Here is a 72089-nt window from a genome sequence, read left to right as displayed (position 1 = left end):
TCCATTGTAGTTTCAATGTAGGCCAGTGTTTTTTTTTTGGCTTTGGCATTAGTTCTCTTCTTTTTATCTAAACAGCATCTGTGTGGTCCTCGTTAATATAGATTTTCGTACCTCGGAGGCATTTGGCTCTCTGTAGTATCTCGGATTTATCCTTGAACTTCTGAAGTCGGACTACAATGGGCCTTGGTCTATCTCCTTTAGGTTCTCCAGCACGGTGAGCCCTCTCCATCTTAACATCCTTCTGGAACTGGAACTTCCCACTTCAAAGCTTTTTCACTTTTAGTTCTGTGTCCGTCCAGCTTTCTCCAGGTGACTCTGTAACGCCATCTATCATCAGGTTGTTTCTCCTGGACTGAGACTCCAGATACTCTATTTTATCAGACACAACCAGCAAACTGTCACATACCTTGAACAAGTCTGTCTGGATGGTGTTATTCTGTTTTGGATTGCCCAACTGCATCTTTGTATCATCCACATCCTTCTGTGTAAATTGCAGACCGATTCTTAGCTTACCGGCCGACAGGCCGTCAGCTATTGTCATCATAGGGTGTCCGTCGTCGTCTGTCGTCAGTTACAAAAATTTTGATCGTCTTCTTCTCCAAAACTACAATTCTGATTGACTTCAAACTTGGTATACAGCTTGTTTATGATGATGTCAACAAAAGTTAGTGAAATTATTTGGATCTGGATCTGATTCTGGATTTGGTGCGACTTTGAAAAATTTCCCCATTATAAGTGATAGGAAGTGGATTGATATAACTCAGTAAATATAAATGATATCCAGTGTAAATTTCTACAGTCCAGTCGTGATGGGGAGATGACCAAAACATAATGGCCACATGCTGATCAGGATCTTCTTCTGGATCCGGGAACTTACGGAAAATTTAACATGGGCTCTTACGGGGAAAACATTTCAATCGTCTTTTTCTCCCCAACTCCAGTTCTGATTGACTTCAAACTTGGTATACAGCTTCTGTATGATAATGTCAACACAAGGTATTGAAATTATTTCGATCCACATCTGATTCTGGATTTGGTGCAACTTTGAAAAATTTTCCCATTATAACAGATAGGAAGTGGATTAATACAATAAATCAGTAAGTTTCAATGATATCAAATTGGAATTTGAATTTTTTACAGATCTGATTGGAATATGAGCAAAACATGGGCTATTTCTGTAATATAATAAATACACATAACTGGGTGATAATAAATGGCATCTGGATACATTTCCCAAAGTTTTTAATTTGGCCGATAAGCTACAGGGCCATTGGTCCTATTTTTAACTGTTGCAGCTCCCTTGTAAGTTATCCGTTGTAGTGTTTGCTTTACCCATAACTGTATTGATAAATCCCTGAAAAATGTCTTTCTTTCGTGTTAGCAGTTGATCAAACATTTACTTTTACTTTTGAAGCAGTCCACTTACCTGTGCGAGTGATACAGACTCATCCCCATGTGAGCTTCTGCTCTATTCTTCGGGGGTATTTTAGCTAACACTAGCTGTGGTTGTAGCCCGGCTGGCGGTGATGTTGTCCCGGCTAGCAATGGTTCAATCCCGGCTAACGGCGATGTATTCCCGGCTTGCGGTGTTTATAACCCGGTTGGCGGTGGTGTTATCCCGGCTAGCTGTGATTATCGCCCGGCTAGGTGCGGTGCTGCCCGGCTAGCTATGGTCGTAGCTCGGCTACCGATGGTGTTATCCCAGCTAGCGGAGGGTGTAGTCCGGTGTGACATAATTTTGTTTACCCTGTAAGAATTGTGCGCATGCTCCCATCCGACTGCGGTCAAGCCAGCGGACGTTCGTTTTTCCGAGGTCAAAACAGCGGACACTAACATTAGCGCACCCGTGCATCCTAAGCATTACAGTAAATGCATTCAAACGGTCCCGAACCGGCGAACAGGCAGTCTGACGTCCGGTTTTCAAAATAAGATGTTAGAAGCAGTAAATGAAGAGTATGTGCTATCCAGTGGCGGCTGCTCGTCTTTCAGGCAGGGGAAGCTCATTGTCAGCTTACATCAAAACAAAACAAAAAAAGTCAATTTATTTAAACATACATTCGGCCCTCCGTTCCTTTTCAAGAAAAATGCTCAGTGACCTTATCGTACACAGTAGGCGTCTTTTCCAGGGACTGCACCAGTGTCCTCTCTGCTTAGATTGCTTTGGCCCAGTGTGTTGTGGGTGTAAGACTTCAGCCTTTTTAAACTACAGATGCTCCTTTCACTCCGACCTAGCGGACAGTATGATTGATTTAACTATCTACAAAACGATATTAAACTCGAACAAGAAATGATTAAATTATGTAACTGAAACAAGAAAACAGTGAAATTATGTTAAATTGAAACAAAAAAAGTACAATGAGTGTGTTTTATTTACAGTGCAAGAAATGAACGAGTAATTTCGTAGTGGTTTCTCCGATTTCACAGCAGAATGTGTGACGGTATTAAACTGAACTGTGTCAGTGAAGGAGATCTGAAAACAGCTGTCAATCAAACGGGATTCAGCCTTTCGACTGATCCTCCAATCAGCACGTGGGATTCTGGCGCCCAGCCCGGCCGAGCTCCGCCCACAGCTCCATTCACCCCCAGAGACGCCCGGTGTCCGGGGGCGGGACAACATCGTGGCATTTATCCAATTACCGTCCAGTTTTGAGGCAATGAAAAAAACTGTTCCATTCAGTCCCATTGAAGCCCAGAGACGGACACAGTCTACGGACAAATGCACTGAGCAGAGGTGTATGAGAAAACACAGACACGGGAATGGAGGAGAAGTGAACAACATCGCGTCCGTTGATTTGTGATAAAGCTGATTCTGAACGAAGTCATCTTTAAGATGAACGTGTTCTAACACATTTATAGTCAATAAAATGTCAACACAACCGTACATATTTAACCATTTAATTTTCGTAATTTTAGGGGAAGCCGGGCCTCCCTTGCAGTCTATGAGAAATCGCCACTGCCTCTGTATATTTTTTTCAATAACACAAAACATCCATAAAAACCATTCATATCCACTTTTTTTTAGTCACCTCATACACAATCAGATTTGCAATAATCAACCGTTTTCAATATAAACTGTAATATACATATCCACCCCAAATATTTACTCCAAATACAATGATCAATAAATATGATAGTATCTTCCTATCATGATAACCAATTAACTATAATATCTTATTTTATGCGTACTTCTAATGTTCTATTATAGTTTTGTTATTATAGTGGATTTAGACATCCTTTTAAATGCACAGATTGAAGAAGACATTTTTAAGTTTTTCTCCAGATTATTCCACAGATGCACCCCTCTAACAGAGATACACTGGCTTTTCATGTTTCTTCTACACTTAATTTTCTTGTAGATTTCAGTTCCCCTTAAATTATAATTAAATTATTAATGGAAAGGGTGACTCACAGACTGCAACTACAGGAAGCTCAAATTGACAAAAAGTGGAACAAATGGATGGTTTACAGAGCTCAGAATGATGGAAAGACTGTATAATGCAAATGTATTGAAATATGTGTAATGTACCCAAGCAATGTTGGTTTGTTCATCTTCCGTTGTCTTGTCAAATATACAGTATGTGTAAAAAATTTCAATAAAAACTTAAGTGAAAAAAAAGCTACAAACAGACCTTCACTTTCTGTTTGTAGCATCTGATATGTAATGGAGTATTGTCACGACATACCCATAAAAGCCCACAACTGACAAAACTAACACCAGATGTACCAAGGGACTGTCATATTTTTTTGCAGCTGTGACTGTCTGTAGGGTATTCAGTTGGTTCACCGCTAGATGTCATTAAATATTACACTTGAATGGTGGATTTACCCACTGCCCCCTAAAATCTCATCATGAAGAAACAAATGTCTATTGAAGCAGCATTTGGATCTGCATGAAAACCCAACAGGCAGCCACAGAAGGTGTGTAATGTATTATTATGCAGTTGGAACTATACAATTGTAAGGACTGAATATTCAGTATGTTTGAGTTGCCACAGAACACAGACAGTGATTGAGTGAATCACAGACAGTTGTTAAACATAGGCCTGGAATGGAATTCTGGAATTCAATGTCACAACTGAGGCCAACCTTATTAAGGCCAAATCTGCTTTGGTTCCAGATGTGGTCAAATTAGTGAGGTTAAATTGTATTCATTTTATTAGCGTATGATAATAATAATAATAATAATAATAAGAATAAGAATAATAATAAATATACAGTATTATGTGATTTGAAGCATTTATAATGTTAATTTTTCTTTGAATCACCCCCTTGAACCCCCACCAGGCCTACGACCCTAGGCTCCACCATTCTCCCACAGCCCCACCTTCCATTTTTTCTGGATCCACCACTGCACCCTTATCCATGTCTGTAGGTTTTCTTACATTCATTCATTTTCTGAATCCGCTTTATCCTCACTAGCATCACGGGTGTCGCTTAGAGCCTATCCCAGCTACTTGTGGGAGAAGGTGGGGTACACCCAGGATGTGTCACCAGCTCATCACAGGGATGAGATATATTGACAAACAATCACACATTCACACCTATGAGCAATTTAGATTAACTGATTAACCTATCAGTGCATATCTTTGGATGGTGGGAGGAAGTTGGAGTACCTGGAGCGAACCCACACAGACACAGGGAGAACATGCAAACTCCACACAGAAAGGAATTGAACCCAGGAATCGAACCCAGGACCTTCTTGCTGTGAGGCACAAGTCCTATCCAGTGCACCACCTTTTTCCTACACACTTGCTTAATTTGTGTTATTTTCAGTTAAATCAAGCACAGTAATCAGACGTTTTCAGACTGCACTTCTTGCCTTGCAGGAGTCAGGAGTTCTGGTCTATAAAGCCAAACTGGCCCCATGCTTTTCTCCTGCTCACTCTGCTAAAGCTGCACCATTAACTGTACCATTGTTGCGGTCATTGAGCTTTTCCAGCAGAAGGTTAAAGTAATAAAAAGTTGAAAAGGTCAGCAATTAGACTGTCAGCTTGAATGGCTGTGAAAGAAGATAAATTGTTTTTGTGGACTTTGTGCTAAACCATTGTCATGTAACAGACCAGAGTGCATTGGACTGACTTCAAAGACCTGTGATTTCTTTTTCTTTTTTGTGGATAACAGTCCATAAATATATATATCTCAGTGTGGATTCTTTTAGTCTGGTCTGTTACATTTCCTAAAAAAGACCTTTGTGATTCAAATTGTACTTTTTTATTGGTTACTTGTTGTAATGTGTTACAGCTTGGAGTTGGATGTGTGCATATACAAATGTGTGGAGGACAGGGGGTCTTTGTACTTGTTCAGGGTGGGGTTCAGGGGAATTTGGTTTAATGACATGAACACAGACTTGCCTAACACTGAGAATTTAACATGCTGCAGGAGTGACAGCCCCACCCTGCCAACGTTAATGAGTTGTATGAAAAGCCATTCACAATTCATGAAGTAGAAAAACTCCACAGTGGTGAAACATCTTTGTAATGTATGTCATTCTTGTGTCTTCACTGATTGTCTATTTGTTTTCTTTTTTCATACACATATTAGAACAGCCTTGTTAGATTTCAATCCAGTCTGACTGAAAAATTCAACTTAACCTCCTTTAAGTGTCTCCTTAAAGACATATTCAGACTCTATCAGGCAAAAACAGAAGCTGCTTTCTGGGTCCAGGTCTGCCCCTTGCTCCACCCTGCCCCCCTCCATCTCAACCCACCCCAAGCAAGGCCGGATGTACACACACACATACACACACACACACACACACATACACATACACACACATACACACACACACACATTTAGAAGCTAAATGTCCACAGTTCTGTTTATACCCCATGTACTTGGAGCGGTGTGTTCACATGTGGCTTCCTCAAAATGCTGCCTCTGTGCCGCCTCCTGATTCTGGTTAAGGTAAATATGCACTCAGGTCATTAGCCGCCCCCCCCCATGTTCAGCTCCACAACAAGAAGTGAGTTCAAGGCCAGTCTGCGAGGACGGAGAGGAGACGTGAAATGCTACCTCTGTCTGAGGACACACAGCAGAGTAAGCTGGGGTTCAAACACCGGACAGCAGCCATGCGTCTTTACTTGTAACTCCATGACCCCTCAGGTTCTTTTGACATGTTCAATCCACTTTTTTTGGGGGGGGGTTAAACAATGTCATGGAAAAATGTAATTTACACTGAAACAGATTTTGAGACCTCTTAATTATTTTCACAACCTATATTTTTCTGATAAATCACAAGCACAAAATTCATATAATCATTGTACATAAGTAACAGCCAGTCACTGTGTACTTTCACATTCAACAGACATAGAACTACATTTCAATTTACTTTAATTTGTGAGCCTGGTGAACCATGACTTACTCTGCTTTTACCTCTGTTTTGGTCTCCTCCACTTAAAGATGTGGCTTTCAGGTCCTAAATGCTGCTTTGTGGTCACTCAATATAGTGTAGGTACAGAGTATGTTTTAAGAGTTTTAGAGCACTTTGTTTTTACGGCTGGTAATTACCACTGGAAAATAAACTGAAGACAGCTGTAAATTGATGCAAAGTGTAAAATTTGCAATAAATGAAACAATTACCTAAGATGCTAAAACTCACCTGAGCTGAGGGTTATTCCAGAGTTGTGTAAAAAAAAAAATAAATAAATAAATAAATAAATAAAATCTGTGGGTTATTTACAGACAAGAGACATGAAAACATGTATTCATTAAAACCACCTGAATGAATAAATGTGTAAAGATACACAAAAGTGAAAATGTGTTTGTAATCTGAATAAACTGTTAATTTTAAGTAAAAGATAGTCATTAGGGGTATTGTATTGCCTATAAAAAGTATATTTATGGGATAAAAAACAGTTACACCCAACATTTTTCCAACAATATGCTTTCCACTTGAGGGAGATTCACTCAAACACCAGGGTGGGGTTAAATATTTTTCTGGGTTTTTCTCAAAAATTCAATAATTGCAGATATATTGATGTCATTTTTATAATTTTGTATATCTTCTTTAGAGAGAGGTTTAGATGTTGCAGTTGTGCCAGTCATATCTTTTTCATGTTTTTATGTATATTTGTTAACATATGCTTTTGTCTTTAGTTGTAGAGCTTCTGATCTAAGTTGAATTCATGTGGTCGATCATCCAACCATAAGCATGTGTTCGTTCAGTGGATTGTAAATGTATTGACCTCATGCTGTCATGAAACAGAGGAAAAAGAAGTTAAGAAAGAACTAAAGCTGCTTTGAGGATGACCGTCTTAAGGACAGGAAAGTGTCCAAGTTGGAGTCTTTGGGATGAAGATAGTAGTTCTGTCCCAGCCTCTATCTCAACACACACATGTGAGACAGGAGACTCGTTTGGAGATAAGAGGAGACCTCACGGCACCTACTTTACACAGGACTGTCACAGTGAGCGAGAACTCTCTGTGGGAAATTCATGATAGTCACAAAGGTGATGTCATGGGTCAAGAAGAGATGAAAGCGTCCAAAGAGCCTGAAATTATGTGGATAAGGTGGATTACTGTATGTGACACAGACACCCTGGAAACTGCCTTTGATGCACTAAAAGTAACAGCGACTTATTATGTTACACCTGGTTTAATAAGAACTAACTTGAACTTTTGTGAATGTTAAGCTGTTTTTTTTTACTATTTAGTATTTACTATTTACTCCTCAGTCCATAAATTGCATTATGTTACTATTATACATTTTTGCCCATAAACGTTGAATTATTCAGTTTTCAGACACATTCTTCTTTTTATTCCTATTTATACCCATCAGTTATGACCTTTGACCGGGTGAAATTATTACATACTGAGTCCCAGTTACACTTTATCTGTCAGCAATAAATCCTATTGTCACAATCATTTCATAACAAGAATTTATTTATGGTAACTTTATGGTGTATATAATAGTCATCAGAATTCAGCTTTCAGTTTTATAGCAATTTATTTATTCTTTCCTTTCTCTTTACATTAATCCTTTAGGTGCCAGAGTTTGTTTGTTTGTTTGTTTGTTTTTAATATTAAATGTTGATATCAAGATTTCAAAAAGCTGTAGCTTAGACATGGTTACAGATAAAGTCATACTGTAAATGAGAAAAATATTGGGTATGACCCAAAGTTTATGATGAGTGTAAATTTACTCATCTAATTTGCATTTTGTGACATCACAGAGCGACAGCCATATTGGATTGCATAACTTTTAGTAAACTTTAACTTTGAACATATTTACTGCACATGGAAGTTTTGTTTGTGTTTTGGGTTTTTTGACATCTTATCTTTAAAACAAATTAACTTTAACATTGGTAGAAATTAAAACACAGTAAGTTTTAGTAGCTTTTTAGCCAGAGCAGCAGAATTGCCAAATCTGTCCTTATCTATCAAAACTAAAACTAAATAAACTTTACTTACTTACTTACTTACTAATTCAGCTGAGGACCACACTTTTAAACTGGATTTTCTTCTTTACTTTGAATAAAAGCATACCCTGAAATGGTGCTGAAAGGGCACATGTCCACCATTTATTGGTGGGAAGTGGTAACAAGATTTAGCAACTCTATCCGGACCTACGGTCTGTTTCATTCAGTTATGTTGCTCGTTGCAATATTGCGACTTTGGCGCTTAAAGGGTTAATTACTTTCATGGCTCATTTTGAATGAAGTAATGTTGATGTTAATATATTTGTTAGTGTTAGTGATAATACCCAGTGTATTTTTTGTGAAGTACTCAGCAGTGTGTCCACCAGCGCTCTGTCCTCCTGCTCCAGTTTTCCCCACCTGAGGCTCGGTCAAATGCAGCCCAGACACAGAACAACAGGCCTCTGTGTGTCGTCCCACAGGAGGCTGTTGGCTGTGGAGGTGAACTCAACTCTACCACAAACAGTTTGTTCTGTGTGTCTCTGTTTAGCCTTTTGTGACATTGTGCACTCGATGTTAAAGCGTGTGGGGTGTGTGAGGCACATTCAGCAAATTTGGTAGATGTATTAATGTGTGTTTAGACCCATTCAGGTCTGTGAGTGTGAACTGGAAACGACCGGCAGAGGCAAGTGGTATTTCCTTGTACGGAGCAATAACAAGGTGGGCCAGTCACTTCTTTTACCCTTTTACCCAAAATGTCCTTAAATGTGAACATACTTGAGCCTTTCCTGAAAACTCAGAGAATGAGGTGAATTAATACTCAGTAAATAGCAATATTTACTCAATAAATTAAGCTAAAGGTAACTCTGACAAATATGAAGTTGAAATGAATTACATCTAAAGAATAACATATACAATTTAAAGTCATTTCTATCAATAATTTTAAATTTACACCTAATTTTACAGAATGTTTTCAATGCATTACTCACACCCAGTGTGCTGCACTGTGGAAAAAGCTGTTTTTATTGGGTACCTAAAGTGAAATACTAAACAATGCACATTTTTGATTATGTTTGATTTCTAACCACAATGTCTGTGATTCCCCAATTGTCAATCACAGGCATGGTGTTGAAATGAAACACAAAGAAGAGTTCATGCATGTTAGCTTCACCTGCACCACTGGAGATACAGAAGAGGGTGTTAAATGTGCTTAAAGTTGTGAGTTAAACCCTAAAGAAACCTCAAAACTAAACAAACTGGACAGACTCAGGATCAAAACAACAATCAGTTGATAATTAGTCTGTAGGTAACATTATTTGTCAATTGTAGGTGCATCTGACATTGCAACATTCCTGCATCAACTCATTAATAATATAAAGAAAGCAGCAAAAGTCACAAGAAAATGTAAATGTTAAAAAAAAATACATGTGTTTTTGTACAGATGCATCCTGGAGAGTAGGGCTGCACGATTTTGGCAAAAAAAAAAAAAAAAACCGATTTTTTCCTCTAAAAACTCGATTTTCGATTTCGATTTCGATTTTTGGGTATAACTAGAAAAGGCAACAGCAGTCAGCGTGTCGTTTTCGTGAGCAGCCCACAATGCAAGCCACTGCTCTGACCTCAAAGCTGTGATGGGATCACGTGATGAACCCACAGTTTTGTTTTGTTTTTTCTCTTCATTAAATCTTTGAAATGAAGTAAAGTATACAAACAATGTATACAACAAGAAAATAACATAAGTTTGTCAGGGGGAATACACTATAAGAAAATGTCCAAATCAGAGCAAATACTGATAGTTGTTACAGCCTTTTTGTTTCCACATTTATCTAACAGCTTTAAATAAATTTCAACATCTTACAAAACATAAATAATATTTGGTTTTGTGTTACAGAATTTACATTTGTGAATGAAAAATTTAGCAAGTAAGAGGACTAAATTAATTTTTTTTAAAATAGTTTTTTTTTTTTTTTCTTTCTTTTCTGGGTATCTGGTCCACAGCAGTGATACCAGTGTCAGTCAGTGACAGGCATCAGTCGTGCGTGCGTGGACCAGGTTAATATGAGTGATCCACATGCGGTTCTGTTTAAACTGGAGGATCTGTGCGTGGAACAGACCGACCCAGGACACACTGGAGGGATTCTATCCTGGAGCTGGTGGATGTGTGTGGGCACAGGGCTGTGTGGGCTCCTCTGCTGAGGCTGATGACCCCGAGACCCGGACCCGGTTCGCAAGAAGACAGTACGGTACTGATCCGGGACAACGTAAGATGAGTGATCCGCTTGCAGTTATATTTCAATTGCGGGATCCGTGCGTGAAGCCACGGCTTATATAGGTATAAGTACTGCGGGTTCATTAACAGATTTAACGTCCGGTCATTACACGGACTTCTGTGAAAGACCGCTGTCACAGGAAGAGCCTACGGTAGCCCGCGGGCACGCGGAGGCGCGCGGCCCGGAGGCACGAGAGAGATGAAATCGATTTTACGATTTCCCTTTTTTAAAAATTGTCCTAATTAAAAAATCCGATTTCGATTTAAAATCGATTAATCGTGCAGCCCTACTGGAGAGACAAGAAATTTCACTTGTGGGTCTTGAACTTTTAGGTTTTTTGGAACTTAAAGACTACTCAGCAATACTAGATCCCACTTTGTTTACATTATTAATCAAGCAACTAGCGATCAGATTCTTACAGTGCACTTCATATACTATGAACTGATGCAACATTATTAAAATCTCTGCAGTAGACAGCTCCAGTCACTTCATGTTTATTCATTACTTTTGCAGCCTCTGAGGAATTTAACTGATCCTCAGTAAGAAAAGAAAACACGTGTCTGTGCCTATAATTAGATGAGAAATGAGCCAAGAAATTGAAGAAATTCTGCAGTAGGGTGAAACAAAACAAGAAACTGTGTGATAAATAAGAAACATAATGACGCAAGGTACTGGAAACTAAAGTGTGTCACTCAGTTCTAAATGAATAAACCATGAGGTGTCTGAAATGTTTGTCTGGTGCCTTTTATCTGGAGACTTGGCTTTGCTCTACCCAGGTAACAAGAGACGGGTCAGGAGGATGATTTGCTCCCTTCAGATATCCATGGCCTCTGTCAATTATTCATTGGATGACAGTGGTAATACTATATGGTAGCCACCAGATGTCAGTGATGACGCACTTCTGGAAGTAAAAGCTATTCTCCAACATACAGTCTTTAATAACCAGCATTGAACTTGTACCTGCATGTAAAATATGCTCCCACGCATTTATGCGATATTGGATTTTGTTTTCATTTAAATTTTCATTGGGCTTGTATTTTCCATTATTGTGGTTAGTATGCGTGTCTATGCGCAGAATCATCTGTTCACAAGATATTTAGCTCATCATTGTGTTCTCCATTAAGATTTGCATATTACCAGCTCACCTGGTAATAGGCATTGGTTTTAAATCTTAATATAAAGTGCTTAACAAATTATTAGACCGCTACCCAATGCAAGGTTCATGCTCAAAATAACAGCATTGGTAATTATTAAATAATGTTTCTGTAAAGATTAATACACAAGCATGTAGAAGCTCTTTGACTGAAAATAATATTTTTAAAGCTAAAATATAATTATCATTGTTATCTGTGAATTTCCAAATACAAATGTAATATTAAAAAAATAGTAGAATATATAATTATTTATTGATTAAGATGTCAAATTATAGTTATTTACTTGCATTCCTGAATGAAGGAATTAGTTTTAGTGGTTGAATATTATGCTTGATTAATTTGTGACTTCTCAGAGAAGCCCAGTGAGTGACATAATGAGGTATAAAACCTGATGAAGGAATAGACATTGTGCTTCCCATAGACATCTGAGCATGCTCAGTGCACCCCATGCCACCTGTGTAATGGAGGGCAAAACACAGATAAAAGTGAGTGAGACTGACTCGCTATAATATTTGGCTTTTTTTTTTTTTTTTTTTTTTTGTCACAGTTTTCCTTGTTGTTTTTTTGTTTTTACTGTTGTTTGCAGTGTTGTTGTGTTTTTCTTGTATTTTATTTTCCTTTATTTTATTCTATTTATTTTTACTTTGCTGCGTTTTTACCCAGTTTTGACCGTGTAACTGCTTTTTGGAGTTCAAATATGCCAAAAAAGGAGCTGGACTGATTTAGAAAAAAGAGTCCTGAAACAAAAACTACTGGGCCAAAATTCAAATACTCATTGTTGTTCAGTGTGCTCCAGTTCACAGTTCATGTTCAACATCCTAAATCTCTTATTGATGTACATTCTGAGTGCCTTATTTAGTAAAAACCTGGCAAACTAAAATTCCTCTCTTTGTCTTTTTCTGTTATTCCACTCTGTTTTGACCCTAAAACACACAGTAAAACAAATGTTGTTGTACTTGTACAATGACAATAAAGATATTCTGATTCTGAGAGTCTGATTCTGAAATCCACCAAAGAAAAGGAACACAAGCACCTACTAACAACAGTTTTTATGACACTGAAACAGATGCAAATTCCAAGTAACTCGTTTCAGTGAAATAATATGTCAGGGGTTACACTGTTAAAGCACTTCATGAAGCTGAATGGTCTATGGCACAAGTAGAGAAAGATGATTTAATGAATGTATTAAGCATTGTATAAATATGTGTAATGGTTGTAGAATTTATATATTATTTTGTGGGAAAATGAAATGTGAAATAGCTCCTTTTTGTCATCCATGTTCACAATATTATTTAGACATCTACATATTTAAATTTTTTAGTGTGTGTGTGCGTATGGAGATTTATAAAGGATGCTCCGGATGTACACAAATTGATTGGCTGTAAAACCAACCAATCACAGGACGTCTTACTGCTGCCTGGTGACCGGCGACCAATAGGAAGCCTCTGTGTGAGCGCGGATAAACGGATTTGTTGTTTCGAGTAGTTATATTTGTGTTAGCGGCAGTAACATATCGTGAGGTCTTTAAAACACCAACAATGAGTCTGTCTCTAAGGTAAACATATCAGTCTTATCTATGAGATTAATTTATTTTGGCCACTTTGTCTCTTAGGCCAATTCGAGAAAAGCGAGTCCAGCTTATGAAACGTTAGCCCGATGTTAGCTAGCTAATTGTTAGCATGTTTTAAATTATGTGTAGTTACATATAACTGATTATTATCATTACATTATGAAGGCGGTTTCACCTTTAAATAATCAGCTAATGCAACATTTATCCCTTATGTCTTAAAATGTATTAGCCAACTACGTAAGCTAACTCATGTAAGAGCACACAACACAAATGTTTCCATTCAGAATAACATATAGAAAGGTTCATTAAAGCTCCTGTTATTGTCACCGAATCCTGACTTGACATGTGTGTCCAGAACTGAACTGGCAGCGGATAAAACTAAACGAAAGAAGAGGAGAGAGCTCACTGAGGAACAGAAACATGAAATCAAAGAAGCTTTCGAGCTGTTTGATACCGACAAGGACAGAGAGATTGACTACCATGAACTTAAGGTGAGCTGTGAAGAAGGGCATGTCACACTATGAGATAAAAAACTGTGACTCAGTTACTATTAATATCAGCCTAGTAGATTTACAGTCTACATAAGGTAACCAAGATTCCCAATGTATTCACTAAATCCAGTTAAATATGTCCTGTGTTATCACGTAGTATTTGATCAAAACATACATTAATGTGTTTACCCCTGTTATTGGCAGTGTGGGTGCCTTGGATAAGCAAGGGTGTCAGTTAGTTTTGTTGAATCCATCAGGTATTATTCATCACATCATAACAAAAGTGATCTCATGACACCGTACATTTAGAGCTGCTCTAAACCAGACTCTTAAGCCAATTTACAGAAACCCATTAGAATCCTCCAGGAGCAAACACTTGATGACAGTGGCGAGGAATCTGTGTACACAATTTAATGTTTCCTTCAGGTGGCCATGAGAGCGCTTGGTTTTGAAGTCAAGAAGGTGGATGTTCTGAAGATCCTAAAAGACTATGACAGAGAGGGAAATGGAAAAATTACATTTGATGATTTCAATGAAGTTGGTAAGTTTTAAGGTTTGTTAAATTGTATTTTTATGCATTCAGATTACACTTCAAGTGGAAGTCTTGACATTTCTGCATTAAATTTTTCCACACATTTTTGTAAAATTGTTTTTCCATAGTGACAGATCGCATACTGGAGAGAGACCCAAAGGAGGAGATCTTGAAGGCTTTCAAACTGTTTGACGATGATGAATCTGGTAAAATCAGTCTAAGGAATCTCAGGCGAGTAGCTCGAGAACTTGGGGAGAACATTAGCGATGAGGAGCTGCGCAGCATGATTGATGAGTTTGACACCGACGGAGATGGTGAAAGTAAGTGATGAGTACCATCATCTTACACCTCATATGTATACGTCTAACAGAATGGGCAGACATAAGTCATTTATCTTATTTGGTCCAGACCCAAATTTATTAAGTTTACTGTTACAGGAGGAAAGAATTAGGAATCTCAAAATTTTTGCTTTTTTCACAAAAAATTACTCAAGCTGAAAACGGTTTATCAGAACACTTGTCAATTAGTTTAATAGTCAACAAGTACTTGAAAACGGGCAGAGTACCAGGGTATTTCATTATGGCTTTTGCTGAATGAATCTTTCCCAGCTAGCAAGTTTATTTAACTCAGCTTATGACAGTCCTTCAGTACTGATAATGTCAGTCAATTTGTGTAATGTTTTCCTTCAGTTGTTAACAAAATAACAAAGTGGTAAAAAAAAAAAAAACAGAGGGAGAGGACTGGCTTCATTACGTCAACTTACACAGTTGGGTATGCCCTTTAATGAAAACTGACATGTTACAGGTCCTGTTGTGTAGTGCAATGTAGCCTCTCTCCATTGTGTAGTTCTCATAAATATTGCTCTGGCCTGCATCTTTTTGCGTGTTTGTAACTTGATAGCTGAAACAGTCAAGAGTGTGGCAGAGACGGCTTATTATGTGTCTATTGTCTTTGATTATTCTAATAATGTTGTAGGCATTTTCACTTAACTTTCATTACATTTCCTGAACAATTAGGCCATTTTACTTACATTTCAGCACTTTGTTGAATTTGTCTTATGTTCTTGAATTCACTATCGTTCACATACTTTAGGCCCGTGTGTTATTTATGGAAACATATTAATTTGTCAAGTACTTCAGCCGTTATTTTGAAGAATAGGTAGTCTTGCATAGCCAGATCTGTCTCAACGCTTTGTTAGCATCACTGTCACTCTGGAACTGGGAGGAAATCTCTAAGTTGTTTGGCGAAAAATTTATGGAAGGGAAAGTTTTCATGGAACATTTACATGTGAGAATGCGAGATGTGATATTAAGCCCTGCAAAAGAAAAGCACAAATAACGAGAAACAAAAGATGAAACTTGTGCATTTGTAGCTTGGAGGCTGCTTCCTTTTTGTGTAGCGTGGTGGATATTGAAAACAGCCACATAACATGCAGATCATGGAGAGGAGGAGGGTGACCACTGAAATAGTGAGCTGTGGGAGTACTCCATCTGAGATTATTATAGTATAGAGTCCATCCTGTCTGACTAATAACAAGGCTAAAAAGTAGTGTTTCGGAAAGATATTGAAATGTGTACTATGCCAAAGAAAAATTTAAATGATTTTTTTGTCCATGTTGCCCATCCTATTCAAAAATGTGCTCATTGTAAATGCATAAACCAACATAGTACATATTATAAATGCTGGGACTCAGTTCAACCTTAATGTGGCTTGTTTTTGTTCCTCTGCAGTAAATCAAGATGAGTTTCTCACCATTATGACTGGAGACTCCTGATGCATATCTGAAAGGACACTGAGGAAGTTTTGGGAAATTTTGCTCATCCATATTGTGAGAAGCTGAATCACCTGTCCGGATTAAAATGAGCATGATGAACAAGTGTGAACAGCTTCTTTCATAGGGTCTATAGTGGACTGAACGTGTGTTATTGGGCCCTCTGTTTTACACTTGACTAAACGATGATGAAGGACTGAAGAACTCCGCTTGTTCTCTGGATCTCTACAGAGCTGTCGATATCATGCTGGGGTTTTTTTATGTCATGTCTTAATCAAATATATAATTGCCTTGAAGTGCTTTAGTGTATCAAAGACTGTGAGGCTTTGATAAATTTGATGTTGCTAGTCTAGTTTATTGGAGAATTGATGATCACTGACGCTTTGTCATCAGTCTGTTCACATCCAAATGACTATAAATTCATTGTCATTCCTAAAGTTAGTTTGTGATTCCGTCTGTCTTTATATTAGTAGGAGAACAAACCCTTACAAATAGTAATGCACATTTTGTAGATGACTGAGTGTATTTACACTTTACACTATGTATGGGTGTTTGAACATGATATTTATTTTGTACAAAATAAATCAGTTTGCCTGAGTAGTATGATCCTTTGGGTTTCTTCAATTTATATTTAGATCAATAAATATAACTGACTTGTAAGAGAACCACAACATAGTCTCATAAAATGTGTGTATAGATAGATATGACTAAAACACAACTAGAAATCTATTTTATTTTATATGACCTTTCTTTTACCAGTTAAGTCAACTGAGAATCAGTTTTCATTTGGAATGATGACATGACCAAGAGGCAGTACAAAGAACTAATAATAAAAAGAATACATCCACAACAAACAATAATAAACCACTCATAACAGTGATGTATAAAATAATATCTAAAAGCAGGTGCAACTGCCACAAACTTACAAAGAAGTCACTTCCTATGTTCAGTTTGTAACTTCTGCAGTCCACAGCTTCAACATCTTTTTTGTATACCTCAGTTATCCACCAGAGGGAGCCTGTCAGTCATAACTAAAGGCACCTCAACAGCTAATCAGGAAAACTATCTTTTTTTCTGTCCTACATAGATGAAAACAACCCTTTAACACATTATTAAAAGCCCCGCCTCGACTGATGATATGTTTGATGACTTTCCAAAGTGAACAGAATATCTAGAAGTTTATTTAACAGCGTTTAAAATCATACAAACGTACACCATACTTAAGTGTGAAAATATAAATTGCACTTCTCTGTTCCCAGAATTACTGATGATTAAGAGCACAAGAAACTTGAAGCTTCTGACTGTATATCTGAAGACTAACAATGGCTCTGTGACGATGTATGTGTTGAAATAATAACTGTCACACACAGGACTCACTACAGGGATGCATAATGTGACCACAAAACCCTTTAGGCGGATCCTCCAAAGCTCCCTGTTATTTGGTTCCCCACAACCCTATACGTATTGATTTAGATGAAGGCCTCGGGTCATGGGATAGTTAGATGAAAACATTGCTTGCTTTACTTTTCATCTGTGTGCTGCTCACATGATTAAGCGGACTGTGGTTTGCTAACCCAATTTGCTTTGGTAATAACTTGAGCCAGTCACACAATGACAGAGTAGAGGACTCTGTGGTTCTCTCCTGTGTAATAGAGGTTTGAAGTTTATGAGGGAGACAAATGAAAGTGATGCAATAATAAAAGGCTGAGAGGCACAGTCTTGTATGAGCACATGCTGCTGTGAACAGACTGTGTGTGCCCTGCTCTGAAAACAGTCTGAAGGTCAGCAGCACCAATGATGATTATCAGAACCTGCATCTGGCCATTACTGCTGGGATAGACTTCATGATTCGCCCTTGCTCTGGCACATGCTCAGCTGTTGGTCCCTGGACCAGAGCAACACATGCTCCAGAAATAAACCGTCCCAGTTCCTCCCCAGTTACAACCTCAAAGTCGCCCCCCTGTGGTTTCCACTATAGGGCTTTGCATACACTCTGTGACACACACAAACACACTCTTTTGTATTGCTCGCAATCATCTCTGTTGATGAGAATCCTAAAAATACATCAGTCTGGCAGACCTCGACAGGGTCTGATTGCTCTATGGTTAGGGGTAATAGCATAGGTTAGCTTAGGCTCCCAATTTAGAGTGGCTAATGGGACGAGCACACATTTACTGATGTTACTGTTTCTTGTTTTCATTTTACTATCGCTTTGTGCTTTGAGGACAGAATAGCACTCCTTTTGTCTGCCATCCTGTTAATGAAGGTTCAGCCTGACACACAGAAATGCACAGCAACATCATAAACAAATGGCTAGAATAGATCATTGTCTTGTCTCAATTACTGGGCAATTACTGTTTTATCTTTTGGCGCGGTTGAAGAGGAAGCTAAGAATGGAGCTGTGTGGGTATATAATAGATGCACCATGAAATGAACTGATCTTTTGTGAACGACGAAGCATGCAAACAGGATTATTTTAACATAATAGCTACATTTTATTAGTTTTCTTGCTGATAAAAAACCTGAAAATTTCTGTGTCAAAACTATGAAGCTGAGATTAGTATGACAAACTGATCATTTTGTTCTATTTTACATCTTATAGCGTTTTCTCCATGTGTTTCTGACAATATACAGATACAAGCATCTGTGTGTGGGTTTGAATTAAGAAAAAAAAGTTATACGTTATTTTGTTTGTATAGTGAGCGCCACTAAAGTGTCTCAGTGGTAACCAGAGTCAGAGTTCAGCTCTTGTGTCCACCTGTCAGTTATTAGTTGAGCTATGTCGACCATGTGACAACACTTAGCCTCTGACCCTCAGTGAGACAAGGGAACATGGGGGAAGACTGCAGGGCTGTTTACTGCCAGGTTTGGTTAGATCTGTGATGGCATGCTGGCATTAAGCCGCCGCACAGGCATCACTGTAAAACCACATAAAAGAGCAAGGACAATGAAAGGAGAGGAAACAATAAATATCAGTTACTGAGCCGTTGAAATGATGACCCTACTGATAAAATCCATTTCTGACTTAAATGAGGCAGATGGAGCTTTGAGGTTATGACACGTGTCAGCTGGTGGGGTGACAGCAACGTCCAGGTGGGGGCCATGACCTTTCACCCTCCCTGTAAGAATGCCTTCAACCAGTATGACCACCGTGAGTGGGACTCTACTGTAAAATGACCGGCATCTTAAGCAGCTCCGAAGTGTATGGAACTGTGTATATTAAAGTTCAGCTCATATGGTTGAGAGATCCAACAAATAGTCACTTAAGCAACTGACAGATTCATCTGAACAGAGTAATTATGAGATCGAGAGAAAAAATGCCAAACATTTGTTTTTTTATGTAAGGTTAGGCTTCTTTTATGTGTTTTACGTTCTTGTAAATGGAATATCTTTCATTTTTGGAATTGATTGGACATGATTTTGCAAAGCCAGTAATGTATGGAAGCCACCATTAGCTGTTGGAGACAGTGTGATGGCTCTTTTTTTTTTTGGTAGTTTTCATTCATCTTGAATTAATAAATCATCAATGATTAAAATAGCCTTTGCAGCTCAATCATTTCGTGAATATAAGTGTGTACAATAACAAAAATGATCAATCCTCACTTCCTTCTCAGAGAAGATATGCAACAGGAGTGGACATAGACGTGATCTGGGAATGCCTAGAGACATGCTGTGGATTGTGGGTTATGCCTGGCAGTTGGGTGAGGATGGATTAGTTTACACACGCTCATGGCTTTCACAGTAACATTATCTCCTGGACAGCCCAGCTTCACCCAACCCACACCACTCTGTACAGGACCTCGTCCGACTCTCAGTAAACTCAACAAAACAACAAAACCCTTTTGCCAAGACACGTCTCATTATCAGAAGTTGGGAAGTTATCAGAATGGCTTTTTATCGCCTCTATTTAAAGCACATTAATGTTATATATCATCAAATAAGGAAAAGTCCGAGTAAAAGAAAAACGTAAAGCCTGCAAAAGGATGTAGACAAAGATGTTTGAAGGCCTCCTACTTCCAGTAATAATATTTTCAGGAACTTTCTCTGCTCACATCTGGTTCTCTTCAGGGTGAGCTTATTGCTTCTGTCATTGCTTGTTTATTTTTCTCCAACACCTCATCCAACTCCTACACCAGCCGCCTACACGGACAGTAAGCATGGATGCACACAGGCATACACAGCTATGCTATAGTATTACCGACTGCACACCCACACACATACACTTCACACACCAGAGACGACTTACAGTCCAGACAAGGAGTGATATCCTCGACCGAACACATGGAAAAGTCTGCACTTTACAATCACAAACACTGTTTAGTGTTTATTTTTATTTACATGCAGTTTACACGCAGAACAGTCAAACAACGGAAATGAAATGTACATCCACCTTCTGAAAACTTAAACATAAAAATAAAACATGCTTTAAGTCTTAAGTATTTTTCACAGTTGAATAACTGTTTGTCTAAGAATACAATATAAAAAAAAACACTGACAAAAGTATCTTCTCTATATTCAATATAATATTCTACAACAAAGTCTCGTAATACGTGCGCAATAATTTTGGGCCAAAAATCCAACAACTAAATACTGAAGATCAGTCCTTAGTTTTAAGAAATCATAAAACAGTGCTGAACCTTTGGACAGAACTGATAAATGTAATTTATGACAGTAAACTACAGCAGCTGTTTATGCAAATTTCAGCAAATAGATACTTCATATCTCTTAATGTTTATATTCTAACATAAATCAATCTTCTGAGACCCAGGAAAGTCAAAGTTTTAGCTTTTTAACATTAAATAATTGTCTTGATTGAACACTTTTTCCAGATACATTTATTTATGTATGTATGTATGTATGTATGTATGTATGTACGTATGTTTGTATGTATGTTTGGGTGGTGGACAGTTTTTTTGTTTTTATGTAAAGCGGTGAAAGTCTTATCCACGACAGAGAACAAAAATGCGTTGCTGGGTCTCAAGAGGATAAAATGTTTGCCATTAACTAACCTGTATTCTCCATGTTTGCATCAAAGTATTGCATAGGAACAGCGTGTTATTTGTAAAAAAAAAAATTATATGTGATTAAATAAAGCTACAAAGCTTTGATATTCATTGATTAGAAAGAGGTCTACCAGGACCATCACTGCCATTTCTCATTATCCTTCTTGACCTATAGAATAAACAAGCATTAACCTTAGAATGTGTCTTGGGGACTGTTTATATCTATGACCTTATTTTTCATTTTCACATCAACATGAGCTGATGATGGTTTTCAACAGTGAGACCAACCTGTTAATGAGTTTTCATCTAGAGATCTAAAACAAAAGCCAAATGCCAGCGATCTTGGTGTTTGGTCTTGAATACACTTTGTTTTATTCAACAGTATTTATCTATAACTTCAGTTAACACAAAATAATGTGTTTACCAGCAAGTGCACTAAACTTCCTGAGGTTACAGTGTAATGTAAGTCTTATATTTCTGACATTTGTGTTGTAATTTATAGAGACGATATATTTTTTTCTATTGAAAGTGCTTCAGTTTAGACAATAACTGAAATGGTTACATAAATAACAAATCAAATTATATTAAATTTGATCAGTTTTGTTGAGAATTATGCACGATACATCACAGTATAGTGATGGTTATAGTGACAGGACAAAGAACCAGTGGATCAGATTAATGCTTAAAGGTTTGTCTCCTGCGGCCAGAACTAGAATGATTTTCCTGACAGCTTAAATCTGCCATAATTCAATTTCAGCGTTGCCAGCTTCCTGAAGACAGGCTGAAGTACAAACAATCACTGTTAGCCTTTTCTCCTACTTTCCACCTCTTCTCATTTCCTCCCCTTTCCTCCCTTCCTCATGGTCTAAATTGTGCGAGCGGCAGTCTAAACAGCTCATAGGGGGGAATGTGGGTAAATGAACAGCATATTTCTTTTTCAGGAGGAGGTAAAGGATGGATGCAAACCAACGGTGGGGAAATTAAAACACATAAAATTTACACACCCAAGCATTTTACACATTCCTCCGATCCTAAACGCTAACAGTCAGACCTCGTCTCAGTCACTGTGTGTTGTAAGAGGGAAATCATGCACAAAATTTATTTTCAGGTGGAATTATGCGTTACGCTTCAACTGGTCCGTCTCCATCACAGGTTTGCACTGGGTGAAACTGACTGACCCACAGTAAAGATCCTAGTCAACACTTTTTCAGTGGTAGAAGAAAATCCACTTTTGATAGAAGTTATGTACACATTTATATTTGTTTAACCCTTTATAGGGCACTCATAAAAATACTCTGAAATTCTACATTTCAACCTTAGTGTGTTACTGGAGGCCCTAACAAGACTTAATTACTTTTGTGAAATTTTTCAAAATTTTTTATTGTTATGTAGAAAATCAAGGCCAGTGAAGTTACCATATTTGGTTCCTTGCCCATATGTGGCAAAAAAATGAAATTAAAAAAAAAAAAATCCAAGAAGTAAATATAAAAAAAATTGAAGAAAATCACGTGTATTATAGAACATTAGAGCATCATTTTTAGAGCATTTCAACAAGTGCTGATCCAAACCCCTGTCCACATCCACATTATCCCTTTGAACATCATTCCTTACATTAGTACCATTACTTCATGGCACCTAACAAAGCAGGTACACTACTGTTCATGCAGAGGTGGACCTTACAGACCCTGTAGACCACATTGGACTAGAGGTTGTTGCCTCACTGTCCTCACTGTCACTTGTTGTAATGTGTACGGAAATGACCAAAAATAGTCACTTGCCTGATAAAGGGTTAACACTCACTAATCACTATTCCTTTTGCATTCAAACTGTATTAAATAAGTGCCTTTAAAATGGAAGGGATGACTCGTGTTGATGCTACACCGAAAACTAGTACTCTACTCCATTTTTTTCAGTATAATCTTTGAGTGATAGTTTTACATATTGTCTTTCTTTTTGCACTTTAAGAATGTGCTGCTAAACAGAAACAGAGCTGCAAAACTGATTTTCATTGTTCTTGTAACACTAACAATAAAGACCTGTTCTATTCAGTTCTATTCTATTTTAGCCTCTTTTGGCTAATTATTGCTTTCATAGCTCATTCAGTTCAGTTCCTAGAGTGTTGTTATTATAATTTAGCAAAAGTAGTAAAATCAAAATGCTTTTCTTTGGTTTCATTTTGATTAGTGTTTTTTTTTTTTCAAAGCATGTATAGTGGAGTGCAAATATGACACATTCTTTACTCAAGAGGAGTCTTTTCTGTGTGTATGAAATAGTCTGTACTGTAAAAATAGAAGTACTGACTCCAATCATTTACAGAAATTAAGTCCAAAAGCATAAAGTAGCCTTGAAGGATGATCCTATTGGTTGGATCTATTAATGAGATATTCAATAATATAAACTAAAAATGAAATAATGAACATTAACCAACATAAGTTTTCAGTTTAAACATCATGGTGCTTTTTCTCAGTGGCCTAGTCTCATTTTATTGTGTGTTTTGACGCATGTATTTTACAATCTTCTTCTATGTCATTGTTCAATGTTGCACAATGATACAAAGATAAAATACATGCATAAAACACACAATAACTTACCTTTTGAAAATATAAGGAGTAGAAAATACAGATAAACAGAAAAACTGACAGCATTAACAAGGTATTTGTGCTTGGTTGCTTCCAAACTCCGGTTATGTGTTACATGTCTTACTCAAATTTGTGTTTTCACTGGTTCAGCTACTTTTCAAAGAGAAAAAAAAATCCATGGCTTTGGTGTTTTGGGGGCAGGAGACCCACAGTAAACACAGAAAGTAGGTCAAGAAGAAGGTCCTATCGGCACAAAAAAAAAAAAAAATCACACACAAACTTCTTTGATACTGACTTTTATCAACTCTTAGTTCATTCATTTAGGTCCCGTCTCCAAATGGCACCTGGATAGGGGATCCATTCAGCCCCACAGACATGTAGCTGGGTCAGATGAAGCCTGGGTCAGGTTTCTACTTCAAGCAAACCACCCCACTGAGGCCACTTCTTCCAAACAGCCTCAGCACAGTTGTTTTGGGCCAGAATGAGTGATACTGTGATATGTTCACATCTGCCCAAACAAATCACAAGAATTCAACTGAACTAAACAATCTGGGTTTAAAAACAGACTTAGCTCATTGAGTAATTTAGATTAATTCATCTGAAGTTTGTGCAGCGAAATAAGATACAATACAAATGTGGCCCTGATCGTCTTACTTTTAAATGCATGTGATAGATCATTTCTGCCACCAGGAGTATCTCAATTATATCAATAACAGTAGCAACAGATGATGTCATGTAACACACAATTACAGGATATATATGGACCACCCTATTTATAAGCCCTGATAAAAAAAAAAAACCCAGATCTGATTATTGAAGCAGATACCAGAAGTGAACATGGTACTCAAATGCCTCCAAACTGAAGACTATCCAACAGTAGCAGCTGGAAAATTTCTCTTTTGACATTATTTCATTTCAAGGAATTTTCCACCAACTGATATCATAAAGAAGGCACGTTGTGTTGCCATGGATGATGAACTATAATGGAACATAGAACTGTGTATCATCTGCATACAGTGGTATTGTATGCAGATGATACTTCTTCCCGCTCCTCTCCTCCGTGGCCTAGAGAGTTGGAGAACTGGCTGATGACCAAGACCAACATAGAAATTGTTGGCTGATATACCCTTGAGCAAGGCATTTAACCCCTCATTTGCCCCCAATGCTTCTAGTCTTCAGTGTGTAGTGTTTCAGCTAGTGATGAGATAGACGCAGAGGTTGAATTTCAGCGTGTGTTGCATGTCCACATGTAAAATATACAGACAAATAAATAAAAATATAAAGGCTTCATTCAAAAAACACCATGATCTACAGATAATGTATGGGAAGAGATGTGTACAGACTGTCATAAAGGACTTAATATACAGTTATGGAAAGAATTTGAATGGAAATTAAAACTAAGGTATTTTAATAATACACCTCTTATAATTTCAACATATGTGAAAGAACCTAATATGGAACTGTGCTGGAGAAATTGTAGAAACACTGGAGATTATTTACATATCTTTTGGGACTGCCCAGTGATCCAAGGATTCTGGAAGAAAATCAAGGAGGAAACTGACAAAACCTTTCAAGTGAACTCCCCATTAGACCCACTGAGACTACTGCTGGGAGTTATACCTAAGGAGATGTTTAGTTCAGATCAAAGACACAAGTTGCGGATGCTTTTATTGATTGCTAAAAAAAAAAAAGATAACTGTCAAGTGGAAGGATCCAAAACCACCGACCATAACTGAGAGGGTACAGAGACTGAAAAGGGTCTACACTATGGAGTGAATGACCACAAGTCTACAACTAAAGATGGACACTTTTGAACAAAAACTGTATTACTCAGTGTTTGGGTGACTGATGGAGGAATGAGAGCTATTATAAGATTGTTATGTTTCTCTATGACTGATAATGTATTGCTGTAATTTTCTTTGGTAAAAGCAAACATTTCTTTTCCATGTGATGTCCCTTGATGGTATTTCAATTGTATTCCATTTACTTCTGCCTTCATTCTTAGGGTCCTATGTCACAGAATGTTCTGTTTTGTGGAAAAATGAAAATATCTAAATAAAAAGTAAAAAAACAAAAAACAAAACACCATGATACTCATTTTCATGTGGTCATACACCTAGGAAAATCAAATTTTTCCATATTTTATTCCATTTTGGCAATTACATTCACCTAAATCTTCAGTTTGGACATTCCATTAAATGGACCGTTACATTGAATAAAATATACATTTTTCTGAATTGGAACATTTGATACAAGTCAATGAAATATGTAACATATGTCTATTCATTTTACATGTTTAATATCAAAATGTTACATAATACAGCTTTAAAATGCATTAGAAGGGAATCCTAATGAACAAGAGAAAAGTGCTTAATAGCTGTTCCAGTGGTCCTAAATGGACACAGATTTTGACACGGCAGATTCACTTAAAAGCTCAACAATCAAAGAACTAGCGCATATAGAGTTGGAGTATCTACACTGGCATCAACATAAAAAGTAGTAGATACAGTACACATGGGTTCTTTTGAAGTGGAGGGGACCAGTGGGGTTATGTTGTCTTTGGGCTTTTCAGTGACTCAGCCACATTTCTACATTGATATTTTATGGATTCATAGATCACTGAAGTAAACCAAGTCTGCCGTTTTCCTTTCCTTCCTCCACTAGGAGCTGACAGGAGTGGACAGCTGAGGGTAATCCTCCGCCAAGCAGATGCTCAGTGTGCTGATATCTGGGACATGCTTGCAGGTTTGATCTCTCTCTCGCTCTCCCTCTCTCTCTCTTGCTCTCTCTCTGTGTAATGTGTCGAGCCGATGGTCTTTGGATCAGTAATCCTGGGCTCTTACACCAAGGCCTGTGGAGGCCCTGAGTGTCAGCAACACATTTTTCTCCCCCCGCACACACACATACTCCAGCACACACATACTCACACAGCCAGCATCACTGACACCTCAGAGCTAAATATACCAGGGAGTGACAGTGACAGGTGAACAGGCTCTTCCACAGACATGCACTCAGCCTGCTCGGACACAGGAGGTCATGGGGTATGAGTGTACGATGGCGAGTGTATGCGTAAAAGAGAGAGAGAGATAAAGAGTGATATGTGTGTGTTGATGGGAGAAAGGGGGCGGTGTTTGCGTATCAGGGTCTGATGAGGGCTGAATGTAGTCTACCTCTAACTCAGTGTGGAGTGAGCACACAACCAAACGCAGCCCACTTCTGGGTTCCCTTCTGTAAGCCAGCTGGTCTGGCTTAACAACTTTGCTTCCACTTTTTTTTTTAATCCTGACTTGTTTGATACAAGGGATTGACTGAGCAAACCCACAGCTGGAGCTGGAGGGGAACCTTCCAGGTGAAGACAGAAAAAGCACTGGTGAGTAAGGTCGAACCGGAGCAGTGTTTGTGGGTGATGATGGATGATGGAATATTGTTCAGTGAGGCTGTAAGTCTGTTTTTGTGACTGTGTGGAGATGATGATGGAGACAGAAACAGGTCCTTTTTGTTAAGCAGCATCTACTATAATATAAGAGTATGAAGTGTAATACTTGAGTAACATGGTTTTCAGAGTTACTTACGTTAAGCTGTTCTGTTATTTACCCTTTGTGCTTGAAATGTGTTTATTGTTCTGGTTTTTAAAATGGATCTTCCTATTATGCAGTATGTGCTCCAGTGAAGATGCATTGTGGGATTTGTATTGCTATAATTACTGTTAATTATAATTATTTGTATGATTATGGGGGAAAGGTTTTTTTATAGTATGAAAAGACACACTACCAGTTTTACATAGAAAGATTAGTCAGTTCAATCAGAAACTGCCGGCTTGTGATCTCATATTTTTATCAATGTATAAAATGTCAAATCAAACCATTAAATTTCAACCAAAAAGAAATAGCAACATTCACATAAATAAAATATATAGATATATGTGTGTGTATTTGTGCATGAAATCTGCAGTATGTGTATAAGGTTCCTAAATCTAAACCTATAAGAGAGAAATGAACTAGAAATAACGACAGCCTCATTAACTCAGCCTTAATATGTAACTTTAAAGTAGATCCTCGACAGTGAATTCACAGAGTTCAGTTGGTTGTAAACCTTTTGAATAGTTTCATATGGAATGAGCATTGCGATATCACAGGTTACCTGGGTAGAGACTAGTCCTTTTCTTGTGGGGTAAGGGCCATATTTTGGTGTAATATCATGAAATGTAGTGTAAAATATGTGTAACATAGTCTGCAACAGTGAAACATGCTGTTTAAAGATCAAAAGTACAGGAACCTTTCAGCACTTGACAATTTCTGAATGTGCGTCAAACTGTGGAATCCATGTGTGGACATTGTGACATGACTCTATAGCTCAGCTTACTCACCTCACTGGGTGTTTGTGTGAAGGTCTGTCATGTCCTGACAAATTCTTAAGCTAAAAGACAGGGCTGGATAGAGTCAGCTGCAGCAGTCACTCAGTACAGGTCAACACATAACAACCCCTTTTGCCATTATATTCTAACGTCCTGACCTTAGTGTAATGCTTCACCCAAGTCTGAGTTGTGTTTAATTGCCATTTTATGAGCTACAGTATAATGTTTTTAGAACACAAACGATGCTTCAGTATCAATTATGTCAAATAAACTGTGTAATTTTGTAAGAATTCTAACAATATTTTGCTACCATAAAGTGGTTACTGATAAGGGCATATTAAGAGTTCACCATCACAGAGATTAGTTTTGTTTCTTGTTAACTTCAGTAAAATAAATATTGTTTTTTAAATTGCTTTTTTACCAAACCCAATTTAAAAGCTGTTGAGCATATGTACGAAGACTGAAGAATATTTTCTGTAATGGTCATCTGGATGTAATTTTCTGTTTTGGATGTGTTGTTTAAATACACGAACATTAAAGTTGTGCAATATGGTTACTAATGATAAACTCAAAAATTATCATCCAACGCAACTGTCCTTCTTCCTCCATTTAAGTGTTCTGGTTTCATCTCAGTGGTTTATTCAGTGACACAGCTCTCATCAAATTTGTTCTGAGTGTCGGGCAGATATTTTCAGTAAATTTAACTGTCTTTACACTAAACTCTGGATAATGTTCATGTGTGGGTTTACAGACGCTTTAATAAAATAAAATAACATTAAATGGAAAGCCATTTCTTGATTCCTTTCTAATGCATTCAGATAAGTCATGCTCACACTGACTATGAAGATGTTATTGTCTAGGAGAGTATTAAGTAATGACTTTCAAATTTCCCAGACAGTTTTATCATATCTGCCACTATTTAGTGTTGCAGTACACTGAAAATGCCCACTTTTATTACAGACAGGAATTGTATTAAGACTGTGTGTGTAGAGGTGCGCTTCCAGTAGTTTCCACTGAAAGGCACTAGTGTACCTGAACTAGAAGTGGCAGCACTGTGTACGTTTAACCAAGACTCACATCATACAGAGAATGGACCTGTTGAAAGTAAAAATTAAAAATAAGCTGTTTTATCTCATAAAAGTTGGCATAGTTTATGTTTTTGCCTGAAACATACTTTTTAGTTCACTTGTGGTGTGATTTTATTTTTCCCTATCGTGCGCGTGTTTGTGTGTGTGCGCGTGCGCCGCTGACTTCCAGGTGCTTGCTGAGCCGGGGGGCGCGTGCTCCAGGAGAATCACTGAACCGCTGGACGGAGAGACAGACACGAGCGGGGAAAGTCACCGCGAGCCGGACGAGCTGAAGTTGGAGATATGCGGAACTGAGCGAGGAGGTGAGCGAATCCACGTCAGACGCACGCGCAGGTTGTGTTGTGTGGATGTGTGAGATGCATGTGCGCTGATAAACATCGGAAAACAAACAGAAGCGGAGCAGTGTAATCCTCCTGTCCGCCTCATCAGATAAAGCAGCAGTCAGAGGAGCCTGTGCCTGTGAGCCTCTGGCTCCGTTTGTTGTTTGAACACTTGACAAAGTCTCAGTCTGACTTTGAGCGTCATTTCCTAGTTGCGTTGGACGGTCCGGTTGTAGCTGAGCCGCACTTGAACGGGGTTTGTGTGGAACCGGAGGACCGCGCAAAGGCTCGGGAACCCGTGTCTCTGTCACAGACCAGCCCACCACATGAGGACTGATAGTACGGCTGTTACTTTTCCACAGCACCACTTGGTAAGAGAACTAAATCTGATATAAACGAGACTATGTTGTAGAAAAATCTCTGTTAGGAATGGAAGCCATAACTGTGGTTCATCTGCTGTCAAAGATGTTTATCTGGAAAGGAGTCGTTTGTTGAGTCTGTAACAGTGTTCAATACTTTGATGCTTCTCCATATCTGATGACTGATTTTTGAGATAGTCAAGTAACGCAGACAAAAACAGGACTAGAAAAACGTAAATTATGTTGAATGCAGACGTATTTATATTTTTTAGTTTGTTTGAATTACTAATGAGTTTATTGTAAGTTATTTTTAATGGCATTTAGATGAGACACCCTAAAGGGTTTAGGAGTTGTACCCAGAGTAATGGCTTAATTAAAGGTTAATAAATAATGTATTAATAACTGGTAGTGCCATTATAAACACATAAACAAATCAATATAATAAATACTTTGTTTGACCTAACAGTCAATAAGGTGAACCAAGAAGTTTCCATCTTTATGTCCTACAAGTTCTCTATAAAGTGTCAGTAAATGTTTATTAACCATTAATAAGGTTGTTATTGAAAACTTTGCACTGGTTAATTTAGGAACAAGTGAAGTGTGTGGGATCCTTCCTTTAAGAAGCTCCTAATGTCAGTGTGATATCATTCATTTATGTTGGGCATGTGCTGTGGTGTTCTGTGCCACAGAGTGACTCATTCTGCTAATAGAGGGGTATCCCTAACCAAATCACATGTAATTAGATCAGGTTACCTGTATCTACATCTGAAACCTTAAAAGGGACTTCAAACTGACATGTCCCATTTTTTTGAATGTATTTCCCCAAATCATATATATATATATATATATATATATATATATATATATACATATATATATATATATATATAATCCCAACAATAAATATTCTGTATAGTTTGTGCAGCTTTTTGTTTATGCCTGTTTTGACGTAAGAATCCCCTGTCTTTCACGCTATGTTTACAGTCATGACACTATGATCTATTAATGCTGATGTTTTGCCCTGTTAACATCACACACCCTTGGTGCTCAAATACCAAGAATTATCAACCAGTTTGGCCTTTCAGCAATGAATGCACTTCATGGTTTTTGCCACAGTAATAGAGTCAGTTCACAACATATAGTGGTTTAAGTTAAAAGTCTGAGACAGAGGAGAGCTTGTGTGCAGACCATAAGCAAAGCAAATAACCTGCTGGCAATCAGAAAACTGTACAGTATGTCAGGAAGGCACGCAGTGATTGTCATGTGGTTATACAGAGTACACCATTGTAAATTACAAACTGTTGATCTCTGCATCTATATTTCATTATGATTATCTTTATTTGTGTTGCTTTTTGCTACTCTTATGCTGTTATGAATTCACCTTTCAATGAGTTACATATAAGAGAAATAGAAATCTTAATTAGCTGAATATATCTAATTTTAGGAGGATTATAGTACATAATAACATCATAATTTATGCCTCATAGATATACAGGGGACTTCTGTGTGACCATACAGCACAGCAGTAGCTTTGTATTGTCTTCTTCAGACTTGCTGTACATCATTTGCTGATCATCCAAAGTACACCATTAGTTAGATCGATCTGCTAAGTGTCAGTGTTTCCCATCCTTCTTGAATTGTAACCCTTTTAAACAAAGCCACTGTATCTGTACTTTCAGGCTTTGTGTAGTTTGTACAGTATCAGTCTCAGTAAGTAGTTCAAGCAAAGATTAAATCTTCCTTCTCAGATTCTTATATTTGAATAATTTATTGATTGAATAGCATCTGATTGGAATCATAAATTAAAATTGCCAATTGATAATTAGGGTAAACAGTTAGGTAAAATGTGAAAGGCTGAAGATATCTGATGAAAACACAAAATTACTATGTCGTTATATATGCTTGTGCTAAAGAGACAGTGAATAATAATTAAAATTGAACCCCAACAATCCAGCCCTATAGGGCAAGTTGACATTTACAAGAAAATGAGTGACGATCAGTGACTGTATTCAAGCTCTTTGCTGGATAGATATTTGATAACAGCTCAAATAATGCAACAATACATCCAATTTGTTGCATGAGCAAATAGTTTCTAACGCCCACTTGCACTTCAGATGTTTGTTAATTTTTCCACCCTGTTGTACCTTCCTCTATTAACTATGCTCAGTTATAAACAGGCTAGTGTTGCCAGGCTTTTTATTGATCTGGTGTTTGGTTCCTGGTAGGTCTAAAAAGATTAAGCTGCGGAGCTTCCTGAAAGCACCCAGTACAGTAGGACGTGGCGGTAGAGTGGATCCCATGGGCCCATTCACAGCTGTTGATTCACCAACTGTCTGCAGACTCTGAGCCTGAGGAGGGCCACGGCTCTGACCCCCACCCTCAGCCAACCTCGAACCACCCCCACCTTCCCTGGCTCTGAGACACAGACATGCAGGGTGTCCTGCCAAGGAATACAAGGGCACTGCCACATGTCACCCATTAGACATCCAGACACACACACTCAAAATGTACAGCACATATGTGAACAGGGCTCAGCACACACACACAGACTCTCTGAGGTTCGGCCGGCGTGTTGGAAAATAATTGGCACGGCTGAAAGAGAGAGTGAGAGCAGCTGAGGACTGCGTGAGATGGCTGATTTCCATCTCTTCCTTTGTTCAACAGTCGCTCTTTCTGTCTGTGAACCAGAAAACAGTCGTATTGTTGTTCAGGGTAAAAAGTTCATTCCTTTATTTTTGGCATTCTTCAGTTGTATACGGAGCCTATAAATAGAAGGGAGGTTTGTGCTCGTGGGTGTGTGGAGGGTGAGTTGGGTGGATATTTGCTGTCATCCTGGAGAAGATCAAGCTTTGTATTAAGTAACACAGAGTGATGCAACTCCCACACACACACAATTACACGACTTTTATTGATACATGCTCTCTTCCATCACAACTCTAGCCTCATTTGGCCTAAAAACTCAAACATGCTGAGTGTGCTCGTCTGCAAGTGCTCTAAATTTAACCATGTTGATCCTCGTACTGTTTTCCTGAAGAGAGGTACACTCAGAGGCTGAGTGACTCAGACAGTAGATACTCATGTAATGCTCTCTGGCTTGCATGTTGGTGCTTGCTGTTGACGATTTTGATAGTATCACATTGTTCTGTTTAATCAAAGTGCCTGGTTTGTTGTGGCAAAACACATCAATTATGGCCTAATGTGACAGTCAGTGAGTTCTTTCCTACTGGAGAAAAGAAGAAACGGAAAATAAGAGGGCATGGGAAATTACACACATTACTTGTGGCTACAACTATTACACATGTTGAATATGTGTGTATATTTATATGTGTTTATAGACAAAATCAAAAAGATATGATAGAGTAAGTGTTCTAGAAGACTTTTCAGTATTTTTTTCTGTGCTGCTTTGGCAGTATAATACCACACAATTTCTAACTGAAACGATGCTGCACAAGTACATTTAATACATGTTTAACTTATTCAGAACTACAGTTTATCACAAAGGTCCTGGTAGAGTCAATACTGGTTATTTTGGTGCTGGCTCTTGTTACTTCAACATTTGTACATCATGACGTATGTCAATCACTAGCTCCAGAAAATGAAACTTCAGCAGTTATTCTGTTAAAAACGCAACAGTAGAAGGGGAAGTCCTGTTTCTATTTACAGCACATGTAAACAAACCATGGGCATGATAGGATGTATCATGGGATTGGGCAACTTCAAGACATGTAGATTTGCTGATGATACATATTCATTTAGATGACTAACACTCAGAAAACAGCAGGGTAGAACCATAGTGTTGTTTAATATGAGACATGGAAGCAAGTGTACATGTATGGTTAGACTATTGAACTGTAAGGTGTCAGATTTCCGTTAATCTGCTACAAATGATCCCACAATATCATCCTTTTGAGTATATAACATCTCAGTAGCCAAAATATCTCACCATACTCATCTGCTAATAGGCTGTAATTAGCATGGCTTAAAAGTACAGTATAATTGAATAAACACCAAATAGTTTGTGTTTGGAATGTTTTCTTTTACTTGAGTGTCAAGAAAATGAAGCCACATTCGAGAGGTCTAGTTCATCTTATTGGCTGAGGTACTTATGCACTTCACATTCTTTAAGCTCCTGGAGTTGCTGTCATCGGGCCAACTATGCAGTGTTTCTTGTCAGAAAAGTGAATAGTCAATGAAAGGATGTTTTGCTGCCTTGTTATCTCGACTTGTTAATGCTAGTTACGTAAAAAGCAGCAATTTTTAGGTGGAGTGTTTTCTTTTGTGTTACTCAACGTACGTTATGATGTCAGTATGACAGCTTTGCCCATTACATTTTTTGAGTGGTTGTATGTCGCGTCAAAGAGTGTGTCATGGAAGACCTGTTTGGTGCTTGGAGAAGAAAAGTGGCAGAGTGTCATTCCAATGTGCTCCAGCAGTACTGCACCTATGACGGAAAGTCACTTTTGATCTGTAATCAGCTTTTGTTGGATGAGAAGACAGTTTTAGAGGGCAGCATAAGGTCAGACCAGCCTTAGCATGAAAAATACCCTCACTGGGTTTGAGGCAACATTGGTGGAGCCAAGGGCCACAAAGAAACAGCCTCTGCAAAAGTTACAGTCTACTTTCCCACACTATTTCTCAAAAACCTTTATTACATAGGTTTCCTGATGTAGACTATGAATATATCAAGTTGTATGTTGAGTAAAGTCTTGTTCTCATACTCCCTTCCTATGTGTCATGGTAGGTATATGTGGTGAGAAAAAATTCTAGTTGGGCATAAATTCCTTCAAAATCTGATAAATGCAGCTTAATTGCGTATGCATCCACAAATGTCCTCACAGCTTGTGAGGTGAAATTTGAAATCAAATATGAAAAATATGATGATTAACCTTACTTTTACTAATCTAACCTTAACCAAAACTTTTTGAAGTCAGCCATTATGTTACATACGGAAGAAACGTAAAACCAACAATCAGGGTGGCGTTGAAATTGTGAAGCTTGATAACATTACCTGAATGTTTTGTGCATTGTTCTTTGTTTACAAACATGTGGGAGGAGAAAGGTTCAGGTGATGTTATCTCTGACCATAATGAATCCAGGTATTTAGCCAAACAGGAACTGAGACCCAACCCATTCTATTACAATCTAATGAAGACAGACTGTACATCATTTTTGTGTGTTTTGTTTTCCTTTTTGTTTTTCTTTTCCCATTACCAAAATACACTTTGACCTTATACATTTTAATTTTTCTCTTGACAATGATGGTAAAAAGATGGTGAGGCGATAAGGCAAAAGACTGAATGATCAGTATTGTTGAAAATAAGAGGAATTTTGTTGACTTAAAGGAAGCACCACAGTCATTTTCTTCCTTTTGTTCAGAGAACACACCTTCGTCATCATCTTACGTCTTTCCGAATCACGACTTCATTCTCCATTTCATCTTCTGTGCCTCAGGGCTGGCACCTACTGAAAGCAAACGCGCCTTTCTTTGCCCTGCTGTGATGACAGTGGAAAGCTGCCAAGAAAACCTGCCGTGTGTGTTTGTGTTTGTGTGCGTCTGTCTCAGCGTGTGTGAACATCCAGTTAACTTGGCGACCCAAGCTCTTAAGCTCCACTTTAAGAGAAGACGCAGGTCACATGGCACAGAAACACGTCTCTGTTTCCCACACACATCCTGCATGCACAGATAGTCCTGAGCAGCTAGATCTTTAATCTACCTCTGGAGTACAACACATTAACTCACTCTATGTGAGCTCTGACATCCTCTCCTTGTTTTTTTTTTTTATACCAAGTTTGGATAATATTAACATCTCCTCAACCCTGTAGTAAGGGTGGAGGCTTCAGTGTATGGGTGAGGGGTTAGATGGGGTAAGTGGAGTATTTATGGTCAGGGTTATGGTGAAGGGTCAGCTGTAGGGACAAGGCCTAAGCAGTGACTTATTTTTGTGCTCAGCTCTATTCACATGCTCAGATATTAATCATACAATTTACTAATGTACGCATGATGCTTCTAACCCACATGAGGTCAGGCAGAAGCCAACAGACAAATCACGCTATCTGTCACTATTTGAATCTGCAGTGAAACACACGAAAAAAGAGGTTTTTGTATAAACTCATTAAAGTCACTTTTATGGTAATAATGCAACCAAATGAGGGTCCTAGGATTCCTCTCATCTGAGTCTTTCCTTTCTACTGAAGAGAATTTACATTAAAAAACTTTGTTTTAAAAATGCTCAGTATCGGTAGTTATTTTGATGTGGTGTCATGACAGGAAAAAGACTGGTGCAATCGCAATAATGACATATGATGACATCATTCTTAAATAACATGCACCAAAAATGTAACGGAAAAAAATGTGATATAACACATTATGACATTATAGTAATTAGAAAATTGCTGTAGGGGAATATGAAAAAAGTGTCGTATTTTAAGAAAAAATTAAACCTGTTAGGAAAGAAAATACTTCCATAAGATCTTATATGAGAAGACTGGCAGGTTTACCTTTTAATGCCCTCCTGCTTTGTACCTAAGCTAAGATTATTAAGACAAGAAAACCTGAAGTGTTGCATGCAGACTGGAAACAAGGAGGAAGAACTTGGCTTCCTGGTGTGTTTTGGTTCTAGTAGAAATATAAAATGCTAAGAAATAGTCACATGTGTATTACATAACCACTTCTCTTTCTGTTTTTTTTTTTTTTTGTAAGTGTTCTAACACCAAAGCTAAATAACAATAGAATAATAACTGCATTACTCAGGATGTCAAAACCATTTCTCTAAGAAAAAAGAAATGTTGAAATGTATTCATCTGAGCTGTATCACAGTCTTAATGTTCCTTCAGAGAAGTAGTTTTTCTGCTCAGACATCTGCAAGTGGCCGAGACACGATCCAGGCTTTAATGTGGTTTCTCAGACTTACAGATGTTATTATACAGTGTCTGTCAGAACCAAACTCAGCAGTCTTTGCTGTCTTTGTTTGCATTCTGACATCCCCAGTTGTTTCACTTCCTCCTGAGGGTACAGCAACCCCCTGAGGAAGCTGGTTTATGGGTGTGTCAAGAGGATACAGCAGCACTGAATGGAAGGGCATGCAAAGAGACAATATATTGCCTGTCAGTGCGTGCAGAGTGGTTAAACTCCACCATATAGCATGACATGATACCAACACGCAATCCATTTTTAGTAATTAAATGCTGTGTTTATACATGTTGCTGGTGGCTGCATTTATCATATTAATTGCTGTGGAAATAAGGAGATGTTGACACACCAACCTCTTTAAGTTTGTCACAGAATCTTAAAACCAGTTTATCTTCTTCTGTCGTCCATGTGTGGGCACGTATTTTTGTTGCTGTACGTAAATGGTACATGACTCGATGATTATGTTTTGTTATTGTCCTTCTCAGGAGCCAGCAGTTTGGAACTGAAAGGTGAACGAGTGAAGGATTAACTCTAAGGACGTGAAAGTCAGCCAGACAAGAAGACATTTGTGAAAACGAAGAAGAAGGGAAAAAACAGCAGCAAAGATGGGGAGAAAAAAGATTCAGATAGCGCGGATTATGGATGAACGGAACAGACACGTAAGCACACACTCAGTCACTGTCTCACACACACACACACATACACACAAACATAAATCCCACCATGTACAGTACATAGAGACACATTATAGTTCCTCAAACTGGTGATGTCATGTCATATGATCCTCACACGCTCTGACTCTGTGAATGTGTTGTATGTTGTGTGTGAGGCATTTTGAAAAATAACCCTTTTTTTCACCTTCAACCTCATTCATAACAACCCGTGCACAACTACAGCAGCGACATCTTATTGTCAATGGCGGTTTTGAATGTGTGCATTGTCACACACAAGATCTCACAGATGAACACACACACACACACACACACACATAAACCAAGTCCTGGCAGCAGTTCCTCGCTTCCTGTTATGACAGGAAATGCAGGCACATGTGCTTCCTGACCTCCATAGCAGGGCAGGACTGACCTTGTCACAGTCCTGCCTCAGACCATGATGCCATGGGTTTATCTATAAGGATCAAGATTTAACCTCTTTTCTACAAATCAAGAACTAAAAAATGTTGTGTTCTATCATTACAAGACATTTTCTATTTTTTGACAATGTTTTGGATCTGTTTGATTTGTTACAGGTAATTGTTTGTTTCCCTGCACTTAGACCCCATGTTTAAAAAAAATGTTAGTATGGTACGAAATGAAGTCAATAGGATATTTTCTAAACATGACATATTGCTTGTTCGCCTCTAAAACCAAAGATGAGAAGTAGACATAGACTTAATTGCTAAGGTAAGTGTGAATCAGGAGACATTTGGCTTAGCTTTTATAAATACTCTTAGGGAAACAACTGCCCTGGCTTTGTCCGCGGTTGTAGAAATACCTGTCTACACACAGCAAGACTTTATAATAATAGTACACCTCATGTATTGTATATGTTATCCAATTCCTTCCAAACAGTGCCAAAATTCTTACAGAACATCTAAGAGTATGTCTATATAATTGGTGATTGGTAATTGAATTTTTTTAAACTTTGAACTAATCTGGTCACTGTTTTTTATATCAATTTTCTCAAGTATTTCTAGTAAAGCAAATAAGTAGAGTATCTTTCTCTAAATATTGCACTATTCCTTTAACACCCAAAACCGCCGAATGGTGTTTGCCCAAGTCCAACCAATATTGATATTTGTTTTATTTGTCTTCACTTGCATTTATTTCTGTAGGTGACCTTTACCAAGCGCAAATTTGGTCTGATGAAGAAAGCATACGAGCTGAGCGTGTTGTGTGACTGTGAGATCGCCCTCATCATCTTCAACAGCACCAACAAGCTGTTTCAGTACGCCAGCACAGACATGGACAAAGTCCTGCTCAAATACACCGAATACAACGAGCCCCATGAGAGCAGGACCAACTCTGATATTGTGGATGTAAGTAATCAAATGCACAGATATGTTATATATGTATGATGCAGTGAGTTTCAGAGCCACACAGATCTACTGTTTTTGCATAGTCACGACCACATTGTACAGCCTTATACAAACAGAGCAATACAGCCTGTACTCAACTGAACCTTGTTCTGGTTCAACTTATGTAATGGTGTTAGGAGAACACAATAGCAAGTGTATCCCTCTCTTACACACCCACACACACACAGTGGACGCATGCTTTTACACACACATGCTCTGTGGACATTTGCTAAGCCCACCATGACACCAAGGTCACGCTTAAGCTGTCAAAAGTCAAAGAACGGCCTGGAGTTTAGCTCCAGCACTGACAGGTAACACTAGATGTTTCTGCCTCCTATTCAGATTCATTTAAGTCCTGAGTCAGGACATGTTTATTAGAAAAGAATGCAAATGTAAGACAAAGTAAACCACTGTCTCTGAGAATTATGAAATATGTTTAGTGAAATTGAACATTTTCTTAAGATCTAGGCTGAGCTACCCTTTATGTTGTCGAGTTTGATGACACTAGTGAGTGAAGGAGTGAACTTAATAAACAGACTCAACAGACAGGTTAAAAGTGAAGGAGTTGTGGCTGCTGTAAACACATGTGCATTTGTGTTCTTGTTGTGGGGTGTGCACATGTACATGCTGTATCTGTACCTGGGCTTTTCCCTCCACGCGGCCCACCACATGGCCTCTTGGCCAGCCCCGTCAGAACCAGGCTTACATCCTCTCTAATCTCCTGTAATCTATCACAATCCTATTTAGCTCGTTACTATAATCTGTCCAGGCAGCCTCTCATCTCTGCAGTGTATCCACACAGTCTAAACAGACGGCATCTTTACTGCTGCCAGCTACTGTAAACTTATCTACATGCACTTTTACCTCTGTACGACATTTCCTCCTCACTACTCTCCAGCTTCCCTTTCCTGCATATTCAGATAATATACTTCCTTTTGTCTTCTTTGGTTGTTCCTCACCTTCATCCAATGGCAAACAGTGGAAGGAAAGTTTAGTTTAGTTCTTTCTCTTGTTTAATGCAGTTACTTTGATTGAAGGAATTTTATTTAATGAGACTTAATATTTTGGTGTTTGTTCTCAGAGTCTTAGTTCAGCATACCTCACATTTACATGAGTCCAGCGTGATTCCTATGTTAGCTGACAACTTTTGATACTTGGCCAAAACACCACGATTAACCTTCCTGCTCTCTGATTGGATGATGAGGATAGAAGTCTTTGAGAGGCATGTGTAACCTCTCAGGGTAGGCAACAATACATGGCGCAATGTGGTGCAACAGTGCCTGTGCCAAGGTCACACTCACTGTGCCAGAGACTGAAACAAGCTGAGCGTGTCAGAGGTCCTTGAAGCTGACAGTGGATTTTGAGTTTGATATTAAAAGGACAAAAGAAAATTTGGGAGTGGCCAGACATTTGAGTTTGATGAATTTTTGCACACATTAGGAGGCGAAAATCAGGGGGATGTAGAGTGGTATGGGGGTTGTGCTATGAAGCCTGTCGTAAACCACAGAGCTGTGAAAAAGCTCTGCACCAATGAAATATCTGCCAGACAGGAATTTAGTAGAAGAGAGGCTCCTTTGTTTTGGTCATCTTTTTTTTTTCTTTTTTTTTTTTTTTTTTTTTGCTCATGTGGCATGTGGGTATGTGTGATGTGTGTGTGAATGTTTGTGTCTTTACAGGCTACAGGCCAAATAAGTATCAACTTATTGTATTTTGTTAATTTAGCCTGAGGAACTTGTAGCTATTTTTGAAGCTGAGAGGTTCTGCATTCCTCACTTTTACTCTGTTAACCTTATTGCACTGTGGTCTGCTCTCTGCTATGTGCACGTGTGCTTGTCTTTGTACAATTATGTGGACAAATTTTTGTACTTTTAAACATTTGGGATAACTTTTTGTCATTGTGAGGACACACTGGTTAGTCCTCATAACTTTAAAAGTCGGTGTCAGGGATCAAACTTTGTTTTAGTGGTTGAATGTCCTCACAATGCTGTCTGCCACAAACACATGTGTGCGTGCACATGTGTGTGTAATTGTGGCTCCATGCTGCTTCAGATTAGTAACAGATGAAGTTTTCAATAAAGCGGAGCACACAGACACACACACTCTCTCTCATTCCTGCTCACATATGCTCACAGAGTAAGTCCAGTTCCTTTGTGTTGGCTGTGATCCCTCCCTCCTAAATGGCTGGAAACCGGTAGTGGTCTAAAAATAGCACAGAACACAGCTAAGAATAGCCATGACGGGCTGTGAGTGTGTGTGACTGTGGTTTGCCTGTGAATGAGTGAGTGTGTGCGTAGATCTGTGGGCTGCTGAAGGAAAATAAAGAATAGGCAGAGAAGCAACTTAAGGCTGAGTAGTCCAGTCTGAATTCCCCACAACGCCTCCTCTTCCCTCCTTCCCTCTTCCCCTTTGACCAGTACAGCTTTTATTTAACCACATATATCTACTTTTTTTATCTACTTCTATTTTCTTTATATAGTTTTACATGTAGAAGCATTTTAAAACATATGTTCATTTTCAGTATCTGATTTTATTACTTAATGGCTAACTTACAAAAGAAAGTGGCAATCATTTGTGTCTTTTTTGATGAAACATTGTTTGTTCAGATATTAAAAAAAAAGTTTCAAACTCATTGCTTAGCAAAATCCACTGGTGGACAGACAGTCTTGGTTATAATACCACAGAGGACAAATGGAAGTGTTGTGCTGACAGCTGATAGTTGTCAGTAGTGGTGGTTCCCAACCTGGGGGGGTAGGAAAAATGAAGCTCAAATTCTTCTTGGCCTCTAGCTCCTGTATTTTACTGTCCTGTTTTACTTTCTCAGCTTCTACAAATGATTACAACTGAAGTATGAGATGTTCACTTTGAATTAACATATAGTTATATTAAGTATAGGTGAGATGCCATAAATTCAGGTCCAGCAAATTCGTAAAAGTGTTTAAATCACTGTTTATAGATATTCAGCAAGGAAACTCTTATCTATAATTAAGAGCAACAGCGCTCTGTGTGTCCTGTTTCGCAATAAAAGCTTTTTAAACAGAAATTCTGGAGCTCTTTCAGATAAAATGCCAAATGAATTTAATGTGAAAGGTTTACAGGGAGTCTTAGTTGCATTAAAAATGTAACTTGACTAAATATTGGCTTTATAGAAGCCATTATATTCTGACATTGCACAAAATTACGTACTTGTAGACATTAATTCAGTCACTATACATGCAGAGTTTCAAAAGAGATAGATGCAGTGTTGTTAAGTTATAGTAGTTATTCTCTGACACACTTTTAAACACATGGTAAATGTCATGTACTCTGATTTTATGTTCTTTGTCAGTTTTTCCATCCATTAAAATGTTAGCACTCTTTTAAAGAAAGATCCAACAAACATCAATACTAACTTTACTCAAATAGCTTTCTCAGGATGTGTGTTGTTGCCCTATAATTAATACAAAATTAGTAGTTCATTACAGGAAACATTTTCAGAAACATTTATAAACATGTATAACCTATTAAATAAATCCTCTGTGTTACTCAGTGTAACGCGTGGGCCTGGTTACTGCGCATGTCTCTAGTTTTCCCTGAGTACTGGTTCTGGGTTGGTGTAAAAGCAGCATGTCATGTTCCTTGGCAGTCGTTCGCTGTCGGAGAAACTGCAAATACACACTGGTTCAGCCATGTACTCATAGCATCATCTGATGTGGAAGTAGTAGAGGAGGCGGAGGCCACCCACGAATAAAAGAGCAGTGGAAGGAAATTAACTGAAAAAAAAAAAGCATGGAAAAGAAAACCAGCGAAGGGAGAGGTGCAGATGGATTTGGGACAGGGGCTGCTATGATATTATGGCATCGCTCAACCCCACCTCCTTGGCCTCCTTCCCCAGCTGTCTCTCTTGCCGTCTCGCACCCGTGTAACTCCAGTAAGATGTTCAAACCACCTGCTCGCACACACCCTCATGGACGCGTCAAGGTTACTGAGTTAGCTCCTTTTTATTATGAAAGGAAGGAGAGGGGTTTCAGTAATATTGTCAGTGTGGTTCTGTGTGTTTTTAAAGGAAAAGTAGGCTAGTGGAGTGGGGTTAATGCTTTAATAGACAAGTCAGATTGACAGATCGGGGGGGAGGGATGGAGTGGTGCACAGGAGCAAAAAATAGCCTTCTACGGCCATCAGTGCAGTAGTCAGGCTAGTATTGGTGGTGGCTGGGCTCTGCCTCACCCACCTCCCCCGTCCCCTCCTCCTCTCAACCGCCACTACACCCCTACCACTCTCTAAAGCAAAACAGGTGGACATGACTGGGATGAGTGGGATAGCTGTACTGGGCCAACCACTGAACCCTCTGTGTGTGTGTGTGTGTGTGTGTGTGTGTGTGTGCGTGTGTGTGTGTTTGTGTGCGTGTGTGTGTGTGTGTGTTTGATACAGCCGCAGTCATCCAGTGACAGACTAGTCTAATGGCCTGTGAAGTGCTGAAGCAGGCCACTGAGAGCCAAACCACATACTGTACAGCACACACACACACAAACACACACCCTCATCATTTGATCTCCCCTAATCACAGTCTGTACGGAGATGTGATGTTTATGTTTTTTACATAAGAATTACAAAGGTTTAGAGAACTGCATCTCTCAGTTTTTGTAAATCTTTCAGTTCTCATCAGGATTTGTTATTGATTCTACTTATTTTGAGTCAATATTCCCTGCTATCTGACTTTCAAAGTCCGTAGAGTATGACATGTCGGATATTTATGCAGGTGGCGCCTCTCAGTGGCTGAAAGTGAAACTGCTTATATTTCATCTTAAGGCCTATGCTGTTGTCTTCGCTTTCCTTATGTTATTTATTCTACATAAAATCACCATATGAAGAAATCACATAATACATTTTGGAATATTAACCAACTGATCAATCTGTCAACCATTTAACTGACAGAAAATAACTCTAAATAATACTAAATTTATGTGGCTTTGGGTTTTAAAATCAAGTATTCGTAGATGTAATCCATGTAAAAAGCAAAAGAATATTATATCTGAACGTGTACAATATTACTTATGTCACATTTAAGGTAGCCAGTTAATAATTTAAGACTGTATGTACTGTTTATAAATTAAGCTTTTGATTGAAGAAGTCCTCCAAATGAGTTACTACTCTTTTGTTTGTCTGTTTCTTTCTAAACAGACTCTGCGGAAGAAGGGCTTAAACGGCTGTGACAGCCCTGACATCGAGGCTGACGACTCTGCAGGCCAGAGCCCAGAGTCAGACGACAAATACCGCAAAATTAACGAAGATATTGACCTGATGATCAACAGACAGAGAATCTGTGTAAGCTCACATGCACTTTTTTGTTTTACAGTTCCAGTTTTTTGCTCCCAGTGCTCATATAATCTTGTTTGCCAGCTGACTAACAGAGTTCTCCAAACCTGTAAAGCAGGGTCTGCCTCCCTCCAACTATGACATGGGAGTGTCCATCACCGGGAGTAACCCCAGTGGACTGCTGTACTCCCATCCTGCCATAGGAGGAGGTTTAGGGAACCACAACCTGCTGCCCATCTCACACCCCTCTCTGCAGAGGAACAGCATGTCCCCTCAGCGTCCATCCAGTACAGGAAATGCAGGTAGGATTATATAACTGTGGATGATCACAATCATGTAATAGCACTGTGACTTGTGGAAAAATTAATTGTGTTTACTGTCTGTTTTTAGGACTGATGGGCTCAGAGCTTCCAGGCAACGTGGTCTCCACTGTCGGTAAGAACACAATTTCACATTATTACAGTTATTTGTACAGTAACATACTGGGAGTGTGTCTTTAAAGGAAAATCCTTGTTACACCTTTAACCCATAAAGACCCAAACAGCCACCAGCGACACAAAACCATCGACTGATCTAAACTGTTTAATACCTGTTGGGCCACTAATCCTATCAGTACATCTCAGTAATTGGTGTAAAATGCAGTTTGTCATCTTTTCATGGTCATCAGATATGACCCATTTGAACGTTCAGAGGCACCGTAGTTACCATGGAAACACCGTCATCTTCTACAACATTGATTCACCAGTAGGGGCAGCCATGGCTCAGGTGGTAGAGCAGGTCGTCCAATAACCGAAGGGTTGGAGGTTCGAATCCCACTCTGTCCATGTGCTGTTGTGTCCTTGGGCAAGACACTTCACCCTCCTTGCCTCCAGTGCCACTCACACTGGTGTATGAATGCATATGAATGTTTGGTGGTGGTCAGAGGGGCCATAGGCACGAATTGGCAGCCACGCTTCTGTCAGTCTGCCCCAGGGCAGCCGTGGCTACATATGTAGTTTACCACCACCAGAGGGAGAATGTGAGAGTGAATGAATAATGGATCAATAATGCAAAGCGCTTTGGGTGTCTAGAAAAGCGCTATATAAAATCCAATCCATTATTATTATTACTATTATTAAAACCCATGGAGTTTGGTTAATGACTGGATGGAGACAATTGTTTATACATTCAGTTAGCAATGTCTTTGTTAAAAAAGTAACTTTTTCTTGATTTTTATATATAAATATGATTAACTTTGAACTCACTCTGAGTTTTCATGAACATCTATATGATCTGTGAATTATATAAGAAAATATAGGATAGGAAAATATAGGAAAATATATGATTTACACCAAAAAATGCAAAATACAGAGGATAATATTATAGAAAAAAAATGGTGATAAATCAGTTAAGAAAGGTAGAAACAGAGAAAAATTCATCTGGGAATTGCCACAAAAATAGCACTGGGTTTTTATGGGTTAAAGCTTAAATCTTGGGATCCAGATTCACATTCCTGTCCCATACTGTAGAAAGAGTAAAACATACTCTCACATATTACATAGATTTTGAAAAAAAAAAAAAAAAAGCAAGGCACTGACACAACTGAAGCATTAACACCTTCTACCTCTGTTTCTCACTAGTAAATGGCAGCTACAACAACCACTGCACTTCCCCAGGGCTTCTGTCTCCAGGAGGTGTCTCCAAAAACCTGCAGGATAAGAGTCCACCTTCAATGAGCATGAGCCGTAAGCCTGACCTCCGAACACTGATGCCCCCCTCCAACAAATGCAACAACATGCCAACTATTGTGAGTGTTTTTATTATTTCTACTTCTTTGTTTATTTCAGTTTTGATCATTCTTTGTTCTCCATCCAATGCTTGTTACTGTGCATGGAATAATTATACTCTGTGCTTTAATGCTACACTCCAGTGTGAGGATTTTGATCAAATGCTGGTAAGTAGTTTCTTAAAAATGTATAAAGCAAATACAACTAATATAAGCTAAATAGTTCTTGCTCTAAAATCTTATACTGTTTTGTCTGAATTAGAAAAGTAATTTTAGGTTCATGAGTTCAGATTTTTCATTTACATTTTACATGTACATGAATGTTCACAGGCATGTAAGTAAGTGAGTAAAGTTTATTTATAAAGCACTTTTCACAGATAATAATCACAAATGCTGTACATAAAATGGGTGCAATAAAACAACAGAAGAATAATTTCATAAAATAAATAAAAAGGATAAATCCATCAACCAAAAGCTTTCCTACATAAAAACATCATGTATTGCTAACTCTGCTAAACAACAAAATTCAGAATTGAATGTCAACTCTGTCACACAATATCAGCAATATTATGTGATAGTTGTTTCTACCTCTATGTTCAAAGTTGTTTCTAAAGTCTCAAGCTCTAAATTCTTTTTCATTTGTCACTTTATCGGGAACACATGCACCAAAATTTACATTCCATTCTTTTTCAAACCATTTGCTGCCATCCTTTTTTCTGTAGCAGCTGAAAATGTGCAGAGCCCATTAATGTTGGGAATGTGGCTAATGTAAACAAAGCAGAGTGACATGCTTAAGAAGTCAGGCCCCATTACTTCAGTGCGATTGTACCCTAAGCACTTGTGGAATGTTTTTCAGCCAATCACAAGACGAAGACGGAGCTGAAACTAAATATTGTATCATATTCTGTGTAAACGGAGACATTTCAGCTTATCTGGACGGAGTTTAGAGACATTTTGTGCTCATTCTATTCATTACTTTGACCTCTATCTGCTCTACTTGCTTTAGGTTCTGAGGTTTTAGTGGTGAAGTACTTATAATTCTACAGCTGATTCACTTCCCTGTCCCCTGTCTTTGCAGAACCAGAGAATAAATCACTCTCAGACTGCCCAGACGCTCACTACTCCTGCTGTGTCCATTGCTGCTCAGACTCTGCCTGGACAGGGAATGGGCGGGTATCCATCCACACTTTCTTCATCTTATGGAACAGGTAGTTACGACACTCAACTAATCCAGACACAAAACTGATGAACGTCATTATTGAAATTCACCATGTGTTTGTTTTCCTCAGAGTTCTCCCTCGGCAGTGACCTCTCCTCCCTGTCTGGGTTTGGAGGTTCTGGACTTGGATCGGTGACAGGATGGCAGCAGCAGCAAATACAGAACATTCAACACTCTGCACTCGGACACATGGGGTGAGGGTGTGAGTGCAGCCTGTCTGCGGGGGAAATCACATCAGCAGCCGTTTATATTTCTGTCAGCTGATCCACCTCTCTTTCTTTTAGGAACTTGTGCCAGAACGCCAACCTGAACCTCCCCTCCGCCCACCAGAGCCTCCACATCAAGTCTGAGCCGGCCTCCCCGCCCAGAGACCGGAACATGGGCATGGTCGGCACAGGACTGGGAGGCATCACCACAGCTGGATACTCAACCGGCGGCCGGGCTCCAAACGACCGCTCCCCTGGTGACAGCGCGTCCAGCTGCGGGAGCTCGTACGAAGGCAGCGAGGACCGTGAGGATCACCACGGGAACGACAACTTCCTTCTGCGGCCTCTGTCCAGTCAGGAGGAGCGCAATAGTCCATCAGTAAAACGAATGCGGCTATCGGAAGGCTGGGCCACATGATGGAGTCTACATCCAGAGGGGAAGAGGGGTTATTAGTGAAGTTACCTTATAGTGTTATTATTAATATTATCATATTCTTGTATTGCGTGGGTGTGCTATATGTGTAATGGTAACATGTATGTGTTGGGGGCAGGGTAAGACAGTGTCAGTCTGTTTTATATGGATACAGTGATGTTCTGCTGTATTGACATGTACTGTAGCTAGACTTGTACACTAGAGGAATGACTCCTGAGATCTGGATGTCATTTAAGATGAACATCAGAGAGTTAGTAAATGCATATGTATTGCTTGTTTTGTGTTTGTTTGGGGGGAGGGGGGCAAGTATAAAAATATATAAAATGCACATTTTTGTGTGTGCATACGTATGCAAACTAACAAATTATAAGTGATGAAAATATGTCTGGTACTCTGAATGGTGAAGCTACTGGTGAGTTTGGTAACATGTGGATCATAGGAGCCATAAGAGCAGGCATGCTGCTACACATGCCGTGTTGCAGGTTCAACATACTGTGCACCTAGAGCACATTTCAATATGAAAGGACAGAAGGTCATTTGAGGCAGAAAAACAGGCAGAGAGAGAGAATGAGAGAATGTGTAAGTAAGAGACAAAGAAGGCAAAGTAGCGATAATGGAAAGATAAGACAGAGGCTGAGGACGTTTCAGTGTGAATAGTAAGAAAGTCATTTGCAACAGGTTGCATAGAAACAAGCTTTGAACAAAACACAGATTTCACTTGATGTGAAAATTCTTATTAGAGTTAAGGAATAATTTTCAGAGCCATATTAGCAAACTGAGATTAATTGCTAATGCAATCCAGGCACATACCCTGCATTATTTCGTATCAAAAACCAAGGCGTTGCAACATTGGAACTTAAAGTCCTGGTGCAGGTGTCAGAATCTGAGAGACGTGTGATAATTTTTTTATCACTCATGACCTTGCTATTCAGAGAAAGTTAGCATGTGCTGATAGCTTCGCATGACTTAGCAGTTAGAGTGAGGATTGCACTCCTGAAGCCATATTCAACCGGACAGTGATGCTTTTGCTGCACAAAGTTTATATTGTTATGTTTTTAAAAAGTTATTCTTTCATTATTATATCAAATTGATATTTTTGGATGTCTGCAGCTCTATTTAATAAGATTACAGTCATATAAGAGGTAAAGACAGGAAGCACAGGTGCACATCATTTTCTATCAAACATTCAGGGAAGTTAGGTCAGTTGTTAAGTTAGTTGATGTGAATGAGATGTGATAGTGCAACATTTTGGGTCTGATGAAAAAGTAAGGGGTGTAAATGATGAATGTGAGGTTACAACAAGGGGACATTTGCTTAGGGGAGTGTAAGGGTTTGAAGGGTAAAACCATCTAGTTCAGGGGTCATTTTGTCATTATGAGGTGCTGGCTGCTGAGTTTTTAACTCACTAGACAGACACTTGATTATGAGTCAGTCGTCTGCATTAAACTTCACAGATAAATGAACGGACAGCCAGTTTTCTCCACTAACAAGAGCAAAAGGGTGAATCCCAAAATGTTGAACTATTCCTTTGAACTGTTTGCCAGATGGTGTCATACCCATATTATCGTACAGTGACAATCTCTCAGAGCACAAAGGACAAGCTGCACTGTTGTCCCCCAGCACAACCTGCATGCCATGTGTTTTACTTATATGTGCTGTAACTATCATCAATGTGTAAACAAATCAACATAAATATTTGTGCCTTGTTCCGCCACTGGGTCTGACACCAGCCTGACACATCGAGAGGTTGAATTAAATAGACTGCTGAGTAATATTTTAAGTTTTTCTGTTTGTTTTTTTCTTTTTTTAAGACACATGAGACGTGGCAGGGGGTTGTTCACATTTGAATATTTTGGTTTAAGAACTGTATATTTGGAGCTCAGACCCTCGGCCACCGTCTGCTGTGTGTAGAGTATGTACCCCTTTTAACAGAAGACGAAATTCACTCAGTCCAGTCCCTGTAGCTGTTCTAGTGTGAAAGGCACTGCTGTGTAGCTGGTTGTGTAGCACATGCAAAGTGATGTGTGTTGAAAAGGGCAGAGCCAAGCTTTGTTTGCCTCTACTCCCTTTCTTATTTGACCACAGTCATCACCAAGTCAATTGGAATCCAGTCCAGATTTCCTGCACCACACCCGGCTCAGCGTAACAAAGCTGAGTGAAGGATTAATGGGTAGGAGCTCATCCTTAGGCTCCAGATGAAGTAGTCTTTATGTAGGTGGAGGCAGAGGAGAGCTCACACAAAGAAGGGTGGGGTGTAGACTAACCAAAGGTATGTTACAGTTTGCTCACCACTGTGTGAGATACCCTGGTATTTGTGTGTTTTGTGTAATTAGTAACTGCCTGGACTTACACTTGTACCTCAATCGCCCCAATGTACGTACATAACCCCAAATTATTCTATTATTCTATTTTATTTAATTTGTTTTTTTTTTATTTGAATTATTTGGTGACAGTGAATGTCGTCTGTACATTATACGCTATGTACATGTTATAATACATGATGCTCCGCTTTTGGGCTGTACGTCCCCTCTCTTTAGTGCTTCTAATAACGATGAGTAAAAATATTATAAAAAGCGTTTGTTAGCGGCATAAGCTGGCCTTTGTCGCCACTTGGAGACAATGTTTCTCAGAAAAAAAAGTGCACCTTTGTTGTCACACTCAGAGATCATGTACAGCAATTCCCTCACTCAGATATGTGGTAGTATTTGTATTTTGCAGAAAAATATACAGGCTCTGTTACAAAAGTCTTGGTGTGTTTTGTCATTATTACCTCTTCTGGTTTTTGATTTTTCTATAAATATACACAGTTTGATTTTATGCATGGATGTAGAGGAGAGCAGATGGCATTGTACATTTTAGCCTCACTTTGACATGCGTGTTTACATCACAGCAGGTGGCATGGATTACTAGAAATGTCTGATGTTTGATAAAACCTGTAGAGCACATGTTTGGACACAACATCAGGGACTGTTTATGATGTTGAGGCTCAGTTATTTTTCCTCTATCCCTTTCAATAATCACATTGGAAGGAAAATATATAATTAAAAAGTATAAAGCATGCTGTTTCTTACATTACATCATGTACCATAAAACCTGGACCATTACCAACCACCTCCTCCTGTTAAAGCTGTTAAAAATCATCACCTCGCAAAAATAACTGACTTTTAATTGACCTTCTTTTTTCCTCATCATCAAATACTCAATTTCTGGTTAAGTTTTTTGTGTTTACTGAAAAATCTGGGGGAAAAAAAAAAAAAAAAAAATATATATATATATATATATATATATATATATACAGGGTGGGGAAGCAAAATTTACAATATTTTGAGGCAGGGATTGAAAGTGTATGACCAATTAGTTTATTGAAAGTCATGAGAATTTATTTGCCACAAGAAAATGTACATAATAGAAAATGTTTTTATTCTATGTGTCCTCCTTCTTTCTCAGTAACTGCCTTCACACGCTTCCTGAAACTTGCGCAAGTGTTCCTCAAATATTCGGGTGACAACTTCTCCCATTCTTCTTTAATAGTATCTTCCAGACTTTCTCGTAATAGTTTTGCTCATAGTCATTCTCTTCTTTCCATTATAAACAGTCTTAATGGACACTCCAACTATTTTTGAAATCTCCTTTGGTGTGACGAGTGCATTCAGCAAATCACACACTCTTTGCTTTCCTGATTATTCATATGGGCAAAAGTTTCTGAAGGTATGGATAATAGTGTTAGGTATGATTATGACATCAATATATGTTTGGTTTCAAAACAATTGATGTAGTGCCTGCTGAGAAAAAATAACTAAATGTTCATTGTAAATTTTGCTTCCCCACCCTGTATATATATTGACTTAGGAAATTACTTTAGGAATGTGATGAAATGTTGAAGAAAATCTTTAAAGAAACACTGCCTTCCTGAAAACAGGAGGGTCAACTAGGTTTATGTCTGAGAAATGAGTTCACAAATACAAACATGCACTTTCACAGTTATTCACAGTACAATGGTCAGAGAAGTGAAAAGGGTGATTTTCAGGAAAAAGGGGGTCAAGAATTAAATTTGATGGAAAAAATAGAAAAAGGGAGTTGGTCTCATATCATTATTATTTTCCTTTGTCTCCTTTTTCTTCCTCCTTTTTCAGTTTTACTTTAGTTGTTTGCGCTTCAACAAAAGACACATCCAACATCATTTTTATCTGAGGCTGAACCTGAACATGAGACCAGCTGTTTCTGAGTTATTCCTCCAAATCCAACTCATGACCAGTGTTACCTGAAGATGAGCCTCAGCTGATCCTCCATCTGGTTCATCCGCTGCTCTTCTCTCTTACACTGACGTTCCTTCACCTCCCTCCATCTGGACGCCAGCTCATTCCTCAGCTCGTCTTCTGAATACTTGTATTTCGATCCCCACTCAATGTGCAGCTCCGTCTCAACAGGACCAGCTGATATAACCTTTAGACCAGGGCTCAGTTCTTTCTCACAACTTCACACGTGAGCTTTCTCTGCATTTTCTACAGCTCATTTGAATTAATAATCAAAGTTTAAATGTTAAAAATTAAAGTTTATACTTCTTCCTACTCCTATTCCTTTTCGACCATGCAAAATTCAGACTTACATGTCCTTGAAGATAGATTCTGTTTATTTAAATGTTATTTTTGTTTTTGTCTTAATCTGATTCGTTTTGTTTTATTTTGTTTCTTTGCATGTTCTAAATCAATCAATTAATCAATCAGTCAAAGTCAGCCATCAAAACAGTAGTTTTTACTAACAGGCTTTCACTTCTTTACTCTGTTCTGTTATGTCACTTCTTGAGTTTTATATGAGATCTGTTTTAAAAACCTGATAATAAAAAAAAACATTTAATGAACAGCCATACAACTCTTGCCTGACAAAATATGATCAAAACACACATAAAGGTATATACAAATAGAAAACTTGAGTCATCAGTAAATAAACACGTGTGTTACCATGACAGATTCCTCAGCATTTAAAAAATAACCATAAATTAAAATTATTTCTAACAATAAATATTTGTAGTTTTTGTTTATCTATATAAATTTCTATCTAAATATCAGCAAATAACTTGAATTTCCCTCAGGATTCATAAAGTGTCTATCTATCTATCTATCTATCTATCTATCTATCTATCTATCTATCTATCTATCTATCTATCTATCTATCTATCTATCTATCAGCACAGAAATGGTTGGCTGATGTGCCCTTGAGCAAGCCACTAAACCTGTCATTTGGACCTGTAATGGCAGCCTAGGTTACAACATGTGGTGTTGTTGTGCACGTCCGACTATTGATGGGTTTAAAAAAGAGGTTCAGTTTCAGTGTGTGTTGCATGTAAAATATATATCCTATATTTACATTACAGACAACTCAGATGGAGCTGTGACTGATGAGTTACGTTGTAGTGTAAGTAATCGATGGTTTATCATTTTACCAGCTGCAGCTTTCGATTATTTTTGTAGTTGATTAGTCTATTGATTATTTTCTTCGATTTGATTCGATTAAAGGATTATTTGAATAGGTGAAATAAACAGTAAAAATGTGAAAAGAGACATGTCTGGAAATGACAACTTGCCCTTTATTCCAGAACCAGCTGAACCAATAACCCCAAAAAGTATAAAAGTAAAAAAGTAAAAGGATATATTAAACAATCTATACAGAAATAAAAGCAATAACAACAGCATAAAAGTGTATATAAAAATATCTATCTATCTATCTATCTATCTATCTATCTATCTATCTATCTATCTATCTATCTATCTATCTATCTATCTATCTATCTATCTATCTATCTATCTATCTATCTATCTATCTATCTATCTATCTATCTATCTATCTATCTATCATTGTAGGTTCATGATGCCTGCTGTGGTGAAATACAACCACCAGGGGGCGCCACATACCTGCACATACTCCTCTACAGCTGGTCTGCAGAGGACAGATGATCTATAACACATAACACATGGTTATAATAAATTATTGCTGTATATAACTTCTCATTTGTTAAACTTCACATAAAAATGTAAATATACACTTACAAAGAAAACCTAAAGGTGGTGGCCAAAAAGCAGAGGAAGAAGCATAACTTTTTTTTTTTTTTAAACTTGCAATGAAAGTGGACTTACAAGTATGGAAGTAATATCCGAAAAATATGGTTTAATTACATAAAAGCAGATAGCATCATGTCTTTTCTTTAATAAACAGTTGAAAAGTTAAAATATTCAAGGCACACAGACTTTTGATTGTACTTTAATACATTGCATTTTTCATTATATTAAGCAAATTACATTTCTGTACTTGTCATCTCTGGTTACTGAGGCAGACTGATGTAGAGACGTGCACTGTGTGAAAAAGACATTTCACAAAGTGGAACATTGTTACATTAATGCTCCTCTGATGTTAAATCACTGCCACCTGGTGGATAGAACAGGAACTGCCTCAGAGACTGATTAAAAAAACAAGTGGATGTAGTGGATGATTCTTCTACAGTGTTCTTTTGTATCAATCTTATTTTAGATTTATATGATAAAGTCATTTAGTGAGTTTAATCAGTGGTGTTTAACCTATTTTTTATCCTGATTTTCCTCTCAAATGAACTGCATATCAGAACATCAACATAGATATCATACATGTAAATATAAGTTAAACATAAGGTCACTGTGAATTGTGTGTCTTAATGTAGTGACTGTTGGGATGTGTGTAATCAAAGGGAGGAATTGTCTTAAACCTGCCATAAATACTGTCACAGGGCATATGGATTCAGACTGCTTAAGTTTATTTTTAGTAGGCTGGTTGATGTCCATAGATTGTTGGCGAGCCGTCTGCAGATGAGCAGGATGCCAGAATAAAGGGCGAAGGTGTAAGTGTTGGATGTTGTTTGTGCTGATGCATGTATCTGTGAGAACGACTGCAAACGCAAACACACATAAACTGCATGTGTCTGTTTATACAGGTGGGGTTTTAATCCAGACAAACTTTCAAAGCTTTTTAGAAACAGACAATGACAAGGTAAACCCACCAAACCTGAGCTGTGTTTATAAGTCAGCTGTCACACCCTTTGCACAAAGTGTTTACACGGCGGATGCATGTGTGTGTTTCCTGTGTTTATACATTATAATCTAAAATTCGACCATGCAAACACATTACTAAGAGCAACACTGAACTGTAGGATGTAAAGTGTATAATATGTGCTGTTTCTCTGGGTGAATGTTTCTTTTTAAAACACAGTCCTGCGGCTCATTTGACAGTGTGATGTCAGCGTTTCAGTAATCTAAGACTAAAAACAACACCTTTCACAGAGAGCAGTTAAAAGAACAAAGCTTTATCTTTCATGGTAACATGATCAGGTCTTTTAAATACCTGATGCTCATCTGTGTGTGTGTGTGTATGTGTGTGCGTGTGCGTGTGCGTGTGCGTGTGTGTGTGTGTGTGAGGGTGTGTGTGTGTGTGTGTGTGTGTGTGTGTTTGCGTGGCTCATGCACTCTACTGTCTGTGGCTGCATTTTTAATCCAGTTCAAACCAGTTTCTGTTTATCAGTCGGACAGAAGCAGCCTGTATAGTAGAAGCCAAAACATTATTCATGTGACCTCTCATCATTTGTGTGTGCGGGAGGGTTTTCTTCTTCTTTGTTGGTGTTGGTGTTTGTGTGTGTTTGTACTGGTATGGCAGATCGCTGTGTAATTATGAGTCAAGGTAAAACTCTGAACTAACAAAGACACGAGCTCGTATAAGCAGTGGAGTATTTCTGTGTGAAGAAGTGCAGCGTTGGCAGAAGTGCTCCAGTTCGTCAACAAGTAAAGTTTGTTCTGAATGTGTGCTGACTCAAGACAGAAACACATTCCCAAAATGTGTTGTGGGAGGTTTGACAACTCCAAGGTCTTGGATACAAAATAATCATAAAGGATATGAGCATTGACCTGAGTAGTTGTGTTCTACTGCATTTTTTTCATCATGCTCAAAAAACTGAAAATGTCTTATGTCACGGTTAATTTGAGGAAAACAAGCAGCGTAAGACTAACAGCGTGGCTAAAAATGTGGAGCATCTGATCAAATCTGGGTCATGGAGGCAGCATGAATAACTTCTAGCCCTTTGAGTCTTTCATTACAGTGACAATGTGATGATTCAATGGTCTCAGCAGACGTTTCATCAGTCAGAATATTTATATTAGGTATCAGAATGCCGCCTTTGAATTCAGCTGCTAAACAAAATGTTGTTTACAAAGGGGTTATATGCGAATACATACTTTTCAGTATAAGACGCTTTTATCAACAACACCAAGGCTGCCAGGATATCAGACAAGAACGCCTTTCTGAACTCCAATTCAACAATATTTTCCTTTTGATATCAGAACAATGGATCGTTGACCTAAATGTGTGTCTTTGGGACTTTTCAGTTGTACTGGTCAGTTTAAAACATATGTTAGAAAAGTAATCAGATCTAATAACTTAGATTTACTCTTTAAAACCTGACGTGTCATCGCTGACACACGCTGCACATATACAGTTTGGATGGTTGTAACTTTCACTGTTTGTGCAATTGGAAAAAATTCCAACGATTTCTGAAACCTGAGAATTGTGCTTTATAGGCTTTATTGGGTCATTACAATAATTTCACTCATACCTGTATTAGAAGACCACTACAGAAGGTCCAGAATGCGACAGCGTGTCCGGTCTTCAGTCAGCCTAAAAGGGCACATGTCACCCCCTTACTCATTGAGTTACACTGGCGACCCATAGCTGCCCGCATCCAATTCAAATCATTAATCCCAGCCTACAAAGTTCTCCATGGGTCTGCTCCTACCTTCTTAGGTGCGCTGATAAAAGCTTATGTTGCCCCACGACCACTCTGCTCATCTAGGGAATGTTGTCTGGTAGTCCCGAAACCTTGCACAAGACAATCCAGGCTCTTTTCATGGGTCGTTCCAAATTGGTGGAACGATCTACCAAGCACGACCAGAACAGAGGCGTCCCTGCCTATCTTCAAGAAGCTCCTGAAGACCCAGCTCTTCAGAGAGCACCTCCTGTCCTAGCACTGTCAAACATTCCATTTTAAATATAATATTATGGTTATTCTGTTGTTTTACTTGTTATTTTTATTTCACTGTTTTAATTGTACAGCTGTTCTTATGTCTTCTTAATCTATTCTTGTATTTTTAGTCTATAATTTTGCTTTTTAATCTTCTGTGCGACACTGTTTATAATTGTACAGCTGCTTTGTGTCTTTAATCTATTCTTGTATTTTATTTTATTTTATTTTTTATTATTTATTTTTTTAATTTTGGTTTTCCCCTGTAAATCACTTTGGAAAAAAGCGTCTGCCAAATGCATAAATGTAAACGTAGACGCTGGAGAAGAAGCCATTTTAGCAGTATTACAACATGCAGTAAATTGTACATGACTGCTAGATTTTGAAAGTTCTAAGTGCTCTAGAAAAATGGGCAAAAGACCTCACTCACAGCATGTTTTCTAACCTTTTTATAATCAAAATAAGAAAAAAAGTCCAGACAGACCATTTTAGGCTTAGGGTTTAAAAGGGTTAATGAATGAAAGAACTAGAAATCATGTTGTTTTACATTCCTAACAGTGTAAATCTGTTAGCTAGTACATCAATCTGCCCAAGACTGAGAAAAAAATAGCATTCAACACTTACATCAGCACTGAAAATACCAACCTACAGATGGATGCTGAGTTGTGAGGATTGCTCTATTACTTGTTCCAGCCTTTGAGATATACTTACATGAATCATCTCCATCCCCTAGGGGACATAAACATCTCCAAATGTTATTAAAATCCAGGGGAAAAATTCTCCCAAAAACAAATTCCACTGTTCTTGGTGCTGGTTGTGTAACAAATGACATCACAGTCAAGCTCACACGCAGCAGATCTACACTGATATCTAATGAGTAGCAGTGAAAGTCTTAACCTGGTAGTAACTGAAGTGAAAAGGCTGTTATTGGCACTTGAAGGTTTAAAGTGGTGGTGTCAAACACGTGGCCCGAAGGCCAAAACCAGCCTGTCAAAAGTTCCAACCCAGTGGGATGAATTTTTGAAGTGCAAAAATGACACTGAAGCTATTCACAGTCAAGGATGTCGAACCCGTTTTAGTTCAGGAGCCACATACAGACAAATACAGACCCCGCCTCTCACAACAAACCCCACCCCTCACACACATTGTGTCTTATTTTGGCATTAATCCAGCTGATGACATCATGTCTATGCATGTGGTGATGTCAGCATATTAACTGCCTCTGTATGTGTGCCAAGTCTGAAGTAAACTGAGAGAAAATTGATGTTTTTATTGACGTGAAATTTTGCCCATTATAAGTAAATGGGAGAAGAAAAAAGACTGGAAAAATTCATAAAAAATGTTAACTTTGACCTACTTTTCCCAAATAGTAATCACAGTCTAGTCTGGGTCACTGGCAATCTATAAAGTCAGTTTGGTATGAATTCAACCAATAGTTTTGCTGCTAGAGTGAAAAACAAACAAACTAACTAACTAACGCCTGTACCAAAAACAATACCCCCCAGCCAGCATGTCCATGTGGGCCCCAGAAGGGTTACAACTGGGCTGCATAAGGGGTTTATCTGCAGTTTCCACGGTGGCCCCACATGTGTTTGCCCATATCAGAATCAGAATCAGAATCAAAATCTCTTTATTGTCATTGTACCAAGTACAACAAAACTGAGGTAAAGCTCTCAGGTTCAGTGCAAGAATTTACAGACAGACAGCAAATATCAGTAAAACAACAACAAATATCAGTAAAAGGCACAGTTATTTACATTAAAAAATTTTTTTAAAGTATTGTAAACTAAGATATTTGTAAAACATAGAATTTAAGTAGTGCAAATAACATGACAGATAAATATTGTGGGATAAATAGTGTGAAGAATAAATAATATGAGATATTCAGATAGCTGATTCTGATTCTGGTATGTGGGGCCGCCATGGAAACTGCGGACAAACCCAAATGGGACCCTTAAATGCAGCCCAAATGGAACCCTTCCAGGGCCCACATGGACATGCTGTCTGGGCCCTTGCCTCCCCTTCAGGGGTGGGGTAATAATGACATAATAACCTATATATGATGACAACAAATTTTCTTCTTGATTTAATGTGGAAACCCCCACAATATACTATGAAAATATTTACATTTACAAACTATCCTTTACAATCAAATGTGAATAACCTGAACAAATATGAACAACCTGAAATGTGGAAAGAAAATTATGTGTAATTTGAACAATATTCTGCCTGTTACTAAATGTTTTGGGCATTTGTAGATCCACTGTGATCTGTAATTGATCTGTTTGTATGTTTGTGTAACATTGTGTGTAATATATATAAGCTGAGGCCTAATATTGTTGAAACTGTATTTATTTTTCTTACAAAATCTCAGCTTTTTCATGTTATTCACTTTTTTTTTGTGAAAGGACAGTCTGTAAATCTAATATTTTCATAATTTAGTCGATTTTTTTTTTTTTTTTTTTTTTTTTTTTTTTTGCACTAAAACAAAGAGTAAAACTTGGAGTTGTCATTATTTCTAGGTTATTATGTTATTATTTTCCTGGTCTGGCCCTTTGAAATCGAATAGAGGCAAGGCAAGGCAAGTTTACAGGGTGGGGAAGCAAAATTTACAATGAATATTTAGTTGTTTTTTCTCAGCAGACACTACATCAATTGTTTTGAAACCAAACATATATTGATGTCATATTCATACCTAACACTATTATCCATACCTTTGCAGAAACTTTTGCCCATATGAGTAATCAGGAAAGCAAACGTCAAAGAGTGTGTGATTTGCTGAATGCACTCGTCACACCAAAGGAGATTTCAAAAATAGTTGGAGTGTCCATAAAGACTGTTTATAATGTAAAGAAGAGAATGACTATGAGCAAAACTATTACGAGAAAGTCTGGGAGATACTATTAAAGAAGAATGGGAGAAGCTGTAACCCGAATATTTGAGGAACACTTGCGCAAGTTTCAGGAAGCGTGTGAAGGCAGTTATTGAGAAAGAAGGAGGACACATAGAATAAAAACATTTTCTATTATGTCAATTTTCTTGTGGCAAATAAATTCTCATGACTTTCAATAAACTAACTGGTCATACACTGTCTTTCAATCCCTGCCTCAAAATATTGTAAATTTTGCTTCCCCACCCTGTATTTGTATTGCACATTTCAGCGACAAAGCAATTCAAGGTGCTTCACACAGGACACTGAAATACAACGATAAGGGAAAAAGAAACACATTTAAAACATTATAAAAGAAACACGTAAAAGGTGATTAAAAACAACAAGTAAGAAAACCCCACATAAAACCCAAAAATATAAAAACACAGACATATTAAAGTAAGAGTTGCAGTGCAGAGTTTCGAAGGAGAATATAAAATTTAAAAAGTAAAAAGCCTTGAGCTGAATGTGGCCCCTCAACTAAAATGAGTTTGACACTACTGGTCTAAAGTGACTTCTGTATGGCTTTGACGGTGCCATAAACTGAAAGGTCAGAAGGTCCCGTCAGCCTGCGGGGTCGGCCCACCAGTGACCAGTGATATTTCTGTACAGATCATCACTAACCCGTGTTGACAGACTGACAAACGATCATCGAGGAATTCAGCCGCAGATCCACTTAAGTCAGACCGCTTCATGCTTTGCGTCTTGAATGATTCCAAAGTGTGATTGGATTCCTAGGGATTCCTTTGACCCATCCTCCATACAACAAATCCCTGTTTAACCTATAAACACAGACCAGCACCACATTGCTTTGCTTTTATGTCATTTGTCATTTGTCAAAATGAAACAACAACAAAAAACATGTCTTGTGTAAGCTTTTCCCCCTGTTCATTGCAGGTTACGAAATAGCGTGACTGAAAATAGAATTACTCCAAAACACTAAATCTATTTTTTTCCACTGATATACTTTGCCAGTTCTCAGTCTGCAATAAGGAATTGGGTCAGCAGCTCACGTGTGCTCTGTCCTACATCTGCTGGGCCTGTATGTGCAGCAGCGTAGACGGCAGAAAGCAGCAGAACACGCGCTTCTGCCGACTGCGTGGAGAGGATGAAGGAGCAGCTGCTGCAGACACCTCAGGCCTCACACTGTGGAGTGTAGACAAGGAACACAGAAACCGTTTGACAGCTCATTTAACCCCTTCACACCTGGACTTCCTCCTGAGAAGCAACACAGCAGCTGGGGCTGGTCTGAGTTAACACTGGCTGCAGTGAAATGAACTATTAGCAGGGTGGGTTCCAGATGATGATGATGATGATGATGATGATGATGATTACATATTATTATTATTATTATTATTATTATTATTATTATTATTATTATTATTATTATTATTATTATTACATTGCCATGTAACTGAAAAAACACAGGGGTTTATATAAAAATTTAAATAGTTAGAAGAAAAAAACACATTTTTGTCATAACTCCAAATTATTATTATTTTTGTCTCTCCCAAGTGATTCATCACCGTTTATTATAATATTATCCTCTGTCTTTTTCAGTGAAAATCAGGCATTTTCCTATATTTCATTCACTGATCTTATAAATGTTCATAGAAACTCAGAGTAAATTCAAAGAATATCAGAAAAAATTTTGGAAAAGGTGACTTTTTCAACAAAATATAGCATTAACTGAACATATAAACAAGTGTTTCCATCCACTGTCATTAATCAAACTCTATGGGTTTTACTGGTGAATCAGTGTTGTAGAAGATGACGGTGTTTCTATGACCAACGTCCAAATGGGTCATATCTGATGACCACGAAAAGATGAGAAACTGCATTTTACCTGAATTATTAATAGGGTTAGTGTTTCAACAGTTATTAAACATTTTAGATCAGGAGATGCTTTTGGTCAGTGGTGCCTGTTTGGGTCTTTTTGGTTTTAAAGGAAATAGTCACAGGAAATGGGTTTTCATTGGTGATAAAAGCAAAAACAAATAATCAAGGTTAAATCAGTAAAACAATTAAAACCTGTTTTGATATGAGTCTGTTGAAATATGATTAAAAATTGTTTTCTTCAATGCAATTTAATGCAGATTTGTTTAAAAGTGCACACTAAATCTGAAAAGTGCTGAAAATGTCATCTATAAGTCAACATTATGAGATAACATTAGAGACTTTTCCTGCTTTTTTTTTTTATCTCTGAAAGATGTGATGTAACTCTACTCCCTTAAAACTGGTTACCTCCAATGCTGAAAACCACTCAAATCAAAATTAGACACAAAGTTAAGATGCAACAATCACTTTGTTATTTTATAAAATAAACCTTTAATTTTATAAAAACTTGATCATGATAATAACAATAATATAATGCACAGAAATGGAAGAAACAGCAACAGAGTATATGAAACTAGTGCAAAAAAATCACAAATACAAAAATATATTGCACTTGGTACTTTTTTTAGGTGGAAGAAGTCATGTTTGAACAACATTCTCAATTTGATATATTCATCTTGTAAACATTTATCTTTTTATACTTTGATATTCTTTTCTGAAGCAGGTAGCTTTTTAATATCTGCGTCTGGAAAAATCTACAGCGAGAGAAGCTTTAGTTCAGAGCAGAAACCAACAGGCGACTTATGGTACGTAATCAGGGTTGGTCGGAGTTGTGCTTTTTGCTAGACCCTGTCTGGCTGGATACCTGATTCACACACACATACACACACACACACACATACACACATACACACATACACATACTTTCTCTCTCTCAAACACATTCATTACTAGTTGAGCTTTACTTTAAGTGCTCGAGGTGGTTGTTTATGAAACACATTTCCGCAGTTAACTACCAGAAATTTCATCTGGCTATTTCGCTTGCTCCTTTTTTTTTCTTTTTTTTTAATTTCTTAGTTCATTTTTGTTCACGCAAAGTTAGCTTTACCTCCACCTGAAGCTCAGCGGCGCCTTTAGGCCACAGTCTCAAGCTCAAACTACCATTAAACTAAACAGAGCTTCTGTCCTGTTGTAAATGTGCCATTTAGATTAAAGAGTACAATATTGTTTACATCTCTGGACAGAATCTAGCATATAAACCTGCAAAACCTGCAGTATATTAAACCACCGATAGAAAACAGTAATTACGGTATGTGCAAATCTCATGGTGAGGCAGGAGGATCTTCTGACCACTGGGAGTGCTGTTTTCACTTTGCCTCGTCATAGTCTTACAGTGGTGTCAGAGGACAGGATAGAGAGGATCCAGCATGGCTTGAAATCCCTGGTCCATACGTTCAACAGTCACCGAATACTCTCACAGCTGGCGTGCCCGGGTCAGGGAGGGTCTCGCCTTATTTATGGAGATGTATTATCTGGAGGGAAGCCAGCTATGTGGGTCTGTAGCTAACATTGGTGGGATCCTGAGCTGAGGAAGCTCCGGCTGGTCATACAGAAGTCTTCTGAGCTGCTCAGATCACTTCAGCGGGATGGGCACGCGTCAGGTCTCCTGACATCCGAAGCCCCGCACACCTCCACGGGGTCAGGGTACGGGTCAACCTGGGGGGGAGGGGGAATCACATGTTTAGAGACGGCTCATGAAAGGAGAGTGGCAAAAAAGAAACATAAAACCAACTGTCATGTTTTCAAAAAGCTGGACTTTTTATATGTGAATTCATGCTTTTGATGTTGTCACCTCAATTAATAAGATAAGATAAGATAAGATAAGATAAGATAAGATAAGATAAGATAAGATAAGATAAGATAAGATAAGATAAAATAAGACATTATTTGTCCCATCGTGGGGAAATTTCAGTTAGCACAAAAAACAAAAATGAGTGAAAAAATTAAAATATAAAGAGAAAAATAAAAGATTTGGTATTTATATAAATATTTATAGAACTAAAGAATTAGAATTAAAAATCTAATATTATTTACATATTTACATCATCATAATCTGTTCTAACAAAACATAAATAATTAACTTTACATTGAATCACATCCAGTATTGATCTAATCTGTCACAAGGCTCTTGTTATTTTACTTCATTCTTAACTTGCAGTGTTTTTTAACTGTTTTTAGACCTGTGTCCACATGTATGTATCTTGTCAAAAGTTTAGTCTTTGTTGATTTTAATGTTGTTTTGTCATATTGTTTTTGTTTGTTTGTTTGCTTGTTTGTTATAAACTAACCACAGACATGTTCTGCAAACTAGCTACAATAGCTACAAGTCCTATATACATATTAAAATGTAACAATGGTTAAATGTATTGTCCCTGTCAAATGACATTTAAATAAATAAATAACAACATGTATTTTCATTAATTTAGTTAAATTTTCTTCCGTGAAAGAAACAATGATGCAACTCATAAACAAACACTAATAGTCCTAGTGTAGTATGAGTCCTAGTGTGTCTGTCATTATTTTTATTTCTTTTTTTGCTGCTGAAATGGACTGTCATATTTTGCAACATCCATCTTTTTTGTTGTTTTTGTATTAATTTTCATCTCAGAGTTCAACAAACTACCGCATACAATCATCATGTACTTCTGCTGTTCTCGTTTATGGTCAATGACGTTTCAGAGAAGCATGACCGTGACAACCGCTAACAGGTCTCAGCTTGTTTGTGTCTATTTTCAGAATAAATAAAGTGTATCTGCGTGAGTGTGAGTGTGTGTGGGTATAAACTGTACCTCTGAGTAGAGTGGCGGGGGCAGATATCTGAACTCTGTGATGTATGTTAGCACAGATCCCTGCTCCTCTCCCTCCTCGTCGGACCTATCACAGCCCTGCAGACAATCCCTCCTGTGAGACTCTGATATTGCCAGGTCACTGTAGCTTGGCGGTGCTGCAAGAGAGACGAACCAGCAACGTCAGAGATGCGTTTTGTGTTATGAATTCATGAGAAGAATCAGGTTAAGAAGGGGTAAACATGATGAAAAAGACCGTTTCATGTGAATGTATGTTTCATAAGTTTAACAACAGGGATGGGACCACAGTACCAGTTTGGGAGCAATTCTGGTCTTACATAACTATGACTGACAGTCAGCAAGATGACAGCTGAACTACTTCCCTCTAGTATTTATTTATTTATCTATTTTATTTCATTTTATTGTATTTCTCTTCTAGGGAACTTCCACACTTTGTAGCATTTTTGATACTTTTCATGTATGTATAGAAGCCCTGTTTGTTAACATTAAGCAACATTGTATGATTGCCGTGTACCAAGTGAAAATTCCAATAAAAACTTGACTAAAAAAAAAAAAAGAAGAAGAAGAATCAGGTTTGTGTGTGTTTTTGCAGGGCATACCTTCGGGTCTCTCTGTCAGGCCCAGCCAGTTCAAAGTGCTGCAGTTGCTGCTGATACTGGATGTACGAGTGGCGCAAGCATGAAGAGGTATGGTCCCGATCACCAGCGGCAATGAGAGAGACAAATTCAACCCCCCAGGAACGTCCACATACACCTGCAAACAGAGAGGAACAGTCGGCAACACAGAAATAAATAAATATTTTAAAAAATTAAGGGAGGAGTCAAACAAACCACAGTACAAATTTTATTTCCCAGACCTGTTTTATCAGATCAGTTGTGATGAAGTACAGCCTCTGGGGTTCTTATTTTATTTTGGCTGCATATATTACATAACTGCATTGTGCGCTTGTTACAGCTCGTGTTAATTCCCTCCTTAATACAAGCACATGACCTTATGAAGCTCACACAGATGCCACGCAACAACCTTCATGAAATCCTGCCACCCACATGTTTTCTCACTGCAATTTCGGTTTTGAAAATGTTGAAAATAAACCTGATATTTACATGTTAGACACAGCAGTAGACTTTCACTTTCTTCTTTAAATGAAAGTAAAACAGAATAGGCTGTTAGCAGGTTATTAATAGGAACTGATACGTAAAAGTGGGGGTTTGCTGTTATTGTTGTTGTTGTTTACTTTAGAAGCGTCAAGTCTTGGTCTAGACCAACTCTAAATTTAAAGAGTCATGAGATTACTTTTGTTATGATTTGGGGATATATAAAATTTGATTGATTGATTGATTGATTGATTGATTGATTGATTGATTGATTGATTGATTGATTGATTGGGTTGGTTGGTTGGTTGGTTGGTTGACTTTCTGTTGGTGTTAAGTGAAGTTGTAGTGGGATATTAATGGGTTGCTGTATGGTTATTTTCCAGTGCATCTAATCCAGCCTGATGTATGTATGTATGTTTAGTATTTAGTAGTAGTATTTTTTGTGATTTTTTTGGAATTAAGAGAGAGTAATTATAATTGTAATTGTAATTATATTATATTGTAATATAATTGTAATTCTAATTTCAGAGATCTTTATGTTTGTGAATGGACTAAAGTGAGGACAAATGTGAAGTCTAGATGGACTGGGGTTGTGGGTGTGAAGTTATGGAAAGGACCTGATGATGAATTTAAGTTATTCACTCCTTGGCAAAGTTTAAAAAAAAAAACCTTAAGTTTAAAATTATTTTGGAATATTGAATTGAAATGGTAGATATGTTTTTGCTGTTGTTGATTTTTTTTTTTTTTTCCTGGTTATGGTGTGAATGCTCGATACTGTACACATTTAATTTAATGTAAGCAGTGTATCAGGTGAAAAGGATAGGTAAAAATATAAGCGTTTGCTTCTAGCCTATTTCTCTTTTTGTTTTTATGTTTGTTTTACTTATTGCACTACGTGCAATGATGAATGTACAAACCAAAATAAATACATTAATTCATTTAATGCCTCAGGAAATGAAACAATTTCAATCTAACTATAGAATAATTTGTTGAGAAAAACTGATAAAATCAGTGTAAAAACTCAGTTTTGCCTTTTCATATCAGTATTCCTGAGTGAGATCCATGAGGAGATGCTCTCATTTCTAATTTCCCTGATTTTATTCATAATTACACATGACTTTACAAAACATTTGTTAACTCACCACCAGTGCGTACTCCACTCTGATGATGGGGCAGTCCAGGATGGAAGGGGATACTGGAGGTATCTTGAGCAGTTTGCCCTCCCAGCTCTGGCTCTTCCCCTGTGGCAGAGGGTCTCCTCGCAAATTGGACACCAGCTGCTCGATCTGCTTCCCCTTGCCCTTAGCAAAAAAGGTTTGCGTCTGGTACAGCGCTGCCTTGGGCACCACGACGCGGGACGAGCAGTTCTCCACCTCGGCAAAGATTTGGATAGACTCACCTTGGAAAGAGGGAAGAAGAAATCAGCCTGTCAGACTGAGAGAGAAACGAAATAAGTGAAGAATCGTGAAGACGTCAAAAGGGAGAGTAAAAGGATGTGAAAAGGGAGGGGTCGGCTCACCTGGTGTGTAGCCCTTTCGTTCGATCTTGGCACTGAGGGAGATTGGTCCTGAAGCGCAGAACCAGCAGCACAGTGTCTTCTCCTTGGTACCAGCCTGAGGGGCCTGTTCGCACACAATCATCTGTTTTAACTGAAAACATAAGTACCATTCCTGCCTTCTTAAAATAAATGAACCATGTGCAGTCTGCCTACCAGCAGCAGCGGCGTGTTGATGTCGATGTGTTCAAACACAATGAACTCTTTCTTGACTTTCACAGGGAGCAGCCATGGACGGTGCAGTTCAGCTTTCACCCAGTACCTCACACTGCCATGCTTCCCTTCAAAGGAAGTGGCCAAGGCCCTGATAGATGGGAAAGGAAGGGCGGAGGGAAAAAGAAAAAAACAAAAAAAGAGCATGAGGAAGTGTGGGTGGTCTGTGACTGTAAATGGTCTCTGACATGCACTGGTAGGTTCATACATGTGCATGCGTGAAACAGCGTTTACTCACATCTGAGGCAGGTTGAAGCTGAACGCAAACTCGTGTAAGCCTGCATGCAGAACAGTCAGGCCTTCCTCTGGACAGTCCTCATCTGAAAAAAAAAAAAAAAAAAAACAGGACACATTTCAGATTACATTCAGCACTGGGGTTACACCCTGTCTGAAACAGTATAGACGTCAGATCTACGTCACTGTCAACTCTTATCACTTCACCTCTGAAGACATATTTCAGACTTAGGGGCACAGTGGAAGAGAATGAGATGACACAAAGTACAAAAAATAGATTATTTACTAAACCATACAGAGAGGACACACAAAAAAAGTTGTTTCAGGAAAAAGAATTGAGTCTTTTTTATGACCACTGATACTGAAGTTTGAAAATAAATTCAGTTAATGCCCTTCTTCACTTCTCCAATGATCACATCACCCATTAATGTATTTGAATCTGTTAAAGTTTAGTTTTCTGGTGCCAAATCTTAAAATAACAATATGCTGGACTTAATTACTATTATTATTCAAGTGGCTGAAATAATATGATGTGGTATAAGGAATGCTTTTAACTCGCTGCGATGGTCTAAAGTCCTCCACTACAAAACTGACATAAATATTTGTTCATGGAGTGTTTGAGTTTCTTTCTGCAGGGCGACGTATGTGCCAAGTTTGACACCAGAAATCTGTTTTCCTGCTCAGTTTAAGGAAAAGGTGTCACTGCGCTCACTGTTAGTCTGAAATATTGGAACGTCAAAAACAAGTGTCAACAAAAAAGAGAGTGTGTAACTAACAGTAAATAGTGTGTTGTGGGTATCAAAGGAATTCTCGGTGATGTAGGAAATATAAGTCCAGCAGTTTATAGCCTAAATATTTACAATTTTAGAGGATATAATACCTTTTTATGGACAAAATATATAAGAAACAAATTACACTGGTCTGCGATATTTTAGAAATTATTTGCCTCAGAGTTTAAACACACTAAATCTTACATACTTTAATAAGATTAATTGGAAAACAAATGACAAAAGTGCTGGTTGGATGATATTTACAATGTATATGATGAAGTGTTATTTACACATATGGGTTTATGTACATTTATGTAGTTGATTCATAAATATTCCAGTATAAGGAACCTGAAAAGTGAATGGGCAGACAGTGTTTGGAAGCAGATCTGAGACAGACATTCCTTTTCATTTCAGTAAAACACATTCTCTTATTAATTCAGTTTCACATTTTAATCCAAAACTGACAGTATTTTAACTTTTTGTTTCTTAATTGCTTTTTATTCTAGAGCACAGGTGTCAAACATGTGGCCCGGGGACAAAATCCAGCCCTCCAAAGGGTCCAGTCCGGCCCTGTGGATGCATTTGTGAAATGCAAAAATTACACTTAGATATTAACGATCCTTTTAGTTCAGGTTCCACATTCAGACCAATTCAGTCTCAAGTGGGTCAGACCAATAAAATACTGTTATAATAACATAGAAATAATGACAACTCCAGATTTTTCTCTTTGTAAATGTAAATATTTTCATGTATTTACACTAAAACAAAGTATAATCTCGCAAAAAATGTGAATAACCTGAACAAATATGAACAACCTGAAATGTCTTAAGAGAAGTAAGTACAATTTAAACAATATTCTGCCTGTTATTAAATGTTTTGTGTGTTTGTGGATCCACTGTCACCTGTCTGTTATAATGTACATGTGTAAATGATAAACTGAGGCAGAATATTGTTAAAATTACACTTATTTTTTTCAGTTTGTTGATGTTATTCACATCTTTTGAAAGGATAGTTTGTAAATGTAAACCTTTTCATAATGTACATTTACTTTTTTCGCTCTAAAACAGAGAAAATTTTGGATTGGACATTATTTATATATTATTATGTTATTATTTAACTGGTTCGGCCCACTTCAGATCAAATGTAGCTGAATGTGGCCCCTGAACTAAAATGAGTTTGACACCCCTGTTTTAGAGTGTGTTTTTTTCCACTTATAGACCAGTGTTAAAGAGTGTGTTTTATGTGTTGATTACACATATTCACAAGTTAATGATATAATGTTTATAGAAAATTATGTTACATTAAATGTTTTGTATGTTTGTAGATCCACTGTCACCTGTACAGTATAATGTACATGTGTAAATGATAAACTGAGGCAGAATATTGATAAAACTCCACTTATTTTTTCAGTTTGTTGATGTTATTCACATCATTTGAAAGGATAGTTTGTAAATGTAAACCTTTTCATAATGCACATTTACTTTTTTCGCTCTAAAACAGAGAAAATTTTGGATTGAACATTATTTATATATTATTATGTTATTATTTAACTGGTTCGGCCCACTTCAGATCAAATGTAGCTGAAGGTGACCCCTGAACTAAAATGAGTTTGACACCCCTGTTCTAGAGTGTTGTTGTTTTTTTGTTTTTTTTTTCCACTTATAGACCACTTTTAAAGAGTGTGTTTTATGTGTTGATTACACATATTCACAAGTTAATGATAGAATGTTTATGGAAAATTGTGTTACATTAAACTTTATTTTATTTTAATATATAAAACCATAATTTGTTCACTTAAAATACAGAGTAAAAGCAGGCTATAAATGGGAGTCATAAAGAGCTGCTGAGGAAACACACCCAGAGAGGCACAGAACATGACCTCTAGCCACTTCCTCATTTCTACTATTATTGTTTGTGTTGAGAATTCTCTTTAAATGTCGCCGTTCGACCCTGTTGAACTCCAGTTTTCTGCCACCTCAGCACTCTTTTCATTTAATCCCGCATCTCTGCACTTTGTGAGTCCGTCTGTGTGTGTTCATATGTGTGAGAGGAGTCATAAAAAGGCTCGTATGCGTCTGGGTTTGTGCGTATGTGTGCGTGCGTGCGTGCACGAGCGCGGGCGCGTCAAGTCACCGGCACCACAGAGCAAGCAGGAGTAGACCGGTATGAACCAGACTGAGCAGCTTCCTTCAGCTGGAAACTCCAACGCATGCATTACAACTCGGCTTCCCATTGGTGCAGAATGTGACATGAATTAGAGCTCGACTTCTGATTGGCTCAGCCCCTGACAGGCCCCTGCCCACATTTGTACAGCCATGTGGTGTGTGGCGTGAAAGGACGAGGAAGAAGAGGAGGAGGAGGAGGTAGTGGTGGTGAAGTGGGGAGATGGAGGAAGGGTGTAGTAACTGCACCAACTGTGAACTCCAGGTAGACCCACGCAAAGCCTCAGAGTGGGAAAAAATGATGAGGAAAAAAAAAAAAACAACACCTGCTGCATTTGCATGGTTTTATTCATCAGCAGAACCATCCAACAAGTTTCCCATCAGCCCTTGCTTCCAGGCATAAACATTTCCCTCCTATAATTTTATTTTCCGTTGACCTTTTTATGACTGTTATCATTGTATCGTGAATAAACAACACACTGACAGAATGTGTTTATATAAAGTCCTCAGAAGTTTGGATCCTCCTCTGTCCTAATGATGATGATGATGATGATGATGATGAGGAGGAATATGATGATGATGATGGAGAAATGACCCTTAAAATATAATCTAGCACAGTTTCAGAGAAAAATCCATATTATATCATGGTTTTATCCAGTAAAGAAGAAACATTATTATTATTATTATTATTATTATTATTATTATTATTATTATTATTATTATTATTAATTTATTTATTTATTTATTTAGGTGGGGGTGGGTGCTGCAAAAATAAAATAAAATAAACTATACAACTTTTTCTAACCAATTGGAAACATGAGCAGGCGCTGATGTAACAGTTCCCCACACTGGGTTTTGCGCATCTTGCAACAAATTTCCATACATAACTTTCTCCGTCATTTATTTGCATGGTGTTTTACAAGTGTGTTACAGTTCGGAGGTGGTACAGTGCAGGGCTTTGCAAGCAGCTCAGATATTAGTCCTCACACATAACAATCTGCTGTGCACACACACACACACACACACACACACACACACACACACACACACACACACACACACACATCCATGCAGAAGCGGTCTGGTCCTCCTCCCCTCCCCTCCTCCCCTCCCCTCCCTCTCTGGCAGTTTCTGAACAGGTTTGAACCGCTTCTAACAAAGGGAGTTGCCTGAGCTAGACTTCAAGATGTAATCAGCCTAAATGGATCGATTTTCCCATGTTTGCGTGTTTTCTGTTTTGTCGAACACCAGTCTTATTTGCGCACTTTAGATTTTCGGCTCGATTTTTATAATATTTCTTCCCAGGGTTTCATACATCGATCGCAACTTTTCTCCCCGAAGCAAACTGTGATGCCAGGATGCAGATTACTGGAAACAGAGGCATTTAAAGCTCCACACTGTCTGTCAGTGTTGGTTTTGCAACTAAAAAGCATAATTCTACACATATGAAAGGGTGTGTGTGAATGTGTGTGTGTGTTGGTTTGATGGAAGTGAGGTACTGAACCCAGGCACCGCATCAGCTGTTGCATCAGCACCACACGCACACTGATGGGCTGCAGGTTTGGGGGGGTTCACTGTTGTTTTGGACACCACTGCACCCTCCATGTTAGGAAAAAAGTTTCAGACTAACTCGCATCAACACACTGATGAACAAA

The 72089-nt window shown here is 38.1% G+C and overlaps 3 protein-coding genes across 6 annotated transcripts in view; 2 read left to right on the top strand and 1 right to left on the bottom strand.

The window, feature by feature from the left end:
- Window positions 1-13220: 13220 nt before the first annotated feature.
- Window positions 13221-16747, top strand: LOC115430690 (centrin-3). The gene is made up of 5 exons (XM_030150850.1): window positions 13221-13332; window positions 13703-13838; window positions 14265-14379; window positions 14499-14690; window positions 16101-16747. Exons 1-5 carry the CDS (start codon window positions 13316-13318, stop codon window positions 16142-16144), a joined length of 504 nt encoding a protein of 167 aa, XP_030006710.1. The 5' UTR covers window positions 13221-13315; the 3' UTR covers window positions 16145-16747.
- Window positions 16748-26892: 10145 nt separating this feature from the next.
- On the top strand, window positions 26893-50487 carry LOC115430475 (myocyte-specific enhancer factor 2C-like). 4 transcript variants are annotated; one of them, XM_030150508.1, is made up of 13 exons: window positions 26894-27093; window positions 29335-29467; window positions 29698-29856; window positions 37240-37413; window positions 38586-38789; window positions 43986-44129; window positions 44236-44422; window positions 44511-44555; window positions 45740-45906; window positions 46030-46053; window positions 46964-47093; window positions 47175-47298; window positions 47389-50487. In XM_030150508.1, exons 4-13 carry the CDS (start codon window positions 37360-37362, stop codon window positions 47726-47728), a joined length of 1419 nt encoding a protein of 472 aa, XP_030006368.1. In that variant the 5' UTR covers window positions 26894-27093; window positions 29335-29467; window positions 29698-29856; window positions 37240-37359; the 3' UTR covers window positions 47729-50487. The 4 variants fall into 4 exon arrangements, with proteins under 4 accessions (XP_030006367.1, XP_030006368.1, XP_030006370.1 ...); XM_030150507.1 differs by lacking the exon at window positions 29698-29856 and having other exon boundaries at window positions 26893-27093; window positions 47389-47728; XM_030150510.1 differs by lacking the exon at window positions 46030-46053 and having other exon boundaries at window positions 44239-44422.
- An 11672-nt stretch (window positions 50488-62159) lies between these two features.
- LOC115430313 (arrestin domain-containing protein 3-like) overlaps window positions 62160-72089 on the bottom strand; it is a 10571-nt gene continuing 641 nt past the window's right edge. Inside the window, exons 2-8 of the mRNA XM_030150263.1 lie at window positions 67507-67588; window positions 67212-67359; window positions 67020-67122; window positions 66643-66899; window positions 65006-65159; window positions 64389-64543; window positions 62160-63255 (exon numbers count right to left, since the gene is read on the bottom strand). Of these exons, the coding sequence (XP_030006123.1) occupies window positions 63178-63255; window positions 64389-64543; window positions 65006-65159; window positions 66643-66899; window positions 67020-67122; window positions 67212-67359; window positions 67507-67588 (977 nt within the window). The 3' untranslated portion in view covers window positions 62160-63177. The remainder of the gene's footprint in view (window positions 63256-64388; window positions 64544-65005; window positions 65160-66642; window positions 66900-67019; window positions 67123-67211; window positions 67360-67506; window positions 67589-72089) is intronic.

The sequence above is a fragment of the Sphaeramia orbicularis genome, chromosome 12 (genome assembly GCF_902148855.1).
Source record: "Sphaeramia orbicularis chromosome 12, fSphaOr1.1, whole genome shotgun sequence".
Taxonomy (NCBI): domain Eukaryota; kingdom Metazoa; phylum Chordata; class Actinopteri; order Kurtiformes; family Apogonidae; genus Sphaeramia; species Sphaeramia orbicularis.
The sequence above is the reverse complement of the archived record's forward strand: the minus strand, read 5'-3'. Positions and strand labels throughout refer to the sequence as shown.

What these genes read in the sequence shown, in the direction of transcription:
- LOC115430690 (XM_030150850.1), top strand. An exon ending in TTGACTACCATGAACTTAAG is followed by an intron (nt 13,839 to 14,264) that starts GTGAGCTGTGAA and finishes TGTTTCCTTCAG; the next exon opens with GTGGCCATGAGAGCGCTTGG. An exon ending in CACCGACGGAGATGGTGAAA is followed by an intron (nt 14,691 to 16,100) that starts GTAAGTGATGAG and finishes GTTCCTCTGCAG; the next exon opens with TAAATCAAGATGAGTTTCTC.
- LOC115430475 (XM_030150508.1), top strand. Translation starts at nt 37,360, where the DNA reads ATGGGGAGAAAAAAGATTCAGATAGCGCGGATTATGGATGAACGGAAC. An exon ending in AGGATTTTGATCAAATGCTG is followed by an intron (nt 46,054 to 46,963) that starts GTAAGTAGTTTC and finishes CTGTCTTTGCAG; the next exon opens with AACCAGAGAATAAATCACTC. An exon ending in TCTGCACTCGGACACATGGG is followed by an intron (nt 47,299 to 47,388) that starts GTGAGGGTGTGA and finishes TCTTTCTTTTAG; the next exon opens with GAACTTGTGCCAGAACGCCA.